Source organism: Cheilinus undulatus, linkage group 20 (genome assembly GCF_018320785.1).
Source record: "Cheilinus undulatus linkage group 20, ASM1832078v1, whole genome shotgun sequence".
NCBI classification, from domain to species: domain Eukaryota; kingdom Metazoa; phylum Chordata; class Actinopteri; order Labriformes; family Labridae; genus Cheilinus; species Cheilinus undulatus.
This window is the reverse complement of record NC_054884.1, coordinates 9837317-9909405: the sequence shown is the minus strand read 5'-3', so window position 1 is coordinate 9909405 and position 72089 is coordinate 9837317.

Genomic DNA, 72089 nt, shown 5'->3' with positions numbered 1-72089 from the left:
AGTTGCTTGGAGTGTTTCTTGTCTTCATAGTGTAATGGTAGCCATGAATACTGATTATCCAGTGATAAAGGCACAGGTGCCTTTATACTACAAACAGTTGAGACATATTCACTGCACTCAGGTGATCCCAGTTTCACTAACGCTAGCACCAATTGGCTGGACCTCTGCTGAATTAGGTCACTTTACAGGGGTAAATATGTATGCAGTTACTTATTTTACCTCACATATTTTTACTTAGTTGACATCATTTTGTAGAAATGTGTTTTCACTTTTACATTAAAGAAGCTATTTGTTTTATTATGAATCTTTTTTTTTTTTTTTTTCAGAAAAGCCTAATGATATTGACCCTGATTGATTTATTAAACCAATAAAAGGTTAAAACACCCAAGTGGGTGAATATTTTAGGCACTGTGTATTTACTAAAAACTCAAAATATTAAAACTCTGTCTTTTAGACAGACAATATCAGTCTGTCTTCAATTTATCAAATCAGTGCTGCCGATGACCTGAAGCCTCAGGTTAGACAAATAAGCACTTAATCTTATTATTAGACAAAATGAAAGCAGTAACATGATGTATGAGTCAATAACCAGATGTGTTTTGAGCAGCAGCTGCACAACAGCAGGGACCTTGGTTTCTCCAGAACAGGCCTGCAGTCAAGGCATCGGAATGCGATTAAATCTCAGAGGAGCTCATCTAGCTGATTAGAAAGACAGAATCTACCTGTCAGTCTGCTGTTTACAATGTTTCTGCTTTGTATACAGCACACACAAACTATGATTTAGGTAGGAATGGTGGGGGCACCTAGTGGCTTATATCACTGCCAATCATTTTTGTCCAATAATCTTCAAGTATTTAACTTTAATATAATTTTACTGCTCCCCTTTGAGAGTCAGAGCCTTCCCTAACCAGAATCTATTTACAATTCCAGATTCCTTCCATGGAATACCCACAATAGCCAATCAATGCAAGCAGAGCAGGAAGGGTTACGTACAACTCAGAAACATGGCAACGTTAAAGACAAAAACCTGATTACAAAACCTGAATGAAGTCTATTAAACCGGAAAAAAAGCTTGTCCTCCATGAAAACATTCTAGCGCAGCAAATGTAGCTTAAATAGCTCCCTTAGCGGCGGAAACTACATAGATAACAGAGATGTGTAGTTACCAGAGTTTTGTAGCTAAACCTGAGCTCACAAAGCTACACAGATACACATCTATATTATACCTTTTTTTATTTATTTAACCTTTATTTAACCAGATAAAAACACATTGAGATCAAGATCTCTTTCACAAGGGTGACCTGGCCAAGAGGTCAGCAGCACATGTCATAAGAACAGTTACAAAGCAGTGACAGTATCTATGTAGCTAAGTTAGTTTTAGTTACATTTGTTAAAGCTCGCATCACTAACTAAACAGTGGAAAATGAAGAAAATGTAACTACATAGCTTACATGACTAAAGCTAAGCTTGCAAAGCAGCCACAAATCACATTATTGCTGAAGCTAACTTAGCTATTGAAAACAGATAAACACAGCTGATATAGCCATTGTAGCTATAGCAATTATTTAGCTAACATAGCTTAAGCTAAGCTCAAAAGCAGCTTTCTATGCATGCTATGTAGCTTAATTAGCTTTAGCTACAATTGTTAAAGTTCACATTGCTAAAACTAAGTAATAGATAACGCAGCAAATTTAACTACATAGTTTACATAGCTTACATGGCTAAAGCTAAGCTTAAAGCAGCCATGAATCACATTATCTCTGCAGGTTAATAAGCTTCAGTTACATTTGTAAAAGCTCACTTTGCTGAAGCTAACTCAGCTATTGAAAACAGATATACATAGATAATATAGCCAATGTAGCTATAGTAGTCATGTAGCTACCATAGCTTAAGCTAAGCTCACAAAGCAGCTACATATGCACGCTATCTATGTAGCTTAGTTTGCTTTAGCTACAATTTTTACAGCTCATATTGCTAAAGCTCCCTTAGCTACACTGGCTTGTAGTAATAGTAATAATGTAGCTAGGGTAGCTTAAGCTAGAGCAAGCAAAACTGTTTGTGTAGCTACTTTTAAAACATGTCTCTACATGACTGAATCCTGATTTAGACCACTGACTTTTGTCTCTATTTAATTTATGAAATGTTGCTTAGTCTGTAATATTTGCAGTGTGGTTATTTTATGCATGTAACTGCCAACCTTTGTTAATGAACAAAGCTGAATAAAAAAATCTAAAACTGGAAATATTTTGTTCAGCATCTCCTTTCTGAGATACGCTGTGTCTTAGATGTATGGTCTTTGAGTGTGGCGGTCAGAGATGAACAGTCTGCAGCCAGGCCCCGCTCATGCCTAGTGGAATATTGAAAAGAAGACTACCTTATTTCCTGAGCAAAACAGGACGCTTTCCAAGACAGACAGCTGACAATGCAATTTTCCATTTATATATCTTCATCAGAAAAGATAACAGATAACATGGATTTCAAAGAATGTACAGAACGTCTTTTAAATGTTCATAATTTAAAGCACATAATCATAAACATTCCTAAACATTTGGCTCCAGACTGGACGGCAGCTTTAGCCTTTAACCGTGTTTCCCTTCGTCACAATACATAGTTCCAATTTCTAACACTGAAAGCTCTTAATCAACAATGTTTGTCCCATTACAGCAATTTCCAAGACACTGATCATAAGTGACAATGCAGGTCAGCTGGATCCGAACCAGAACTAATCACAGAGGCATGTCAGTGTGACGTCAGAGGCCCTGAGTGACAGCGCTAAGTGTAGACTGTCGTGTTGATTACCATCTGATATCGCTGCAGAAGGGTAGTTTGGTTTTAGGTTTGATACGGGTGACAATTAAGGACCCCGCTATTGTTAGGAGTAGCGTGCGGTTTGAAAGAACCAGCATGACAGATTTGGTATGATCGGGGTAAGGAGGTTGGGACTGTGGGAGAAATGTTTATCTCATCCATCTCTGAGGTCACCATTCATGAGACATGGTGTGGTGTGTGTAGATGGACTTTATACCAAAAAAATTAAAAATCACTTTTGGAGACAAAGCATTATCCAAACTTTACTGTGATACGAGCGTTTTTCACAAAGCCCCAGGGAGTTAGTCAAAGTGTTGCTTAACTCTCTGGAGTCACCATTGTTATTGGTGTCACTGTTCCATCCTCACAGAAGTTCCAAAACACTCATATTTAATCTGTTGTTTCAAGATCTATGCTACCCTATAATTAATAGGCAAGCATCACAGGCTCTGGTGAATGGTTGGTTTCCAAAGTTTAACACATGCAATGCTAGCAACTTTCAGGCAAACAGGCTGCTGCTGGAATCTTCCATTTAGTTCTCATTTAAACAAGTTCATCCCAGTGAGATCAGAGATTGCTTTTTCAAGGGAGACTGGATTAAAAATGGCAGCAATTCATAGTTTCAAAAATCAAAACACTAAAACTTGGACAGTTACAATGAACATAAGTATAATAATAAAAACCATCTGAAACAGATGCAAAAAGCAAGTCTAGATACAGGATTTTCGGGGTTTTAAAAATACGGAAGGTCGTCAAGTTTTGCAGTTTAAATTCAGTCTGCAAGTTAATCCAAGTAAAAGGTCTCAATTTTTTCATTATCATAATTGTTTATTATTATTAATATTATTATTGTTGTTGTTGTTATTATAGTTATTATTATTATTATCAACACCACATTTATTATCACTTTGGTTAATATCACTGTTATTGTAACCATTATTTTCATTGTTGCAAATGCACAAAGGGTTCCAACTGTGTGCTCACAAGGTGTACCTAATAAAGTGGTCGGTGAGTGCATTAGTTCATTCCGAAATGCAATTTGTGAATACTGCCCTCTAGAGGTGACACTGAGGAGAACGGGGTTAGTTCGCTTTTCTTGTTGATGTATGGATGGACGTTTGAATCATCAGAAAAATATTACTGAAAGTGATTCAGGAGGATTGAGCCTGAGTATTTTATTTTGTATATGCATGTACAGATTTGTTGAATATTTAGGTTGTATATAGTTACTAAATTAAGTTGTGAAATTAGAGGTGCTGTCAGCTGTCTGGGGCTTGAATGGGTTGCTAGTCTAACCAACTGCTTTTGAGTTCTATGTCGTTTCTGCAGGCTACATCGAGGGCAGAAACTACACATGATCACAAATGTTTCAAATGCTGAGCAGAGTATAATATATCTTACATGGGTCGCTACATAATGTAGCCTCTTTAGAAGGACAGATTTGTGAAACGTACCATGAGATATGGAAGTAAAGCCAGTGAAACAGATAGTTTGTTTTGCTTGCAATCATAGTGCAGTTTATGAATGCAAAGTAGACACTTAAATGAAGGTGGCCAGCAGTGTTAGTATAGGAAGTTTTCTGAGTAAAGCAACAAAAACAAACAATTAATATTCTAACCAATTCCTCTCTGAGAATCTGCCCCTTCCTGAACTCATGGGTGGTCTTTTCAAATGCTAAATACTGGTCTAAGACTGGAGGGTTAGAGACCAAGAGCCTGTAACAGAGATGTAGAGAGGAGAGAAAAAACAACAGATGGAAAGACAAAGAGAGTAGGAATATGCTCACCAACACTCTGGAAAAAGGTGGTCCAGCAGAGCGTGCAGGTATGAGGATATAAATGAGTGAAAATGCCTGTGGCAGAGATAACTGATCTAATTGATGCGGCTTTGATTTTTATTATGTGTCAGTATATGCCTATGCCTGTGTGTGTTGTGTGCATTAGAAAACCAAAAAAAGTGACCACAGAAAGCTGTGCGTTAGTGAAGGTACTGTAGTTGGTTGTTGTGTTTTTAATTCTTACTCACAGGCAACATTCCCTCTTGAAACAATAACTTTAATTGCTTGTCTGATGCCATCCAGCAACATGGGAAAAATGAAAAACACAGCATGAGCCTGAGCCTTAAAATTCACTCGTTATTAAAAACAATGGAGAGCTGCATTGTTTTTAACATGTTTAGCTAAAGGGCTACTCTTGTAATTTAACAGCTTGTTTATGGTGCCCCAGGGCTGTTTGTACTGCATGTTTTTACATACTGTAAGCAAAATCTGTGCCAGTGCATAACTACACTGATAGTTGTGAGCATGGAGAAATATACCACACACTCCCACTTGCAAACACATCAATCTCCAATGTGTGTCTATAACTGAGTGACCCTGTCACTCAGACCGAAGGCTGTCCACAGATTTGCCTGGGTCCCTGACGATCCCAGAGAATTGGCCCTCCCTGGTTGTGATTTATTGATTTTATCAGTGTATGTGTGCTGGATCAGTAGCATTGGTGCTGGTTTTGTTGCACTTTGTGCTCTTTCTCAGCCTGTTTTTGGCACTTTAGACGAATGTTTGCCATTACCTGCCTATTATTACCTCTGTGAACCCATTTTTGCCACTGTCTAATACCATTTCACCAACTGCTATACACAGTTTTGCACATTTTTTAATCCTATTTCACCACTTTCTCTGCCCATTTGTATCATTTTAAATCCATTTTGTCTCCTGTAACCCCTTTTCACCATTTTGTCTGCCTGTTTTTGCCAATTTTAATACATTTTTGGTTACTCTCAGGCTACTGTTACCTCTTTTAACCCATTTCTGCCACTATTTATCCAGTTTCACAACTTCTTATGTATTTTTTTTAAGTTTTAACCACAATTAGCTATTTTTTGCCCTTTGGTTGGCACTTTAAATTATTTTTGTCACTTTCTACCTATTTTTTGTCTCTTTTGACCAACTTTAACAATTCTTTATACTTTGGACCTTTTTTTTTGCCAAATTTTGCCACTCTGAACCAATTTTTGCCATTTTCACATGATTTTATTCCTCTGTTAATCCATCAGTGCTGCTTATTAATGAAATTACACCACCTTTACGGCCCTTTTTTTGATTAGTTTTTAATCCTATTACATCATTTTCTCTGCCTATATTTGCCTAATATAACCAATTTTTGCCGCTAATTAATAAAATTACACTTCATTTTCTGACCGTTTTTGCCTCCTTAAAGACATTTTGCCCCTTCCAGCAATTCTTTTCCTCTGTTGACAAATTTTTCTTTCCTTTGACCCAATTTTGCTACTTTTAATCAAATTTACCATCTTTTCTGCCTGTTTTTAACTCATTTCGCCACTTTCCTCTGTTGATCCATTTTACTACTTTTAACAAATTTTGCCATTTTCCAGCAATTTCTTTGCCTTTGTTAACCTATCCCTGCCACTGTTAACCCAGTTTTGCCACTCTAAATCCATCTTTTTCTTTTTCTAGCTTTTTTTTGGCCTCTGTTAATACATTTTTTTGCCTCTTTTGACTCATTTTAGCCATGTGTTAATCCTGTTTCACCACACTTTCTACCAATGTTGTGTTGTTAAACCCATTGTTACCACTTCAAATTTCACCAGCGTTTCTGTCCATTTTTACCACTTCAAATTCATTTTTGTCTTTTTTGTACTTTTTTTTCTGTTAACCCATTTTTGCCTCATTTGAACCATTTCTGCCAATTTTTGATAAAATATCACTACCTTTGTTCCCATTTTTGCCCCTTTAAACTCATTTCCACTTTCCATTTATTTCCTTTCTCTGTTAACCCATTTTATCACTTTAAACAAATTCACACCACTTTCCAGAAAATTGTTGCCTCTGCTAATCCATTCCACCTCATTCTGTCACTTTTCTTCCTTTTTTGCCTCTGTTGACTCATTTTTCACCCCATTTCTGCCACTTGTTTTTCACATTCCAACACCTTTTCTGCTTATTTTTTGCCACTTTATAATCACATTTCTCCACATTGTCTGCCTGTTTTTGCCATTTTGTCTTTTTTTTTTTTTTTTTTTGCTATTTTTTTACTCTGTCAACCATTTAACCCATTTTTGCCACTTCGTAATCAAATTTCACCACCTTTCCTGCCCACTTATATCACATTATCCATTCCCCCCTTCACCTATTTTTTCTCTCTGTTAACCCATTTTTGCCTAATTTGCACCATTTTTTTCCCTTTTTTGATACCACTTCTAATCAGTCTTTATTCAATTGAAAGAAAAGGGTTTTACAATTTGAGGAAGGTTGTTCATGGCTATAGCCTTCTTGCTATATGTACTATGGCAGTGGTTTCCAACTAAAATACTGTACGTATGAGAAAATGAAGATCCATTTAAAATTTTTAATTGATAAATCTCTAGGGAAATACGTTAGGTCTAGATGTTTTTCATTACCAAAAGGTCTTTGTTCCACATTTGCAAATCCAGTTTGGATCAACTCAGAGCAGATAAGACCTTGTGCCCCCCCCCATCCTACCCAAGGTTGGAAACCATTGTACTAAGGAAAAATTTAAAACAAATTTCAAGAGATCACTGGGAATAGTTATTTTTTCATTGAAAGGTAAAATCTTAAACCTTAAATGTTGAATGAAATATTAAAATGCAGCAGTGTTGGAAGTCATTTTAGTATTTTAGTATTAGTCTCTATATAAACCCTCTCTGTCTTTTAAGCTCATTGTGGTTTTCTAAATTATTTAGATCTTTTATCATCCATCTGTCTCTCTGAATTTTGTTCCTCCTTATCTTTTTTCTGCTGTTCAGTTTTTTACTCCCACTAATATTGCCTTTTCCAGTTAGAACTTCTCAAAACACCCACTCCCCTCACACACCCACTGACCCAGTGTGTGACCCATCCTCCTTGTCAAAGAACACACACACACACACACACACAGCGCCACCACATGAAATGGATACTGCACTATAATAGATAAGCGGAGCTTTGGATGGTGACACCTCATATCCATCACCGGGGCTTATCTGCCGGCTGAGCTGGGAGGTTCAACACAACACAGCCAGATGTAGAGGCGAGAAAGAGATCAGTCTGCCTCTGCTGCTCTGCAAACCACCCAGTGCAATGCACCATATGAGGTGGGGGACGTGAAGAAGGCGTGGGAGAGAGAGGGAGAGTTCTCCAGCTGTTCTGTAGCAATAAATAAACGCATTTAGGAGGGGGTGAAAATGCTGCAAAAGAAGTATGCTGGCTGACTTAATTAAGAGAAATGTGTCTCTTTAAGCATCTGGATGCTTTGAAGAAAGTTTGGAGGGTTACATTTCCACTTTGACTTGATAACTGGCTCTCAGGTTGTTTAACAGATACACAGCAGAAAGAGAGTATGTCATATTCATTGCTCAGATTCTGTCATGCATTTAGGGTGTATGAAGAATGTCTGCTGTGCGGGCAGATAACCCCTAACAGTATCTGGCAGCTTTCAGTGTTAAATCGTGTCACACGAGCATCAACCCTCACAGCTTTATCACCACAGCATTAGCAATGGAACTTATCAGTAATGACAGGCATGATTTAGAGCACAGATCACCCTGCAGCACACGCTTTCACAGCCATTAGACACATGCAGAGAAACTTCTAAATCTGGGGATCCGGCCAGATCATCTGCAGAAAACATTTCTGGATGCAGATAATATAAATGAGACTTTTCAGAGCAGATAAAGATAATTATTTGTGAATGATTTTGTAGATAGTTGTCCTCACTTGGCTTTATTTGTGGAGAAAGTATGTGAACATTAATCGGTTTAAATCTAAAATTTATTGTGCGGTCTCCACCTTTTTTCCATAAATAATTTGATTATCTCACCCTGTTAAGTTGAGTCTGCTCATCAAATGGCTGTGATTTGGCTTTCTAAGAGATGATACTGGGTAACAGACTGTATGAGTATTATTTCACTTTGCATTCAAGGCCATTTAACTTCCAAAGTGGCTATTCTGGCTCTGATAAAAATGACAAAAAATATAAAAGGGGTTACTCCTACACCATGTGCGTAGTCTTAGAATAAATATCTATTTACATATTCAACATAAAAATATGAATCTGCTCCCAAGGATTCAGATTTTAGCATGCTAAATGCTCTGGTTATTTAAAGTTAAAAGTCTGAGCTGTGCTGACCAAACATGTATCAGCAGGAATTCAGTGTACTGATGATGTACAGTGCCTAAAAAAAAGTATCCAACCTTTTATAGATCTAATGAACCAATCATGGTCAATAAAATTTGGCTTTCTGAAAAAACCCTCTGTAATGTCAAAGTGAAAACAGTATTCTACAAAGTGATGTCAATGAAATAAAAAAAATGCAAGTGACTGACTTATTCAACAGAGGTCCAGCAAACTGGTGCTAGAAGTCTCTCAGTTAATGGGAATGTGCCCCAAGTGATTGCAGTATAAAGACACCTGTGTCTGGAAGGTCCATTCACTTGTTACTCAGTATTATTGGCTACCATTACACCATGAAGACAAAAGGACACTCAAAGCAATTCAGAGAAAAGGTTATTGTAACGTGTAAGTCAGGGGATTGATACAAAAAAAAGAAAAAATTCCAAGTCACTGAACATCCCCTGGAGTTCAGCTACTGTAAATCTATCATCGACGCATGGAAGGAATACGGCGCATTTGTAAATCTAGATCAGGCTGTTCTTACAAACTGAGTGAGCATGCAAGTGGGAGACTAGTGAGAGAGACCACTAAGACACCTATGACTAGTCTGGAGTTACAAGCTTCACCAGTCAAAGCTTTATTGGAGAGTGGCAAAGAGAAAGCCACTGTTGAAGAAAACTCGTGTTAAATCTCAACTAAAATTCATTAAAAGGCATGTGGGAGACTCCATGGTCAAGTGGGAGAAAGTTCTTCCATCTGATGAAACCAAAAAGGTGCTTATTGGCCATCGGACAAGATGTTCGGTAGATACCAAACACGTCAAATCACCACAAACACACCATCCCCACTGTGAAGCACAGTGGTGGCAGCATCATGATGTGGGGATGCTTCTAAGCAGCCTTCCCTGGAAGGCACATAAAGGTAGAGGATTAAATTAATGCGGAAAAAAAATTTGAAAGCTCCAGCACTGACAGTCATAGATGTTCCACTGTGTTTTATTATGTACGTTTAAAAAGTATCTTGGTTAGATTGAACAGTGGTTTTTGATTTAGCAAAGCAGTTGTTTCGGCATTATTAAGATTTTTTTACCAACAATGTCACCTCAGGATTTGCACCCCAGAAAATGCAAATCAAAACTTTGAATACCATTTAAAGTACAAATGGAGGACAGATGACTGTGATTCTAACTGCACATAGAACAGGACAAGTACATTGTGTATTTTGTAAGGCTAGCTCAAAGATTCTGGATATACAGTAAAACCTTTCGTAACTTTCCATCATCTTAATTGATAGGCTGTCTAGAGGAAAAGGAAAGTTCCTGCAGACCGGCTCACGTGTCTCATTCAAACTAATTGGACATTGCATTGGAGAGAATCTGGCTCGGAGAAAACAAGGAGGTTGAATTGCAGAGCAGCCAGGGAATGCATCAGAGCAGACACAACAACCCTAAGAGAAAGTCAAAGAAGAGGAGGAGTGGGATGGAATAGATGGATAAAAAATAATAAGAGCAAGATGTTAAGGATTTGCCAAAGAAGTAGTCTCTGTTTTAAAGGTTTATGCTGAGGCTACTTGAGCTCTGAAATCTAAGTCACGGAGTGGAAGAGGTGGTAAAAACCCACACACATGCACACACTCAAATGTTGAAACAATTCACAGGTTTCTGTCTAAGTGGATGCTTCAGACATGCCTGATTGAAAGACCATTCTGCTGCAGTCCATCATCATGTTGCATCATCTCAAAGCTTGGTAATGTGAGTCTTTTCTATGAAATAATAGTTATAGCAGCTCAGCTTGGGGAGTTATGTTTGAAAAACAAAAGAAAAAATGACCTGGGATGGATGTTTATCATTGTATTTCAGCCAATGTAATTTGGTAGTTACTATAGCAAAGTAAAACTAAACTGATGTGTATTTAACATCCAACTCTGGCAAAAGACAACATAGTGTAAAGTGGTGTTTCTCTACCTTTTATCTGTCAAGGCACACTTGAAAATCAAAAGAAAATCTAGAGTCTTCCCACTTTAAAAAGTGAGCCATCTTCATCCCCATGACTGCAGATGGATTCATGTTGTAATAGAATTAACAAGAGAAATCTCCAAGGCTCTCTTAAAACAATCAGGTTATTTTACTGTCAAGGAATGAGAGGGGTCTGGCTGCAGACTGTAAGTCTCTGATGGCCACTCTTAAGATCGTACTGAGACACAGTACAGTTAAGAAACGGGAGTGCTGTAATTGGCCACTATAATGTCTTTCCAGTTTTATTTATTTATTTTTTTTTTATCATTCAGCTTTATTCATATGCGAAGTCTTTCAGTTTCATTCATCAAATAACCACATTTAAAACATTACAGCTTTAGCAACTTTAAAAAACAAAAGAAAGAAACATATCTATGCTAGCTAAATAATAAATGTTATATATGAGTGAATGTAACTTAGTTAGCTTTAGTAATGTGTAACTTAAGCTAATGTAGCTATGTAGCTAACATATTTATGTAGCTTGCATAGCTACTTTTTGCACTTAGATTAAGCTACATAAGCTACCTAGATCCCTTATCTATGATTAAGTTAGCTTTAGCAACATGGGATTTAGCAAATGAAGCTAAGTATCTATGTGTGTTATCTATGTAGATACACTAGGTATCTTTATAGATAATATGGGTATGTAGCTTACGTAGCTGCTTTGTGATCTTACCTCTAGCTATGTTAGCTGAATTAGTTAAGTTAGCTACTTGGCTACATTAGCTATGCAAGCTTCATTAACTATATAGCTCCATTATCTACAGCTAAGTTAGCTTTAGTAAGGTAAGCTTTAGCAAACGTAGCTAAGTTAGTGTATCCACATAAATAACACTGATAAGTAGATTATATAGCCACTTTGTGACCTTAGCTTTAGCTATATTAGCTATATGTTATGTTAGCTACTTGGTTTTTGCTCTGATATGTGTGTGAATCCTTCTGTAGAGTTGTGTCCCTTTTCAAGTCATGTCCAGTCAATTTATTCTGCCACAGGTGACTCCAATGAGGCTGTAGAAACATTTAAACCAAGTTGAAAAGAAATGGAAGCTACATAGCTAGCTATGTTATCTACAAAAGCTATGCTTGCAACTCAGCTATATTAGCTATGCAAGCTATGTTAGCTACGTAGCTCCATTATCTATAACCAGCTAAGCTTTGGTAATGTGAGCTTTAGTAAATGTAGTAAAGCTTGTTTATCTACATAAATAACATAGATACCTAGCTTACATAGCTGCTTTGTGAGCTTAGCTTTAGCTATGTTAGCTATATCAGCTATGGTAGCTACTTAGCTATGTTAGCTATAAACTATATTATCTATGTTAGCTTCATAGCTTGGCTTGGTTTTTATGCTTTGATATGTATTATCAGCTGTAGGTTATCAAGGTGTAGAAAAATCTCAGCCAAGATTAAAATGGTACCCGTGTTGAATTTCAACTGTTTTTACAAAGAGTCTGAATACTTTTGTAAATGTCACATCATTATTTGTTTTCAATTATTTTGCAAAATTATTAAAATTCTGTTTTCACTTGCATCAGGAAGTAAATAAGAAAATTACAAAAAGTGAAGGGGGTCTGAATACTTTATGAGCACACTGTATATCTGTGTCTCTGCTGCATTAGATGAACATTCACTTTCTACAGTAGCAAGGGTTGAATAGTATGATAATGAGAATTCTGCTTATTTAAAAGAGCAGTATATTAACGAAGTAAAGTTGTAGTATAGTTGAAGTTTATAAGTATAAATACAGTCCATTTTAGACTTTGACTGATTTCTGTCTATTGTCCCTGGTAGATACTGCTTAGTGTTGGTTTTTTTATCACTTAGATTCCAGGGGAGCTTACTTTTCCTTTAATTCTTATTGTGAACAAATAATCCAAATAAAATATTTCCAACTGATACCCTGTCATCTGTGCTTCATCAGCTCTTTCCATCATAGATTACAGCTGGACTTCCTGTACTTTCAGTCAGGTATTATGTTTTACATTTGGATTTGTTGCCAGTTGTAAATTTCCCCCCCAAAGACTATTAAGTACCACAGGAGGTCATCTAAGCCTTTAACGAGGGTAATCTTTATCACCTTTGTTTTTTTGTTCGTATTTTTTTACCCAGAATGATGATGCAAATGTTAAAGCAAGGCAAATCAAAATTCTCTATTAGGTTAAATCTATGTCCTCCAATCACTGCATACCCTCCAAGAAGAGCAGAAAAAACTAGCAGAAGGTTGTGGTTACTCTGGGGCGCTCTGGGGTGTAAATGTGTGAAATGAAAATGTGAAAGTGAAGGGGGACGTTTGGTAAGAAAGAACAGAACTGCTGAGTGAATCTCTGCTGGATAAATAACATTTATTAAAGTCAAATAAAGCTCAGTAGGGATACTAGTGTGACCAAACAGATCACTTGGCTGGAGCTTGGTATTGCATAAGAAAATTCAGTACAAGTCCTGGAGTTAACTGTTTCCTTCCCTTTCTCTCCTCAGAACTCAAACTCCCAACGTCATATGATGTGAATTATTTTCAATTGTGACTTTTTGGGATGACAGTTTTTTGACACTCGCACAAAGAAGTTCCCTCTTTGATTAATTTGTGGGGATCTTTTCAGCACATTCTTCCTGCAGAATCTTCAGATTATTGACTTTTTCTCAATCTTGTGTCCACCCTTTTCACCATTTCGAGGAAACGCTTAAGTTATAAAAACCACCATAAGTCATTAGTCATGTACCAGAGAAGCTGGGAGATCATGAAAATAAAGTAGAGCCGGGGAGATGATTCTGCCCCTGAGGAGCACCAAGCCTTGTGTGGGAGTTGGGTGGAGGAGGCCGAGCTGAGGCTCATCACTCATAAAGGAGAAATCTTATCTTGTTGTCATTAATGACATCCTGCTTCTTTCGACCTCCACTACTCCGCTCTGTCTTTTCCTCTGCAGTCCAGAGAAAATATTTTAACTTGCCCTAATTAATTCATTTATCTTTGGAGGTGAGGCAAAATAACAAAGCAGTCATTCAATGAGGGTTGTAGCCTTGAATAACTTTAAACAATAATGTGAGCTGTTGAAGAAAAATCAGCTAAATATTTGATTATACTCAGTTGATGCTTTCTGTGGTCCCTTTAACCTTGTTTTTTAAGTTATCATTATTTTTTGATTTATTTCAATTTTCCTGATTTTCATAGACCCTGCTCCTAAAGCGCAAACCTACATGCCATCCTAAGTAATGCTGTACTGTAAAACCTATATTATATAGTGCCTTTAAAAAAGTATTGATCCCCTTGGATTTTTTTTACCCTTTCATTGATTTTATAAATCAATCGTGATCAGTATAAATTAGCTTTTTTGATGAACAAAAATCATAAAATAACCCTCTTTAATGTCAAATTTAAAACAGATTTCTACAAAGTAAACTTAATAAAACAAAAATATGTCATGTTAAATTAGTGACTTCATAAATATTCTGCGTAGCTTTCATTGTATGCTTCAGGTCATGGTCTTGCTGGAAATGTATTTTGCCAAATTAATTTAACCTCTACCTTTACACATCCTCCAGGGCCGGCTGCAGAGAAGCATCCCCACCGCATGATGCTGCCACCACTGTGCTTCACAGAAGGGATGGTTTGTTTGTGCTAATGTGCAGTGTTCGGTGTCTGCCAAATATAGCGTCATGTCTGATGGTCAGAAAGCACAGCGGTGGTCTCATGAGATCAAAGAACTGTGTTCTTTTCTCATCATTGTGTAATGGTAGCCAGGATTACTGATTAACCAGTGGTCAGACCTTCCACATACAGGTGTCTTCATACTCCAATCACTTGGGACACATTCACTGCACTGAGCTGATTCCCATTTCGGTAACTGTGAGACTACAAGCACCAACTGGCAGTCACTTTAAAGGGGGTGAAAATTCATGCAATCACTTGCTTTACCTTACACATTAAAGAGTTTTTTTGTCAGAAAGGCCAAATTATATTGACCAGGATTGATTTATAAAATCAATAAAAGGCTAGAAAGGGTAAAACATCAAAGAAAAAGATGTCTCCTGTGCAAAGACCTGTACTATGTTCAGCAAAATCCACTTGTATTTTCTGTGTTGCTCTGTAACACTAGAAGTATAATTGGTTTTCACCATACAGTGCTTCCATCCCTTCAAACTATAATCTAGAAGCTGATTTATTAACATAGTGTTTAGGTTTAGACTCAGAGCTCAAATAACTCTGCTCTTCTCCTCTGGTCATTTTTTGTCTTTAATTCAGGAATGTTTTCAATCACACAAGCACTCAAAAGGATGATTTTCTTTACTATAAAACCTGTATACAATGGCAGCCTGGAAGTGCAATAAAAAGTTACAGAGTCTGAAACCCTCTTACAAAGCTTGAAAACAAATGTACATTAACCAAGTCATTTTAAAATGTCAGAAAGCTAATACATATTAGCAAAACACTTTTAGAAATGACAAAACAAATTTACATATTTACAAAGTCTGACACAATTTATAAAGTCTGGAACACTATTACAAACTTTTAAAAGGGCCCAAAGACATTTACAAAGCTGAATCAAAATTACAAAGTATGGAACTCTATTGCAAACTTGAAACAGAAAAACATAGTCTGAAATATCTTTACAAAACCTAAGAGACATGTACAAAACCAAAACAACAAAGTCTGAAAAGCTTTTATTCAACTTGAAACAAATGTACAAAGTCTGATACCAAATTACAAAGTCTGAAACACTTTTTAAACCTGGAAATAATTTACAAAGCTGAAACAAAGTCACAAAGTCGGAAACTGTTTACTTAAACTTGAAATACATTTTCAAAGTCTGAAACACATCTAAAAGCTGGAAATACATTTACAAAACCAAAACAAAGTTAGAAAGTCTGAAACACTTTTTTTAAACTTGAAACAAAATTACAAAGTCTGATACAAAATTACAAAGTCTGAAACACTTTAAAAAGCTGGAGAGATATTAACATAGCTGAAACAAAGGTACAAACTCTGAAACACTTTTATTTAACTTGAAACAAATGTGCAAAGTCTGACACAAAATTACAAAGTCTGAAACCCTTTTAAAAAGCTGGAAAAACAATACAAAGCAAAAACAAATTTCCAAAGTCTGAAACATGTTTATTACTTGAAACAGATTTCCCAAGTCTGATATGACATTACAGCCTGGAAAACTATTAAAAACAAACAAAATTAAAAAGTCTGAAATGCTTTTAAAAATCCCGAAACAAGTTTACAAAATGTCAACATATAAAATTACAAAACTTGAAACAGATTTACTTAGTCTGATACAAAGTTATGCTGTCCAAAACACTTTCACAAAACTTGAAACTTGGGTCACTACCAGCATTTGATACCTTCCCTTAAAGTAAAATATAGTTTGTAAGTTTCTTTCAGACTTTGTAAAAGTGTTATACAACTGGTAAATTTGTCTTAACACATGTAAAAATGTTTTGTTTCTTACATTTGTTTCACAAAGTGTAATTTTTTTGATTTGTTTTATAAAATGTAAGAAATGGCTGAAAGTGTTTCAGACTTTGTTAGTTTTTTATTGGACTTTCCGTTAATTTGTTTTGTAAATTATAAATCTGTTTCGACATTTGTGAGTTGTCCTAATGTAAGTTATTCCACTCATCCAAGATGTTTATTCAACCCAAAACTAGAGAAGCTTTCTCAATTGACCAAAACAGTGGTTATAATGTAAATAATATAAATCACTTTAGTCAGTCCCTCTACTGTGAGACTCATTCCCATATCACACAGTTATACATACTGAGAGGGACATACATCACTGTCAGACCTCCCTCCTCTCTTCATCGCTTCATCTGTCCGTCACTCGTTGTCCTCATCCATCTTTCCCTGCCAATCTTCTGTCCTCTACCTTTATACTTAGTCCTGCAGGCTCTGCCATATCATCCATCAGTCACATTTTAATTGTTTGGACTCTTTAGAGTGAAGGGGACAGTGAAGACTAAATGTCTTGTGTAATTTTTTTTTTTTTTGGTACAATTTAGATAACGTAGAGACACAACAAAGTCTTTTTTGAATCATATACTGGTAGGTAAAATGGTGCAAACTACCAGACTACATTTATTCTCCTACTCAAGTTGCAAGGTCAGCACAGTGGACTGTGCCAGGCGACCCTGACCGTTTTACAGTAATATATACATTTTGGGATTTATAGGTCTTGACTCAGTCTTGACTCCCAAAAGTCTTGGTCTTGTCTTTGGTAGTGTTGCATTGTTTAGAATGCAGCTAATGTATCTAAGATGCTGGCTCATAGTCAGGTCAGTGACAAGTGGGATTGGGTGGCAGCCTATGCCAAAAAGCAAATACTAAAATTAGGCAACAATATCCCAAGTTTGGAACAAAATGTTTAAGTAAGACTAAAAAATTATAAGGTTCCACCTGCCACTGTGGGTGGCACTGGTATACCCATTGCTATGCAATAGAGCTCAATCTGCACTGATTTCTCTCTGACACTACTTTCCCAGATGCTTTTCTGTCTACTTTTTAAAGTCATGTTTACCCAACAGCTGCTGAGCTGTCATTCTCTCACCAGGAAGGCTATTTTGCAAAGTGCAGGACCCACACATACAGTGTGATGACAACAATAACTGTGAGTGTATGGAGCCATAATAGGAGGCCTTGGTCTGAGTGAAGCAGGGACAGTAGATAGGCAGTTTTGATAAGTGACTGTTGTTTAATGTGAGTTGGTTAAAAAGCCATTCGTTGTTAGTATTGTTCTGTCTATTCAGGGCTGGAATCAGGATCAAGATGAGACGTCGTTCTGTCTGACAGGTTCCCCAGCTAAGGCCTCTGCTGCCAGCTCAGTACACTCACCATCTGTCTCCCCTGCCAGGATGATTAACAGGATAGTTTTACTATTCAGTTTGAATTGTAAAAGTGCAACGGCCAATTGTTCACAATGAAGATGGAATAAGATCCAAATCAGCACCAGATAAAGGCATCACAATTGAATAACATTACTCTCTTCCCCTGTTTGTATGTTTAAAAATATATTCTATCATCTGAATATTGACAAAAGGAAAAAAAAAAATTACTGGGATGATTCCAACAGATCTTAGCCATTTTATTTCTAGGTTTAATGTGTGATCCTGTGTTCTCATCCAGACGATGTCTGATGATACTCTGGTACGCAGAGTGCTGTGAAGGGGGATGGATCCACCTCTGACTTTCTCCCAGTTAATTCAAGGTTGAGACAGGGATGCACCTTAGCTCCTGCGCTCTTCAGTACCTGTATGGACCAGATAACAGGTCGGATATTAGGGGAAGTGAACTGTGGAGCGTCACTTGGCGATTTCCAGACAGCTGATTTGGACTTTGCTGATGATAACGTGATCTTTGCAGAGAGATGCCTTTGTGGGGGGCGCCTAACCTCCTGAGTGAGGAGGCTGAAGGATTGGGAATGCACCTCTCTGGAGCCAAAACAAAGATCCAAGCATTCGGGGATGCCTTGGATGCTGCCATTGAATCCGTGTCTGTGAATGGTTTGAGTGTGGAAGTTAAAGAGCAGCACTTGGTATCCATCGATCTACTGCAGACTTGGACTCGTGTATGGGGCAACACGGTGTGGCGTTTCCAAGGTGAAAGTCTTTCGGTCCTTAGTCCGAACAGTCTTTCTATACCTTTTGCGAGGCATTGATGTTAACTGATGGCAAGGTGAGCTGACTGGACTCCTTTGTGACAACTTCCCTTTGGCACACCTTTGGATATCACCAGCAATACCATGTGTCTAATGCTGATTTGCTTAGGAAGGCGAAGATGGGGTCAGCTCATTCACACAGGAATGGCAGCTGTGCTTTTATGGGCACCTGGCGCAATTTTTCTGGCCTGATCCAGCTCACTGCATACTGGGTGCCCAGGCTTCGTGGGCTGGTCCAGACGCTGGGGGTTACCACATGCATTATGGAAGGGACTGGAGGATACATGGAGAGATGGGGCAGGGGCCTGAAGAAGAACTTGGGAGATCGCCACCAGAAAGCCAGAACAGTACAGGACCAAGGTTGACATGACAAAGTGTGCAACCGACATATGCCACCATTGCAGACCTGCCTGACCTTAATGTGTGCTTTGGTTAGAAGATGGGACATCCCTGTGCTCCCTCTAGCAAGCACCTTTCTGCATGTCTTAGCTACATATTACACCATCAGAGCAATATGTCAGCCTCATGAGGGTATTTCTATTCAGTGCTACAGCAGAAGACAGAGAAATGCTGTCTATCTTAATATACTAGCCTGTGGTCTTTGTAGATCCTTTATAACTTACGCAAGTTGGTAGAGAAAAGAGTCTTGTTCAAGCCCAAGACACAGTGGCAGAAACTGCAGAAAAGTTAATCATTGCTTGCTTTGGAGTTGAGTAGTTGAAAGACGGTCAGAGTGCCAATGTTAAGCCTTGCTCAGTACTTCTGGTTGGGTGGTTTAAAGGATGTGGGAGCTAATTGTGAAGCTCAAATATTTCACGAAACATAACACCAGTTTTGGGTCAAAATCGACCTTTGAGCCAACTTACTATTTATACAATGGAAAAATCTTATTCTGTACTCCATTGCATTTCAGAACATCAGGAAATGTGCAGTTAACAGGTACTTCTTGGCAGATGACAGAATGATGGACATGTCAGATGTTGGACTTGGTTTGGGTTGTACCAAAAGCACACTTAGTCTTTTAATTGTTGTTGTCACTAACAGCAAATTCGGTGCACCCTGATTTATATGTGATTTACTGGATGGTTGGGCTTCACATTGTTTTATGCGCACTGATTTCTCTCCCTTGTTCTTGAGAAGCTTTTAACTTGAAAGCAATCCCTAAACAAATTCTGGCATGAATTTCAGTGTCTAATGCATAGCTACACAACAACACACTTCTGCATGTTTCTGTCAGACCTGCTCCTCACTCTTGAAGTCTTGAAATTAAATCAAGAAGTTGCCCAGCAGTGATGGACTGACCCACCGACACGGCCCCCCTATAATGCCAGCTGCCAATCACAATGACTAATGAGCAGATGATTGCATCATCGGCCCTCTAATGGTCCACCAGGGACCTCAGAGGACATTTGGTGGGGTTGAGAGGCAGAAACAGTGTTTGAAAGAGATGAAGACATAGACAGTGAAGGAGACGTTGATAAAAAAAAAAAAAAAAAAAAAAAAAAAAAAACAGGATATGAAGAGACAGACAAAGGCATGGGGGAGAAAGTATTTATGTTTGGAATAAAAGCGGAGTATAATGAGCAGGATAATGAGCCCGGGACATCCCAGCGCAACATGCAGACAAGAGATGAGCGATCTGGTTTCCACTCAAAGCCGCTGGGGGTTTCCTGACAGAGGAAAAGAGAGGAAAGGGAGGAGGGAGGACTGTGAGGAGGCCAGAAGAGGGAGGGGGTGGTCTGTGAATCTCAGAATTCCTTAGCCCTCCCTCTTCACTTCTCTACTTCCTTCTGGCATTCCCTCTTTGCTTGTCCTAAATGCTTTTTGGCTAAGTAAGTGTTGTTTTAACAGCTGACCTGTTCCTTGTTAAGGCTATGGCTACTTGCTTCTCGTTCTCATTTTTTGTCTGCTGTCAAAACAACAAAGAACAAAACAAAACAATGTATTTAAAAAAACATACAGGAGATGTATCCAGACCTTTGAAAAAGTGTCATTTTCTTTTGAAAAATTAGCAAATAATGCCATATAACTTTTTAGAACTGATGTCAATCATCACCAAACTTCACAGCCATGAACACACATTCGTCCTGAATGCACTGATTAATCAATATCACCACTTTGTCACAGCGCCCCCTTCTGCAAATTGAGCATTTCATTCACTTATTTTTCATTTTTTTCCTTTAAACATTTAGACCCCTGCACATCATTTAATCTAGGCGTATGCTTTTTGGCCAGCATATGGGACATCATCAGATATACAAAAAAGCCTCTTTGACCCATGCCTGAATCCCGACAGGAAGTCCACCAGCTTCATTTAAAAAAAAGGCATTTTTTTATGGTGCCAAAGGACTTAAACCTGTTGTAATCATCAGATGTTTTTCTACAGCTTCTTGCAAGACAACAGTATCACACTGAACAGGCCCTCATGCAAGCATATCATCATAGCGCCCTCTATTGCAAACAGGAAGTGACACAAACAGGTCATTTATTTATTTTTCTTACTGTGCTGAACCTATCAAGCTTAGATTTTTAAAGAAAGGCCTCAATATCTGTCCACAGCACTAACATGTTTAATTAAAAAAGGCTAGAACTGCCAATGGGAAGCATCTCAAAATCTCACCAGTTTCACAGGAAGTTGCCAGAACTTTAATATTAAACATCTGATTTGCTTAAAATTTCACATATGTGATCAAGATATACCCCTCCATATATGAAAAAGTTAACTGTATTGATGAGTTGAACCTATCAAGCTCAGACTTTGATAGAAAGGCCTCAACAGTTGTCCATAAAACTGACATGTTTTATCAAAGGATGCTTCACTGCCGATGGGGAGCATTACAATATCTCGCCAGTATCACAGGAAGTTGCTGTAACTTGAATTTGAACACTTTATATTCTTCAAATTTTACATGTATGGTCAAGATATACCTCCTATACATTAAAAGGTTAATTTTACATTAAAGGTTAATTTTATTGTTTTGCTGTAGCAGCCCCTACTGGAAACAGGAAGTAACACGATTTTGCTGTTTCTTTATACCTATTACTGAGTTGAACCTATCAAGCTCAGACTTTGATAGAAAGGCCTCAATGACTGTCTACAGTTTTACACGTATGTTAAATCAAAGGATGCCTCACTGCTGACTGGGAGCATTACAGTATCTCGCCAATTACACAGGAAGCTGCTGTAACTCCAATATGAAACATCTGATTTGCTTCAAATTTCACATATAAGATCAAGATATAACTCTCTAGGGGCACGCAGATGGTCGAGTGGTTTAAGGTGCTACCCATGTATTTTATTTAATGAGAGGCCTGGGAGGAGCTACATGATCTGTGTTGTGCTGCAACACACTTTCAACCAAGTGTTCCCACACACTTGGGGCTGCAATACACCCCGATATGTGCCGGGGTGTGAGGGTCCTTCAGTGCTGCTTGCAGCCCTAGTTATTTAATCAATATTTCAAACGCAATACAAAAGTATTTTTTTTAATGGACTCAGATCGTTTGTCAAGCCACTTTCAACACAAAACATCAGCAGTCCATTTGAGTGAACACATGAACTACAGAGCATGACCTCTGCTCTTCAGACATCCTGTTATTAGCCAACAAGATGATAACATCCTCATGACATCACTGCTCATCCATCATATAACTGGCTGAAACGCTGCTACAGTGATTGCAAAGCCACTCATAATGATTGGTGATTGTGGAGGGATGCTGATTATGGCGAGTGCTTTAGCAGTGGTACACTGGTGTACTAATGTGAGTTTGTGTGTATGTATGTAACGGTAAAAAGTTCTCTGCTCAGTCAGCTGCAGAGAAGCGTTCAAATCAAAACTTGATTATTGTTCAACCATGATTCCTGAGAAGTGTCATCCTTGAAATTAAAGTCATGAAAAAATGAATATAAAATATATTTACATGCCTTACCGCCCTCTTAGAGTATATATTGTCAAGCCTGAGGTGTCAAATTCAGTGTTTCAAGAGCATGGATCATGTGGTTAGGCCTTGGGTAATGATAACTTGCGATGCAGACACACAGTAGATGCCACAGTTTCCCTCCCCACTTTAGTGTTTGTTGTTTGTGTGTGTGTGGGGGGGTAAATTACTCCCTTTGCTCTTGGTTTCACAAAAATTATTAGTTTTGCTATCTTTACTTTCCAGTTATCACAATGAAATAAATGTGATTTTCAAAGCACCGGGTTGTTCCAGCCTGGTTACACTGTCATGGAACCAAGCGAACCACAAAGCCAGAAAAGAGTCTAAAAAGTGACCCTGCCCCTCTCAAAATTCTTTCAACCTTTCTTCTAAATCCTCTCTCGAGTAAAAAAAAATAATGGAAATAATGACAAATACCCCACAATCCTCTTTGACATACCCCATTCTAGGCATCTTTTTGCAATCGCAACACATGCTCACACATACTTTGTGGCTACATAACTGTATTTAACACCTCTACCCCCCAAACCCACAGTAATCCCCCCCACCATAACTCTCCTGTGGGTCTTTATGTGCTGTGGGCCAGAAACACCCTACTAACAAAAAGACACAGAGAGAAGAGGATAATTGATTTGGAAGTGGGAGCTGATCCTGAGCATTGAACTTCAAAACCTTTAATATCTTTTCTTTTCCTTTAAAACAGAAATAAACCAGCAAAATAAGATGGAACTTGAATGATCAGATCATTTGAAAACAGTGAACTCTTCATCGGTTGCCGCTGTACCTTTTACTGCGAACTGTTCGTGACAGTGCAACTAAAACTAAATAAAAAGAAAAGCGAGTGGTTGTAGTGTTTGTGTTTAATCACATCTCAGGTTTAATATGCATGTTTTCATGTTAAGAAAAGGCTGGGCCCCTGAAAAACCTATAGAATGGGCCCTCCCCGGCTGTGATTCATTGAGGATATCAATGCATGTGTGCTGGATGAGTAGCATTGGTGCTAGCGTCCTAGCTGGCCAACAGTTGCTTCATTTTGGAGCTGTAAAATACAGGAAAATATTAATGGGTACTGATTCAATTATTTATTCATGATACTTTTTAACCCTTTTAACCACTTCAACCCATTTTTGCCACTTCTTATTGCCCGTTTTAACCTATTTTTGGCAATAATTTTTAAGAATCTTGAATTGTTTAGCAATGTTTTGCCAATTATTAGCATTTCTAACCCATTTTTGCCACTTTTTTGCCACTTTTGTCCTATCTGTGCGCTTTTCACCATTTTTTTTACCACTTCCAACCTGTTATTTGCAACTTTTTGCTAATTTTTACCTTTTTTTGCTATTATTTACCCATCTGTCCTGCTTTTTCCCCATTTGTAACTTTTGCACATTTTAAACATATCTTTGCCACTTTTTACCAATTTTTGCCACTTTTTGCCCATTTTTGCCTCTTCCTGTGTCCATTTTTAACTAATTTGTGCTTTTTTAACCTATTTTTTCCACTTTCTTTCCATTTGTGCCACTTTTCAATCTTTTATTTTATCCACTTTTAACCAATTTTGCAACTTTTTGCCCATTTTTGCATCTTTTTTGTTTATTTTTCAATGTTTTTGTGTCTTTTTGCCCATTATTGCCAATTTTCTTGCGATTTCTAAACCATTTGTGCTTCTTTCCCCTTATTGCAAGTTTGTCCTACTTTAAATCATGTCCCCCCTTTTTTCACCCTATATGTTCCACTTTCCCCCTTTCTTACCACCCATTTTTTTGCAACTTCTTTCTCATGTTGTACTTTTTTGTTTGTTTGTTTTATTTGTTTGTTTGTTTGTTTGTTTGTTTGTTTTCAACCCATTGTGCCATTTTGTAACCATAGCACAAATCTTTTTTTCCACTTTTCATTAATTTTGGCCACTTTTTGCCCATCTTTCCCACTTGTTTTCACTTTTTACCCATTTGTGGCACTGTCCCCCATTTTTGTCCCATTTGTGCCGCTTTTATTTTATCAAGTTTAAACAGTTCTGCAACTTTTAACCTATTTGTCTTATTTTTTACCCTTAATGCAAGTTTTTCTACAATTAATCAGTTTTTCACCCATTTTTGCTGCTTTTCCAGAATTTTTGTAATGTTGTGCATGTTTTTCCACTTGCTTTACCACTTCTGACCCATATGTGACATCTTTACACTCTTTTTTACCCCAGTTTTAAGCCATGCTGCAACTTTCACTTTTGTCTCATTTTTTTGTGTCTTCTTTTTGTTCACTTTTTACCCATTTTTGGGGCTTTTTGCCCATTTTTGCCAGTTTTAACCTTTTGTGCTGTTTTTTGCCCATTTATCCTGATGTTTGTGCACATTTTGGCAAAGCTAAGAAGTCTGACATTACTCTCCTAATCAGTGACTTCACTGTGCCTGACTACAATGTAATCATTACCAATTAAAAGGTTCATTTGTTTTAAGAAATGTTTTTGTTCCTTTCATTTTTTTCAGTCTTTATTGCACCACTACAATTAAATGAAATTCATGATTTTGCTGCTTTGATAAGAGTAGTTATTACACAGGCTAAAAGTAGAATACAGTTATTGTTGCTTAACTTTATGATGGATCCTTGTTAGACTAATAAAGGAATATCTTATCTTATCTTGACCATGATTTTTCTGACCCCATAGGCTCCCTATTCTGCTGGGCCCCAGAAGTTCTCCCCTTCATCCCCACTCATGGGTAGCAGATCTGGTCTTGGCCTTGAGCTTTACAGGTGTAACCAAATGGGGGTTTGTAGACAACTCAGTTTTTAAAAAAAATCTACATTTTGCACCTTTAAGACATCCTCAAGGCTCCAGGAAGTTTTAAGACACTGCTGAGTCATGATAACTGTAAATGACAATGTCACTCCTTTGTGTTTAACAGACAACATGAATATATTAAAACATGCTCTTATTGATTATCTTAGCAGAAGAAGACATGCATCTCTTATGACATGAAGGACAGCGGATGATTCCAGTCATTTGTCAGAAAATGGTCAGCAGCATAGTTGGAATGAAATTTATTGAATTGGACATTTGGCATGTGTTATAATCCATGCCATGCATAAGAAATCCCCTCATTCTTGTTTCACCTCTCCAGTTGGAACCCTTAGCTTTTGAGCCTTGTGCAAATCTCTGGCAAAGAGTCGAGGGTCAAACTGAGAAAGGAAACAAGACTGGTGTTATCCCCTAAGGCACAAACAAGCAGTTATTTCATGGTAACCGCAGACAATTAAGATGTCTCCCGGATAAAATGAAAGGAAATATGGACTGACGTTCCCAGAGTCCCACAGAAAAGAACAGAGTTCAGTAGAAAAGCACAAGCAGTGAACTCATGTTTGCTTGATGCATGATGTTGGTTCAAGGGATGGATATTTTTCGCTTCATTGACCAGCTTTCTCTCTGCTAAAATGTTGTTTCCAGTGGGCGATCAGATTTCTAAACTGCAATCTGTGGTGAATAAATGTTGCCAATAACAGTGTTCACAGGGGTCTAGTCTTGATTCTAGATTTGATGAGCTCCAAATCCTAATTTTTATTATAGGAAATGTCTCTCTTTGCCAATAGCTTTATTTGTAATTGGTCCTTTTTCTAAACTAAATAATGCACCATTTAAAGATGTAGTGAGAGCAAAGATAACTTCAGAATGAGCTAAAAAATAATATATATATAAAAAAGAACAGTAAAACAGCCCACTTTGGTGGAAGAGAAGGTTCTTAGGATCATTAAGCAGATACAGTGAGGGTAGCATTATCTGGAGAGTGTGCAAAATAATGAATGTCTGATACAGTAAAGATGAGACCCCATGGGAGACAGGGAAGAAGAGGAGCCTGGGGATAAGAAGACAGGGAAATAGATTATGAAGAAAAAAGAAATATAGGAAAATACCAGAGGGTGAAAGGTGGAAAATCAGCAGAGAAAAGCATGGGATACAGTGTCCTCTGGAAGGTCGTAGTAAGAAATGTTGAATTGCTTTGCAGAAAGCTGTCCCGGAAATATCATCCTCTTCTGAATCCAAGAGAGTAAAATATGCACTACGATCTGCAGCTGCAGCTTCTTACACATGCTCGGTAACCAAAGCTTTACTATGAGGAGCAGCAAGATGATGAGGTGACTATGAGGTAGAGGTGAAGAAGGAAAGAGGAAAAGGCAAGGCTGGATAAGACGACCGGATCAAAGTCACATTCAAACCGGATGGCTCTCCTTAGACTCTGCCCTCACTTTTGGTCACCCTATGAGCTTTGTCACCTTATGAATTCTCATGGAGCGTTTTATGACTTTATGATTTCCACCTTCTGCCATCGCCACACATTTATTCAATACCCTACAGTTTCAAATGGAGTACTGTTAAGATGTGAGTTCTCACTAGTGTACACATGTAACACCAGTATCACTCCCAGCCTTATTAATAACTGCTTAGTGGTAAATCCAACCCCTCCTATTTCCTGGAGGGTTTGAACACCCACTCACAAGACTGAGTCTCGATTCTCTTTGGACCCTGACACATTAATATACTCTAACCTCACCTCTGGGCCTACTGAGCTTATCAATGTTGGTTCCAGATGTAAAATCATTTTTTATTCTCACCATTTTGGATGTCATAACCATCCGGGGTAGACTTTCTGTCGTCTATCTAAGTGGGAAACTATGGTAGACAGCAGTGGTTCTCAACTGGTGGGTAGGGACACAAAAGTGGGTCAGGAAGCTCTTTCAAATGGGACGCAAAATGTGTGCCGGGTAAAAAACATTGTCAAAAAGTCTTTGTAAAGTGGACACATGGTAAATTTATGTTCTGTAGGCTCTCCCATGATAAGTAAAATTAAAAGGGACATATATTTTGCAAAAATCACTTTTCAGGCTTTTCTAACAAAAATATGTAGCCCTTAATTTCAGTCAGCTTGAGTCAACTATTTCCTCAGGAAATGTTAAATCTGTGTTCACTTGGTAAGTGCTTCAGAATTCCAGCAGCTGAATAGAATCAGTTTTATCAACTAGTTGAGTCATTAAAAGTGTGTCCGATGATTTAAAATTTGACCACTCAACATTAATCAAGTGGATTTTTAGGACGCTCCCACTGCTGCATCATGGGTGTATGATCAGGGTTACTGGTAGACTCTCCACAGCCCCTTCCTCCATCAGTGTGTGAATGTGGAGTAAATGGGTCTGAATGGAAAAGTGTGTCCTGCAGTGTAACAGTGCTGTACAAGCTCAAGTCCATTTACCATTTAAGAAAGGATTAGTAACCTGTTAGCCCTGGGGTGTCAAACTCAATCACAGCAGGGGCCGGATTCTGAATCAAGGTCTAACCTGAGAGCCTAACAGGGTCAACATTTACCCATAAACTGTCAACCTCTTTTTCATATTATGGGGAAAAAACTTATCCTGGATGTAAAATTATTTTGAGATTTTAAAAAAAGTCAAAATAAAAGATACAAGGCTAAGAATCTGAGAGTTTCATTTATTAGTTGAATTTATTAGTTCAAAAGGTCAGTACATATAAAACAAATGTATAGGTATTGTTTCAAAAGGCAAATACGTCAAATAGAAAGTTGAAACTATGTTTTCAAGGTTGAAATGTGAGGTAAAATTTGAAATGATGAGTTTAAAAGGTCAAAATATGAGAAAATTTTATATTGTGATTCTTAAAGGTCAAAATCTTGGGGAAAAAAAAGTCAAGATTATGAATCAAAAAGGTCAAGATATGTGATAAAATTTGAAATAGTTAATTCAAAAGGTCAGAATGTGAGATTACATTTTAAAGTGTAAGTATGAAAGGTCAAAATATTTGAAAAATGTCAAAATTATGACTCAAAATGGTCAAAATATGGGATAAAATTTGAAATAGTTCATCCAAAAGTTTAAAATGTGCAATTACATTTTAAACTGTGAGCCTGCAAGGTCAAAATTATGGTTCAAAAAGGTCAAAATGTGAATAAAAAGCTGATTTTTTTTTTTATTTAAATGGTCAAAATGTGAAATAAAACTTAAAATTGTGAGTCTTAAAGGTCAAAATATGGAATTATGAGTCAAAGTTGGGAGTTCAAAAGGTTAGATCAAATTTAAAATAATAGTTTGAAAAGTCCAAATATGAGTTATACGATGAAAATATGAGAAAAAAAGTCAAAATTATTAAATGACAAGGTCAAAGTATGAGTTAAAAAGTCAAACTCTTAGTTCAAAAGGGCAGAACATGAAATTAAATATATAAATATTTTTTTTAAAACAGTAGATATATCAAATAGAAAGTTACAATCATGTTTTCATGTCAAATATGAGTTAAAATTTGTAATTTTTGAGTCTCAAAGGTCAAAATATGAAATAAAAAGTCTCATGAAAGGTCTAATTCATGAATGGGCAACAGTGAAAACATGAAAACACAAATCAATTTCTTTTCCCTTCTCCTGACATATTATCTTGTAATTTCAACTCTTTACTTTCCATATTTTAATAACTTAACAAGGATATTCAAAAAAATCGAGGTGAAGTTTATATTTTTATACTGGGGAGGACCTCAAACTGGTGGGCCAGTTATATAAAAATATGATATGATGTTGTGGGCCGGGTATAACTGTACCACGGGCCAAATTTTGACCCCTGGCCTTGAGTTTGACACGACTGTCTAAGCCAAATTAACTAGAAGCCTGTTTTCAAATATTTTGCAGTCATATGATCTGAAGCCTCAGGCTAGAGGCAAATATTGTTTTTATTTCATTTGTGTAAAAATGTGACTCATAGAATTGTTTGATTTTTAGTTAAAATGAGATTTCCTTTGAACCAGTTATAAAACTATATTGTTAAATGTATATAGATGTAATACTCATATAAATGCACTATTAATGTTGTAATTTCTTAAACAACATAAAATACTGACATAGTCTGGAAGCCCTCTAACTGTCATGGGTTTTAGATGCCTAAAAGTCCAGCCCTAACATTAACGTCTATGACGAAAACTAAATCAACCTTGTATCAGAGTTTTTATCATCAAATATCTATTTTTAGCTTGTCTAAATTGAGTTTAATCACCTAAATACTACTTGCTATTTTATAATTTAAATTAAATCAGAATAACCCTTTAACTCATACATAAGGAGGGTCCCTTCCACTGACGCCGCCATCTTTGATTTTTAGTATTTTGCCTGTTTCTATGGTAACATAGAAGGAACAAAATAACAGATACACAGTATTTTTTAAATTCTGCTGGTTGCCAGTTTCTACCAGAGAAAAAAGCACTGCAGTCTAGAACTGACTGTTAGATGTTGTTGAGATTCAGTTTTAAACACTGCATCTTTAAAAAAACAGGCAAAATTGGAGCTTTTTGAAAGCTGGTTTCAGTGTGCAAATGTTTTAACCATGGCACCTTTGCTGTTGCCTTGGCAACTAGCAATCCACAGTTTATGTGAAAACAGAGACTTTATACACATGTATGTAATGTTTCATGCAAGATGGACTCCAACAACAATGGCAGACTGTGGGGTTTGGTTTGCGCTTCTCACTTCCTGTCGTCTTTTTCTTGAAATTGTCTAATTTTGTGATGTCGGGTCAACCCCACCTCAGGGTTTGTCCACAAACATTTCTGTGTTAGTGATTTTTGTATGTAAACACCTCTCGAGTCTTTATGTGTGACGTTTTAAAGTTTCATAGTAGGGATATAGCTGTTGCTACATCCCATTTTGATCCACGAAACACATTTCCAGCTCCTCCCATATCAGTGCCTCTCTGAGCCTCTCCAGCTCAAACTTTTTTCTCACCCCTTTCCTCTCCTTCTCCATCTTTTCTTCTTTCCCTTCCTCCTCCATGTTTGTTTTCCTCTGCATCTCTTGAACCGGGCGGTTCATTTCCTCCGTCTTCTTGGCTTTCCTCATGCTGAGCTTGAAGACGTCAATCTAAAACACATTATCTTAGTGTAAATAAAAGAGCAGATAGAACGCTGATTTAAATCTAATGTATAATTTTTATGATAAACCATCTATGATGGTTTAAATAAATCATCAAGATGTGATTAAATTAGGGCTGTCAAAAGTTTAAAGGTTTTATTAAAAATTAATCTCAGGGTTTCTGAAGTTAACTGCAATTAATCACACCCTTTTTGATGGGTTTTAAAGTTCCACTAGATTGCATTTAAAGGTGATTTTGTTTGATTTGATATTTTTCTAAGTAAGGGTGAGTGATTCTCTGTTTGGACAAAGCCCTACTTTTATAATTAGATAGATCATTTTTACATGAACTCACTCATAGAAAAGGAACTTGTTCTGAACTTCAAAGGACGAGAGGTTAAAAGGATAAACTCTGATTTGCCCTCTGTTGTTTTTTTTAAGTGAAAGGAGACATTAAAGAGCAGTGTGGACTTATTTTACATTGCTGTGGCTGTAGAGAGATGCTGACGTTTAACCAAAGTGTTGAAATGGACAATAAATCATGCAATTAATCTCAACTAAAAAAAGACAGTGGACTAATTGTTTATCCTAGTTAATCACAATTAATGCAATTAATCTTGACAACCCGAGTTCAAATGTTACTTTGAAAAAAAACTCAGTTTGTACCAAGAAACTCCTGTGATATAAAATAGATAAAACAGAATGAATTATGACCTGTAACGTCTGAAGTTGAGCTCTGATAAGATATTAAACATATTAAACATTTTGATCTCTTTTTCCAACAAACAGTAGAAAAGTATTAATACATGATCATTAGGTAGGTTCAATAAGGGTATCAATATCAATAGTAAATAACAATCATGGGTCCACCATGATTTCAGGAGGTCATCTTTAAGTTTTCTAACCTCTGTCTGCTCAGACATGGCACCCTTCAGAGGTTTGTTTCGCTCTGTAAGAGCTTCACTCTCTTTGACCGTGCTTTGTGGCGCATCTTCATGGTCCTGTATGACTCCTTTGATACTGGCAGTCTGAGTTGGTGATGGTTTTCTTGTTTGGCCATAATACTGGTTCAGTTCTGGATTATCCATCCAGACCAGTGGTGGTTTTCTTATTTTGTCATTATTCTGGCTTGACGCCTGGTTAACCATCTGGACTGTTGTTGGCACGCTCTGTTTGCCAATATACTGGTTCTGTGCCTGGTTATTCATCCAGTCCAAGGATGGTTTGTGTCTTTGGCCATTATCCTGGCTCTGTGCCTGGTTGTCCATCTGGACCAGGGATTGCCCCCTTGTTTTGCCAATATTCTGGCTTGGCGCCTGGTTATCCATCTGAATTGGTGATGGCTTGCTTGTTTTGCCATTATACTGGCTCTGTGCCTGGCTATCCATCCGAACCAGGGATGGTTTGCATTCTTTGCTATTATACTGGCTCTGTTCTTGATTGTCCATCTGGACTGGTATCGGCACATTCTTTTTGCCATTATTCTGGCTCTGCACCTGGTTATCCATCTGGACCAGTGGTGGTTTGCTTATATAGCCATTCTGTGTCTTCTCAAAGCTCTTGTCTTTAAGAGATTTGATTTCCTCTTTTAGAGCTCCGTTCTCATCACAGGTGGAGTCCAGAGTTTGTTTCAGGTTCTGTACAATTTCAAACAAAACAGTGTTAAACATATGAAGCACAGAAAACACAACAAGAGCATTTATTCATGGTGAGGAAACCATGGAAGGAAGGTTGCTTGTGAATTGTGAAGGAATGTATTCATAAATGACCTTACAATATCTTAAATTTTTGAAGGAAGACATTAGGAAACTACATAAAAATGGTATGAGAATTACTGGGGAAGGACTCCCTTTAATTTAGTGGTCTTAAATGCAGAAATGACCAAAAATGACAAATAAAGTATGAAGTTTTTAAGAAATTATGAATGAAGGCATTCAGAAATTACCTTAAAAGTTACTTTAAAATTAGGACTCACTTTCATTTAGTGGGCCAAAATAAAGAAATGACCTGGAAATTATCAGGCAAAGTATGTAGAAAAAGTATTGTCTTATTTCTAATGAATTACTTGGTAAAAGTACCCTTCAGTGGATTGCCACAATATTACAAAGAATTACTTGGTAATTAAACAATTATCACAGTTGGTACAAAGTGTCCACATGGGCCCTGGTTCTGGCCCGCCTCTTTTTGATTTCCTTTTGAAGGAGTTCATCCTTGGACTTCAACTCCTCTTCGAATTTTCTGGCCTCCATCTCTTTGGCCTCTTTAAGAGCATTATTCTCTGAATTCAGAAAATCAGTTTTCTCTTCTAGAGCTCTGATTTTATTCACAGCTGCTTGCAGAGCATCACTCCAGCTCTGTACAAGCTGGCTGTCAGTGTGTGTGAGCTCAGGCTGAGTGGCAGCACCAGAATGGACATGCTGTTCTGTCTTCAGAAACAGTTTTGTTCCATTTCTGCTAAATTTTGTGCTGACCTTTACATTTCTTAGAGACAAACTGAGTGAAAATAATAATTTTGTCCAAAAGTTTTTTTTGGTGAAAAAGTGAAACAACAGCAAACAGACTGAACTTGATCACAGCTGACCAAAAGTTTGTGTCCAATGAGAAAGTCTTACCATGCTTACGTCAGGAAAGCGTGAGTCCATGACGGGACAGATAATAAAGAAATCTCCACAGTAAAAATCACAAAAACATCAGCAGGGAAAAAAATTCACAGAAATCTGCACAGAAAACAGTTTTTAAAAAAATCACACAAGGTGACAAACTTGAATCCAAAGCTTCACAGCGATGAGACTTTTGATGATCTTTAGTTGAAAAATCTCACAAAACCAAAGTGCTAACTAACCATAAAATCTTTCCTAAAGAGTCGAGAAATTGCTTCCAAAACACAAACTACTACTGCTCAGTTCGAAGGACGAGTGCAGATGCAAATTTTCTGTCGAACTGGGAGTCTACTTAAGCTCTGATCTTGTTCTGTGTGACGTCACGAGGGTAAACAGACCAACATTATCTGTTCTAAATTCTAACATTCAAAAACACTATGGCTGCACTTTTTCAAATTGTGTGTTACCTTTTAAGGGCACATTCACACCAGAGCTGTTTGGTCCGCTTTAAACAAACTCTGCTCCGTTTTCCCAGATTGTCTGGTTTGTTTGGAGTGGTGTGAAAGTTCACACCAACTCTGGTGCGGACCAAACAAGCGGACTCTGGTCTGCTTGAAAACAGGGGGTCTCGGTCCGCTCCTAAACGAACCCTGGTGCGGTTCATTTGAGGTGTGAAAGCAAAGCGGACCAATTTGTGAACCAAAGGCAGGAAGTGGCATGAAGTGTAATGATATACAGATTTATATGTGATAGCAACATGTCATAATCCATGCTTATTTATTCGTCTCATGTTAAGAACAACATGTTGGACAGCTCACCGTCTCGCTGGCTGCTCAAAATACCCCAATGCAAGAGCAGAATATCCAAGACTACGTAAATTCTGTTTTTTTTTCATTTTTTATGTGGATAAAAGACCGACGGAAGGAGATGGATTTCCCCGTTTCATCTTCTTCTATCCCAGCTTTTCTTCTTGGTCGCCGTTTGTGATGACTAATGGGCAGAGGTTGTAGGTGTTCAGAAAATTTGGTCTGTTTTATCAAGAGCAGTATGAATACAAACCAAACCAAAGGAAAGTGCAACAATGTTGCAATTTCTGTTCCAAAACCTAAGCCATGCAGTATTCACCAGACATACTAACTTTATTTCACCTAAAATCAGAACATGACTTGAAGTCATTTCAACAATAACTACAAACTTTTGTGCCACCTTCTAACACCTTTTGACTACTTTATCCAGCTGCTTTTGTGATACTTTTACCACTCTTGACATATTTTTAATATTTGTAGCCCATGTTGCCCAATTTTAACTCATTTTTACAACTTGATCAGCAACATTTTTGCCCTTTGTCCCTATTTCCCACTAATAAACCCATTTTTTTCTACTTTTAACCCTCTGTCCACTATTTTATTTGACCATTTTTGCCAAACCTTTACCATTCCTAACACTTTTTTGGTACTTTTGCCCCTTGTGCCAATCTGTATTTCTTTTTCATTACTAAATCTCACCATTTAAGCGTAATATTAGCTGTTTATAACCTATATCCTGATACTTCTTGCCCCTTTTACCACTCTTAACCCTTTTTTGACACTTTTTGCCTCGTTTACCCCACATTTTAACTCCTTTTTTACTACTTCATCCATCTGCTATGCAACATTTTCCCCCTCTTAACCTGTTTATTGACAAGATTTGCCCCTTTGTTTTTTGTTAAAAATTTAAAAAGTTAAAAATTCAGCATTTCATACTATGAGGCTCAGTGTTAGACTAGTATTAATCAAAGCACAAACATGCTTAATTACAGCCTTAGTGAACAATCTACAACACTTTTAATGCCCTAACTTTAACTAAAAGTTTCACTGTCTATATCTGCCAACTGTGTATTGTTGTTGGCCTTATCCCTCTGATCTAAAATGATGTGAACTGCCCAAACAAATCATACACAAACTGTTAAAACATTTTTAACCATCTCCTACCACTGGAAGAACAATAACACATGAAGCCACCAGGCATAGTTGGAAGACGACTCACAACATCTGGTGGACATTTCGTCAAGAGTCATGGCCCGTCTCCCTGTCCTACTATTTGTTGTTTTTCCTCCTCTGCAACCAATCTCCTAGCTCTTGTCATGCTGGCTTGTGTTGGTCCATAACCTCAATGTTTGCACAAGGAACTGAAGGGGAGGAAATAAATGTAAACTAAATTGTTGACAAGTTAGTGCTGAGGTCAAGTAAGCTGTGTGAAATCCACTTGTGTGTCCAAAATGTGATACTTTTGTACCATGATTGTCCTTGTTAGAGGCTGTTCTGATACAAGAAGGGTGCACTCATTCCAGTAAGTCCATACCCAAAAGGCCAGTTTGCAATAGGACCTGAAAGAGGGTGAACTTTAACTGTGCAGGTTAAAGTACATGTCGATGTGGCCATCAGTTGTCAATGTTAAGTGAATTGGAGTGAATGGGACTGAATGAATGTGAATAGGTGTAAGAGTGATTTGAGTGGTCAGATTACTAGACTAAACACTATACAAGCTCAAATCCATTCACCATTTGTTTGACCTGTGTGAATGCTCCGCATCGTGCTCCCCTTAACAATCATTTCAAACAACTGAGTTGGTTTGCTAGAGATTTTATCTGACCAAAATAATCCACAAAATGAGTAAATCCTATTGTGTGTTTCTCAGTTGTGCTGACTCTCTCAGACTACAGATCTTGAAATGTGTGTATCAAATTTGGATGTGAAAACATGTCCCTGTCCGGGGCCTAGTTGGACTAGGAGCAATGTGAGTGCACTCAAGCGAGGGGACTGGGGAGGGAAGACAAGAGTGCTTCAGCACAGTATGGGCCAACTGGGCCTTGTGTGAGTGTGAGTCTTTGTAGCCTAAAAAACAAGCATGTTATCACATTAAAAAAGCCAGGAAGTGACACACATAACAGGCTAATTAGACAGTCAGGGCCAAGTACAAAACTCCCCTTGTGAGTGGTGGAACCATTGTGTCAAGGGTACAGCAGGAGGTAAATCAATCACTGTCAGATAAATCAGTACATAGATGGGAAGATAGTGATGACAGGTTGACATGTGAGCATGGTGAAAACAAATTTCAGAAAGACAGAAGGAAAGAGAGAGAAAAGGGCAGAAATGCTGTTGATGGAACGAGTTCCATGAGTTTGAATTCAGGACTGTTTGCAGGAAATTAAAGAGATTAGCAAACTGTTATTTTAAACAACAGTTTTTTAATCTGACATGTAATACAATCTTTTCTTCCTTAAGGTAGAAACAAATGTGTCGTGGTAAGCTCTGGAAATTCTCCAGTATAGTTGTCTTGATAACTTGCAGAGCTGCGTAAATGTACCTGATCCTGTTAAACTGGTGTATGGTGTAGTGATAAAGTGCTTTTTGAGGCAGCTGAGAATGACTGAATCACAGATTATGTACCTGACAGTGCCTGTGAGAACAAATATCCCCTTGGGGACGATAAAGGTCTATCTCTCTCTCTCTATCTATCTATCTATCTATCTATCTATCTATCTATCTATCTATCTATCTATCTAGCTAAGTCTGAACTTCAGGATTTTCCCTCTAATTTAAAGGTACGTGATTAAAATATTGATAGAGTAACCACATTCTCTATCTTTTGGCAACTCTGAGGGTTGCAACTCTGTGGTCATGGCAGTTGCTAATGAAGCTGAAAGAAATTTGGCGTCCCTTGCCCTCAGGGCCACAAGGTTGGGGGGATGCATCCCTACGCCTTTAAGCTACATCGTATGTAGCTTAAGGGCGTATGAAAGCTCAGCGCAGGGGTAATACTACTGATGCTGCAACCATTAGACAAGCTGCACTTCACATGAAGGCAGCAGGGCAGAGCCCTTGCGACTTTCGCCTACAGATGAGGAGGGAATCCTTGCGCAAAAAGCGTTGATCACGTTGGTTGAACATTGTTGGTGTTGTTGAGGTGTCGTCAACCGGTTCTCAAGTGATGCGGCTCAAATTGAGGCGGTCTTTCTGGGTAGGCACCTGGAACATGACTTCTCTTCTCTTGGGAATGCATGTCTCCAGGGCCAAAACAAAGATCCAGGCCTTTGATGCTCTCTACAAATTTGTGATTTTGGTGAACAAATTTTGGTGATGCTAGTAGACAAGGATACACTCATGAAAGAGGGGGGCATCAAAGAGTTGACCCCTGGACTGGCAATGAGCTCTTCCTCATGCATGTTCTGACAAACGCATTCTCTTTCTTTGGTAGAAACGTAGGCTCACATGTTAATAGTAATGGGCTTAGCTGTAGACTCACCTGTTTTTGGAAGGGAATAAGAAAAAATGATTGGTTTGACTCATGCTTTGTCCAAGACACACCTTTGTACAGGTGACTTTTTGAAACCCCATTCTGCACCTTCTTAGCACACTCATCATGCATCCTTTAAGTAACAAATGTGTGGGAAAAAATTAAGATTTTTTTTGTAGGACAGCTTTGGTTCAGAAAGATCAACACCTAGTTGAGTAAGATGGCACCGTCTATGCCAGCCTCGGTTCTAAATGAATGAATGGCGAAATGCAGGTATGCAAATAATGTATTTTAAGGGGTCAGGAGAATAAATGTTCCATCAGGTACACATATGTTGAATTTTAATTTTTTTCATTAAAGCACAAGCGATTTATCCCTTTTCTTGCACATTATTTGAATTTAATCAACTTAAGCATGTACCACAAAGTTGACAAAGACAAAGCACATTAATTAGCAGACTTAGGAAAAGGCTTCTTCCCGTAATACACTTCAGCACACTAATCAAGCTTTCCAGTGCCTCACAGCAGCACCCAATACCCTTGCAAAAATAACGATGACCAATCCACAGCTACTGCCCTCATAAAAAAATGCCGTGACGTGTGACTGCTGATGGAAACTCTCTGTTCTCCATCAGTCCTGGAACAGCATGTGGCGTCCTGTCCACTCTGAGAGCTAAAACCTGCAAAGCATTTCCAATGACTGACTCTACAGTTGGTTATGAGTCTTTACAGGATGCATGAAAATGTTAGGTATTTATTGGATCCTTGCTGATGTGAGGGAGTGTAAGGTGTTCATTGGCTCCTTTTCTGAAGCCTCCCCAAAACAAACCTTTACAGAGTGTGCGACTCTGCCCCACCCCTTTAGCATTGACTCTATCCACCACCATTAATATCTCATTTCACAGATGGGTGGTTGGTGGGTGTGGTTAAAAAGACTGAGGGTGGTGAGTGTTGCTTGGCTCAATGTCATATTTTCCAGGATGAAGAAAACAAGTCTATTTGTGAAGTCGCCACAGGAGCAGAATGTACCTTAACTACAGGACCGTGTGACCTCACATGTTTGTGTGCAAGTGTGTATTTTTGTGTGTTTGCTGGAGCCAGCTTGGTGGCTGGCTGGTTTTGAGTGACATTTGCACAGTCATGAGCATCATTTTTTAGGAACCATGTTATTACTAAAGCTTTAAGATACAGAGGCATGACTGAGAACAGATCCAAATATATACACATATGTACTGATGGATTATTTCATCAGATAGTCAAATATCTTTAAATACAACAAGTCATGTCTTAAAACGTCCTCTATAGGTTGGTCACCTGACACTGATGATGCAAGGATGCTAGATGAGGGGCAGGAAGTGAAGAGCAGTGAAAGTAAGTACTTTAAAGCTCTAGATGGACATGTACGTCGCTATTATCATCAGAAAAATTCTACATACAGCACCTATAAATAATGTTCAAACCTTGGATGATTTATTGCTTTTATAAATCAATCATGCTCAATATATTTTGGCAAAGAAATATCACAAGGAAACCTATTTAATGCCAAAGTGAAAACATATTTCTACAAAGTAATTGTAAAATAAGTAACAGCATAAAATTCATCTCCTTCAAGTCAGTATTTAGTAGAGTCACCCTTTGGCTGCAATCTCAGCACTGAGTCTGTGTGGATAGGTCTCAGTCAGGCTTGCACAGCTAGACACTGCTATTTTACTCCATTCTTCTTTGCAAAACTGCTTTTAATCTTCGTCAGGTTGCACTGGGGTCAAATGTGAACAGCTCTTTTTAAGTCTAGCCACAAATTCTCTATTGGATTGAGGTCTGGGCTTTGATTCGGCCACTCAGGAACATTCCTCTTGTTTCTGTGTAGCTTTCGCTTTTATGCTTTGAGTCATTTTCTTGCTGAAAAGTAAATCCAAGTCATAGTACTCTTTCAGACTGAACAAGGTTGTCTTCCAGGATTCTCTTTTATTTTGCTGCACTCATTTTACCCTCTCCCTTTATAAGCCTTCTAGGATCGGCAGCTGAGAAGCATCCCCACAGCATGATGTTGCCACCGCCATGCTTCATGGTGGGGATGATGTGTTTGTAGTGATCTGCAGTGTTTCAGTTCCGCCATACATAGCGTCTTGTCTGATGGTCAAAAAGCACCATTTTGGTCTCATCAGCCCAAAGAACTTTCTCCCACTTGACTATAGAGACACATACACATACATTTAGCAAACTCTAGTCCAGATTTAATGAGTTTTTTCCAACAGTGGTTTTGCCACTCTCCCATAAAGCTTTGACTGGTGAAGAACTCAGGCAACAGTTGTATGGAGAGTTTCTCCCATCTCAGCTGCTGAAGCTTGTAACTCCTTCAGAGTAGTCATAGATGTCTTGGTGGTCTCTCTCACTAGTCTCCTTCGTGCACACTCAGTTTATAAGGACGGCAGATTTACACATACGCCATATTTCTTCCATTTCCTGATGATGGATTTAATTGGTTGCTTGGATTATCTCTAGACCCAGCATCCTCGAACGGGTTAAATGCTGCAGATGGATGGCTGGTTATTGGCTATCCTAACATGATAAACAAAAAAAAGTTATGTTTACCATTGTATAGGAAGTATTAATAGCACTGAAAGGGTCCACATCATGTTTCAGTGATGCTTTAATTTTCCTGTTCCACCATTGTCAAGTTACAACTGATTATCATTGTGCTAAATCCAAAAACAAAGGTTCATTTCCTTTCTTCTTTTAACAATATTTTTTAAGATGGCATGAATCAAGTGAAGACTGAACTCAACCTTGGACGGACACAAGGACTTCATCCTGTGCACACAGATTGTTTCCTCTACCCTCTACACACCAGTTCCTTGTTCTCTATTATGACAAGCGGAGATGCATTTAATGCATCAGTCTGCTCTATTTCTACGTTTAAATGTATGCATCAGTAGAAATGACAAGCAAAATGACTCAAGATGAGCAGCTGTACCTCAGTTAAGTCAATGACGGCTCCTATCGTGGGTCCAGTGTGATGGGCCATGATAAACGTGGGAGGGAACAAATTGTAGAAATTGCTACACATTACATAGCAAAACAATCAGATTACACAAAGACAAGTTCTGTAGATGGTAGACATCCCTGCTGAGTACTGTAGATGTTCTGACTTCCAAATAGTTCATTTTACTTTATTTGTTAGCAGGTCTCCAAAACAGTTATTTTCAACATAATGAAAAAAGGAATTCAATTACACAATCCTTCTAAAAAACTTAAAATGAAACATGGTTACACTCATCTAAGTTAACTCTGTTTTATGGTTTTTTGCTCGAATCCCAGATGACCCCTCAATCTGTCATATCCCATGTCAAGGCCATGCTTTTGTTTGTAAAATGAGATGACAACCAGTCGTGCAAGAAAATGATTCACAGTTTAAGTTTAGTGTGAGTCAATGGTTTTGTATTGTTTGAAAAGGCACTGGCCCTAATTTGGATGTCAAAATGAAGGTTAAAGAAATTGAATAGATGGGTCTGTGGCCAGGGTTAAAGAAGTGATTCATAAAACACATCCAAAGAAAAAGAAAAAGGCAGAAGTCGAAAGAAAAAAATACAAGCTAATAAAAATAAGCAAGCATATTGTTGAATCCCTATCAAGTACTTTAACGTGAAATTCAAACCGGTAAACCTTTCATGGGACATCCGAATCTACATCACAATCTTCAGTTATCAAAGTCTGTGAGGGGGTCTGGCTGCAGACTGTTCATCTCTGATGGCCACTCTCACAGACCATTCAACCAAGACACCGTGTATCTCAGAAAAAAATGCAGTACAACATATTTCCAGTTTTAAATTTTTATTCATAAACGTTTGGCAGTTACGTTATCATAAATAAAACAGAGAAAGGTCAGAGGTGTATTACATTTTTTTTAAATAACATATAGATCCATTTTAGAAGTAATTACTTAAACATGGCTGGCTTTAGCTAATGCTAACATAGCTACGTGAGCTACATATTTAACATTAATGCAGCAGCCAATGTAGCTATGTAAGCTTTAGCAATGTGAGCTTTAGCAAACAAAGCTATGTAAATAATACCATAACATGAATAGCTACTTTGTGATCTTTAACTACATTACCTACATATCTAGCTACATCATCTATAGCTAAGTTAGATTTAGCAATGTGAGCATTAGCAAAGGTAGTTAAAGCTAATTATGCTATGCAGATAGCATAGCTACAGAGCTTACATAGTTGCTTTGTGAGCTTAACTTTAGCTCTGTCATAATCTACAGATACATTTTATTTAGTAATGTGTGCTTTAGCAAACATTACTAAAGCTAACTCAGCTACACAGATTATGTACCTACATACCTTATAGCGCTGCTTTGTAAGCTAAGCTTTAGCTATGTTTTCTATATAGCTCAATTATCTTCATAGCTTTGTTATCTCTGGCTAATTTAGCATTAGAAACATGGGCTTTAACAAATGAAGCTAAGGCTAACTTAGCTACACAGATAATGTAGCTATGTTTGCTTATTTTTGAGCTTAGCTTGAACAATGTTAGCTACATAGCTCCACTATCTACTGCTGAGTTAGATTTAGCAATGTGAACTTTAGCAAATGTAGCTAAACTAAATTAGCTACACTGACATCATAGATACATAATGCTTTGTGTGTTTAGCTTTAGCTACATTGACTAAGTAGCTGCGTTATCTATGTAGCTTATGCAGCTAACGGAGCCACGTAAGCTTTACTTACTGTGTTGGAACGTTTTCATGCAGCTTTATTTCAGTCAGCAGACTGTTTATTCAGCTTTATGAAATGTTTCTGTACTCAGATTTTGCAGGCCAGGTTTTAAACTTTTGGTATCCTAACCTTTACCTTAACCATTACCCAAACCTAAACAGAAGCTTTGTCTGAATTAATTTCTGTTCTGGGATAAACGGCGTCTCAGATGGGTGGCCTGTGAGAGTGGCCATCAGAGATGAACAGTCTGCAGCCAGACTGTGTTGAAATCTTTCCAAAATAATTGTCTCTTATTGGAAACAGGATGGCATTTCAGCAACATGAAGACTCTATGTAGTGTAGGTCCGGACTTCCTAAGAATAAATATAATTAACTGTTCCATTTTTTTACAGTCTTTAAAGTTTAAACTTTCCTATCATCCTCATCTCAATAGGTAGATGAATAACCAATGATATCTATCTTCTCATAAGGCTTGGGAGATGTGGAAAATGATATTTTTGTCTTATAGCTGCTGTCTGACTTGAATTTGCTTCAGCAGTGTTTTATTTAATTGAAAGATTTGCATGGAAAAGTGAATACATACATGATACATCTAAAAAAGACTTACTTGGAAATTATTGTGACAAAAGTTGTAAGACTTTATTCTTATCAAAGCCCCTACATTTAAAAACACTGTCAGCACAAACATCCTGACTTTTTCCCCATCGAGATATTTATTAAAGACGAGAGGAACATACTATATTTATGTCTGAGGTAAATTTCAGATTCTTACTCTGTTCTTGGAAATGCTACCTACATAGGCTAAAATTAATCCAATGCACAGAGGTTAGGATCTTCTGGGCATGCACTTAGTGAGAAATAAAGTGATGACCTCACATGTAGAGGTTTCGGTGCCTTGCTCAAAGGTACCTCAGCAATGCTTGGAGAACAGGCTGGCAACCAGAACAATTTCCACACTTTGGTCCAAACCTGGGCTTGAAACAGCATCCCTCCCTTTCACAACCCAAGTCCTTATGGAAAGAACTACTGCAGCCCCTGGAGTATAATCTTCCAAAAACTGTAGAAAATTTTCAAACTAAAAGTCCAGCTTTTTCCAGTTAAAGTTATTTTAGGTAGTAGGCACAATGAACAAAAAATCTAAGGGCTTTATATGTGATAATAAAACACCCTATAGCTCCTGAACCTTCGATTTCACCTCCATTTTTAAATAAAGCTAGGGTCTGTCCAGTATTCACTGTAATCTTCTTAAAATAACAAGGCATTATTCATCCCCATTTAGTGTGATGGTTGTCAACTACTATAATGTGTGACCAGAGAGGAGCCAAGGTTTTGTCTGATGCCCTGAAGGTGAAACAAATGCATCACAATAAATGCCTCAAGTACTGATAGCCTATGTCAATCTCTGTATACTAAAATAATTTCATGTACCCCCATTACTACAAGGTTTTTCACAATAATGGCTTGTTGGAACATTTTATAGTACTTCTGATCTTGGATGGGGATGTACCACAAAGACTTTTTATCATCCAGTGCTCCCTGATCCTTTCTCCTTTGATTACAAAATAATCCAAAAGCAAACACAGACAACTGATGTTTTGTAAAGATGCAAATTGTGATAATAGGACAATCTGCTGGTTAAAGGAGACATGTTATGCAAAATACACTTTTTCATAACCTGACATGCCAGATGGATTTGTTTGACACATCCATCTGGGAAACCTTCGATACTAAGTGTCTGGGAAAGGGCAGAGGATTTGAAAACTCGGAGTGTGATTGGATAAATATTCTGTCACATCTTTATGGGCCAATCAATGCAACAAAACACGTGATCGAGGTGCACATGCACAGCTACCCAGGAGTAACACGTACCATGGCGACTATAGACATGTCAGTACATGACTTTTGTCGTTTTTGAAAAGAAAACAACTCACTGCTGTTCTTTGTTCTTCTTTTAATGAAGAAATGTCATCAAGGTCTGATAAAACTGGTGCTTTAGTAGCATCCACGCTGATCTCTTCCACCACAGTTGCACCGGCCTCTTGTCACTGCTTGCATATGTCAGGACTCCGCCGTGCCTCAAACTGCCCCTCGTCACTGATTGGTCCTGTCACTTTCTAACCGGGACCAAACAGTTCAGACGGAAGCTTTGCAAGATAGATTCACCAGTGAAAAACGAGGAAACAGGTGTATCCATCTGCTTTGCAAGGTTAACTTTTTCAGGCTGTTCTAACAAAAATATGTGCCCCTGGCCTCACACTTTCTTAAAGTACCAGAAAAATCCATTCCCTCCCCCCTCTCTTTCTCCACCTTTCAGAAAATGATGAGAGAGCCATATCATTAAAGTGGTAGTGAAAACTTTAACATTTTTTCAGCTGTACACTGAGGTATCTGACTGAACTCTGATAAAACACATCAGTGTTGGTGTTATTTCAGACATTTGACCCAAACTGTTAAAAATCTGCATTTTATGGCTTTTAATTAGCTCAAACGGACATCTGCTTTGAAAAATCTTTTCCAAAAAGGCATCACAAACTTTATATAAAAGGTAGAACGTTTCCACCTCTAACCATTTTTTACCGTTCAGAGACCACTCCCATCCTCTCCTGCACCTGCACTGCCTCCACTTAGAGAGCTCTTGCTTTAGTAATGCTGGTGCTGGTGCCAATGGCCCAAACAGGTAGTTTTCAGGACCACCACGGTCCACCACCACTCTACAGCCTGCTTCAGGGGACTCTAGAGGGGAAAAATCCTCCACCTAAAAAGATCACTTAGTGCTGCGGGACTCTTGGCAAGGGGACGTCACTGTCACTCTAGCCTCATCTGGAAAACCCCGTCCTTTTCCCTCCCTCCTCTCAGTACCAAACTGCCCACTTTCTGTGCATTCTTCAAAACTCTGAAGTGGGCGGAGTTAGCTCTGAGCCGGGGGTTTACTTACACATTAAGCCACATTCATTTCCTGAGAGGGGCGGAGCCAGACAGCTTATTAACATTTAAAGCCACAGACACAGAATCAGCTTGAGTGTTTTTTCAGCAAAAAATTTCACAGGCATGTTTTTGAGGACCTCCGAGATATAAACTTGTCTTAAAGTGGTAAAATATGTGACCTTTAAGACAAACGTTAAATAGCTGTAATAAATGTTTCTTGTTTAGATGCACCTTACAAATCCTAATCATATGGACCACAGAGACACTCTGATGACCAATCAAAATTAACTCCTCTAACTTTGTCCTATTTTGCACTACTTCACCTTTTTTACCCTTCCATTTTCCTTTGTTTTTATTTTTAGTTTTATTTTTCTGTCATATTTTTTTTCTGCACAGCAAACACTATAATTGTCCAGTTTTGGTCTTGTATGGTTTAAAGAAATATTTTTTTTCTTTTTAAATTTATTTTAAATTAGTAATTGATCTTTTTTGCCAGACCTCTGCTCTTTTTGTTTTGTAATGCTGCTGCTCTGTCTTAAATCGCCCCCTGAGGACAAATATTTTTTTTAAAATTGAACTGAATTTTGTCAATAGCAGTCCATTTATCCTGCTCTGATCTGTCAATTAGGAAAGACTGTCAAAGATACACCAACTTATCTCTTTTTTTTTTTTTTTTGACTTAGATTTTCCCACTTTAGATCTGACTGAAGCTGGAAATGATCTCAGCAGGAATATTTCCCACACCTTGTCAGTCCAAAGGCCTGGCAGAGATGGGTCACATCCGTCCGTGACTCAATGCTATTGTTCACAGAGTGGGAATAAGTGTGAGACAGAGTGGAAAACAAATGGAAACTTTCTTTTTTAGACTAAGTAATTTTTTATCCACAACCTATTCATCTTCCTCTGTCAGACTACTGTTGAGAGGCATCTCATATATCTTGATGATGAATATGAATTTGTTGTGGAGCTACACAGTGGTTCCAAGCCAAGAGCTGCAGGAGTGACAGCAAGACTGACCTGCACCGACAGCTAGACAGATAGTCATCCTGCCCACCAATCTCACCTTGCCCTCAGGGAGGCTAAAGTTACTGGGAAAAACCCACTCCGCTTGCTGCCCTGTCGGTTTCTTATACAGCTGGCACGGGCGTGAGGATGAATGACAGAGAGAGGGAAAATGGGATCCAGTAGAGCTGGTAGGACAAAGAGAGTGGGAAGGATGTGGGTGAAGAAGTGGATATGGTTTAGTCAAAGGCTGTCCATGTGATTGGGCCTGATCTTTTCCAGCCTTATGGTTCCTCCTCACCTCTTCTCATTGCATCCCTTCCCCTTCGATGTCGATGACACGGACATGGCAACTCTTTTAAAGCTGCTCAGACACTCCCCTGGCAAACAGCAGCTCTGAATGCCACTCTGTCCCACAAATACTACATTCTCACTTGTCCCTGGGTCTAAAAGCAGTCACACGTTATTATAAGACAACAAGATGCAAGCGTGGTGAAGTAATTTGCACTAATGGCTCTTGACTTTCATACAAATGACTTGCCACTTCTGGGCTGACAACCCCTCTCCGAAGGATAGGGTGGAGCTTGAACTAACACAACAATGGTTTTTATTGTCATTCTGGCTCATTCTCACCCACACCTCTGGCAGGGCGCACAGCTTTCAGTGGAACAGCCCGTCAGCAAGCATCAAGCTGATTTGGCTGATTTGAAACGTAAGCGATGTTACTCAGACACAGCTTTGCTTTCTCATGTTTCGTCCCTCTTCTCTGTGTTGCCAGTTGGTGAGTAAATTCTGTTCTTTTCTCTTTTGCCTTTTATATATATGAACAATGAATTTTAGTGGCTGCCCGGCCAGTTCAGCCCTCTTGACTGGCACCAGATGTCTATCACTGTGTTGGCGAGGTGGCTGTTAAATGCACAGCATGGTCTGAGCTGGAAAGCATCTGGTTGTTAGTGGTTAACCCAAGGCTCCCCACAGGGCTCGCCGCTCACTCTTCATCCTCCAGCCTCCAAGCCAATTACGTTAAATTTCCGGTGTCAATGACGTGGTGAATCACAAATATAGGAGCTACATATGTTCGATTGTGAGAAATTCCCATATTTTCCATGTTTTGACATTAGCAGAAGAGAGGGGATTTTCCTTTCACACTAAAGTTCCCTCAAATGGAGATATGTGACATTGGTCTGGTTTTTACAGACTACAACAAGTCACATTTCAGACAATCTAGTGGCAGTGCTTGACTGGCATTACTCTTGAAATTAAAGTCTTGAATCACCTTCAGTTCAGCCGAGGAAAATGCTTTTGGGTAGATGTTTAAGTAATCCACCTTATTGTAAGATTTTCATTTGTCCTTTCATTCATCAGTAATCACTCATTCATGTGTTTCCCTATTCCCCCTCTGTTTACTGCTCTGGAAATCAGCTGGTTTGGGCGTCTACTCACTTAAGCTCTGAGCCAATCCCTCTCTCGATCCAATCATCCCGCAGCTGTCAAATTTGAAGAATTTGTTCCCTCTCCTCCACAGTCAGTTTTTTCAGTGAGACTGTTGCAACCCTCCTCCACCCCAGCTACCTCCATGCCATGTCATTGATATCCAGGTTCAGCTCCTTCATGCCATCCTATCCCTTCATCACCACCTCCAAGCCATCCCATTGGTTTCCAGGTCAAGCTCCTCTGTGTATGCTGCATTCCTTCATCGCTACTTCCAAGTCATCTCATCAGTGTCCAAGTCTGCTCCTCATCTGTTCTCTGTTCCTAAGAAGTCCCTTACTCATCTAAGCCTCTTCCTTCCATCTGCACCACCAGTTTTTAGACTCCATGGGTGGTATTCAGTCCTGCTCAGCCTCAGTTCCCCTTGAAGTTCATCAAGAGCTGCCAATCTGCTGGTCTGTGCATTTTCTGGCTGATAAATTTCCTTGTAGAAACCAGATTCAAAAATCAGGAGAAACACATTCAGTTTATTTTATTGTTTTTTTTATTTTTTATTTTTTTTTCATTTTTGACAGAAAATGGAAAAACAGAAAAATGAGCCGTTCCTTTTTTTTCTCTCGTTTTGGTCATGAAAAAAAAAAAAACTTTTTCTTTTTTTTTTCATGACCAATTTTTGTTTTCTTTCTATTCTGTTATTTTGTTTTCCTTATTTAATGAAATACTAGAGGAAAAGGAGATCACGTGACCCACTGGGAAAGGTGAGCATTTCAAAATAAAAGATATGTTGGTAATAAAGATTATAAATTACAGCCAATTATTTCACCAGTTTACATTATTTATCATACATTGTATTTAGAGCAGTTTGGCCTATGGTCACACAGTAAAAACAATGGATGGCTCTTCATTTGACATGGAGGCTTTTATTTTGAAATACTCACCTTTCCCAGTGGGTCACATGATTTCCTTTTCCTCAAGTATTTCATTAAATGAAGGAAAAAAATAACAGAAATGTAAAAAATAAATTGTACCTATTTAAAAAAAAAAAGTCATTTGTTTTTCTATTTTGTGACCAAATTGAAAAAACAAGAAAATTGCAAATGTTTCCATTTTCTGTCAGAAGCGAAAAAACTTAATAACGAGATTTTCTGCGAGAAAATACACTGACCCTATGTGCAAAAGACACTTGACAATTTCAAACATTTCCAAACTTGTAAAATAAATCATTGTTTAACTGGTATTAGGTCTCGTCTGATTGAAATAGTTGTAGAAAAACCTAAAACGGCTCTTAGAGCTGCCTGACTAAGCTGACCTTACACCAGAGGATTTTGCTAACCCTTTGAGAAGACTTTAAAAGGACAAACATCTGACACCCTCATACATCCGAAGACAATTTGTCAACAAGTCGCTGAGTTTTAAGTCTAAGAATACTTAAAACTTTACAAAGATTGGGAGTCACTCACTAAGATTCACTTTGAGATTATTATTCATCTCACCTGATGGAAAATCACAACAATAACTTTTAGGTAGAGAACAATGAGTGAGAAGCAGCTTTGAGCTGCGTGCTTAACTAACACATAATTAATGCAAATATTTTTATGGAGTTTTATCATAAATTTAGAAACTATAAATAAAGGCAGAAGTCAACATTTAGCAGGAGAGATTTTACAACGAGTGAATTTATGGGACAAACATGATGAATTCTTTTCAGAGGCAGAGCAAGCAGATGCTGACTTCACACTTAATTGATCATGCATGGCACTGATCTACTAATATTAATATCTTAGGGGTTAATTTACTAATGTGTGATGCCCAGGTAAAGTTTATGTTTGGTCATTGTCGTATATATGTGAGAAAATTAGTGGAACTCTCAGGTCTTTAGAATCAGGTTTGGGTATATCCTTTGCACCAATAAAAGCCTAGAATAAAAGGATTAAAATGTCTTTAAAAGATCACAAAAAATGGGCTTGATATGGGAGTTAAAAGTCTTTTAAAAGGGGGCGTAGAGGACAAAAGGTGAGAGGAATAAGGGGTTGTGAGGCTAAAACAGTCACTCAATAAAATGAGGCACTCTGCTGTCTGAAATCAGGGGGCAAGCTGGCCGTTGTAGGTTCTGGTGCCTTGTCGCTGCAGTCCACTTCTCTTCCCACACGCTCCTCACAGTCCGTCACCTGCCAAAGAGGAAAGAAAAACAAAAGGCCACCAGTATGGCGCTCACACACTCCAAATTACATATGCGAGTCATGCTGAATGTACAAGAGTGTTACTATTAACCAAAGGGATACTTAAACCGCCATGCAGAGCTCCTCACTGCGTGTCTGCGTTGTAACAGTCTGGGTTCCTCCACTACTGCTGGCTGGCGTTCATGCCGTCTGCTCTACTGTAGCTCCCATCTATTGCCCTCCTGTTGGTTGTGCGTCCCCAAACCCTCACGGTCCACTCCTCTCCGTGCCTCCAATCTTCCTCCTCTCTGCTGTGTCCTTTACTTCCCTCCCTACAGGAGGACGTGGCAGGCTGATTGTTGCACCGCATTGGTACATTGACCTGTCATTTTACAAAGCTACAGGTGCAGGTTAACTGAAACCAGCCTCAACAACAACAATTACAAACAATGAAGATAAAACCAAAATCACAATAAAATAAAGATCTATATTAAAAAATAAAAGTACTATCAACAACCAATAAAACCATATTTCTGCCTTGTGACATATACATTACCTTTGTTATATTTATCATATAAACATCAGCCTGCTGCGCTGAAAGAAGAAGAAAAAAGCGCTTACAGCAAACCCTATGTACAGTGCATAGTCTGCTTATAGGGAGGTCTGCTGATTAGCATTTCCCCTCTTTGCTGCAGTGTCGTTCTCATCCTGACTTTAACTTAAACTGAATCCAGTGTTAGCCAGGGCAAACCAGACCTTCCCTACATCTGACTGGCCTCAGAAAAAAATCCCTTAAAATGGTTAACTAGTTGTCAGCCATTAACAAACCAATCCAGGCACATTCCAGCACTAAGCGAGGTAACACTGTGGATTATTTAGACTTTGGTGAATAGTTTGACTGTGAAATCTCTGTTTTTCAGTTGTCAGTCTTATCATTTGATACAGCATTGCTATGTGAGGCGACGCAGTTTCACAAAATGTGCTCTCTCAATTTGTTTTCAGTGCCTACACCTCAGTTTAACCACAAGCTCTGGCTTCAACAGCACACTTCACTTTTATGACTCCACTCTTCTGAGTTTCTCCCCTTTTTCACTGATGATTATTTCTCCATGCTGCTCCTGTAAGTGTCTGGTCTGAGGTATCAGTCCTGCTCACAGACATTTTTGCCAAAGGTTGAGGTTGAGGCTAAATATTGCATGGTGTTTTGGTTACTATGGAGGAGCCTGGATCCATTTAACACTTAAGCAGCCATCATTAAGGACACTGCAATTACAGAAGGTTCACTATGCCATACTTCCTGATTATTGATTATTTGGTTAACCATTTTGTCAACCCAGAGCTTTCACTAAGTGCCGTTTTGTGTTTGAATTATGAGCTATAGATCATTCAGTGAGAGTATACGTAACTTTTTACCAATGGTGTGTGTCTCATACTCTCACTCTTTCTCACTCTTTCTCTCTTTTTCCCTTGCTGTCTCAGATGAGCTGCCATTATACATCGGAGCAGAGGTAGATTGTCGAAAGGGCACGTCTCCCAAAACCGCAGAGGAGAAAACCACAGATGCAGCTGTTCAGACAGAACAGATCTGAGGATAAGTTTCTCTCACTCTTTTCCCCATCCCTCACTTTTAAAGATCGGCCTCATTAAATGGAAGTAAGGCTGCTCGAGTCCAAAACCAGAGAGAGTCATGCCCCTCGAGAGTGCTCTGATGCTAACCATAGCCCTGGCACGCTGCAATGTGGAAAACAAGTGAATCAAAAGGAACCAATAAGCTGCAGCATTTCTGCCGAGACATAATATGACATGGTATTGCGTGGGTTCAGTAACAAGGAATCAGCTGAAGCAAAAGCAGTGCTGCTTCACCAAACAGTGGTAGAAGAGTACGTGCTGGTGGCTTTTTAACAACTGCATTACCTTACATAAAGACTTGTGGCAAAACACATCAAGGAGACAATAAAGTCCAAATCCAATCTTTTGTAGCCACTAAGGGCTAAAATCGTGACTCTAAGATTGACTGTATAATCAGCTGGTCGACCACTTTTACCAAAGTGAATTTCCTGAAAATCATTTGGGGGATAACCACCATGTTTTTTCCATGTAAATTGTTGGTTCCTAGATTATGAATCCTACTGACTTTGCGGGTCACTGAATTCTGTCTCTGGGTTCACATCTCTGGAATGAAGCTCTGAAATTTGTCAGCCAATACAATCATGGATTTCACTGAATTGGCCTCCAGGAAGGGGGTATTCATCCAATGGGACAAACAGAAGGTCACCATCCTTAAGACAATTGGATAAAAGCTGCCTTACTAGTGGCTGATTCCCTTAAAATCCCCTTCTCATTGACCAATTTGATGAAAGGTGCTTCTTATTGGCAGAGTAGATGAAACCAGCCATCCTACTGGCAGATTAGAAAGAAGTCATCTTTCTTTTGGTTGCTGCTTTCCTATAAGACTGGGCGTTGAACTAGCCAAAAGTAAGGCAGCATTGACTGAATCAACAAATAGGAAGGCAGTCTTCATCGAATCCCACATAAGGATCACAACAATCTTCAAAATCAACCACTAGGAAGACGGCTTTCATCAAATCAGCAACTAGAATCATGGCACTCATTGTATCTCCCAATAGAAGGATACTTTCATCAGCCAACAGGACTCCAGCATTTATCAGATCAGCCAAAAGGAAGGTGGTCTTCATCGAACTGGCCACTAGGAAGTCCCTTTTCATGGAAAATAGCAGATAGGATTGATATGTTCAACCAATCAACCAAGAAGAGTGGCTTTCTTTGATTCAGCCAATAGGAAAGTGGTATCAATTAAACCATCCACAAGGAATGCTGGTCTCATCAAATCAGCCAATGGTAAGGTGGCTTTCATCGAATCAGCCTATAGGATCGGGGCATTAATCAAATAGTTCCCATGGTGTGGTGGCTTTCATCAAATTGGCAAATAGAATCATGGCATTCATTGAATCACCCAATAGGAAGAGGGCTTTTATCCATTTGACAAAGAGGAATACCAACATCCTACTAGACGAAAGTTGCCTTGCTACTGGCTGAATGGATTTAATTTCCCCTCCTATTGGAAGAGGGCTTTCATCCATTTGACCAAGACGAACACCAACTTTAACATATTAGATAAACGCTGCCTTCTTATTGGCTGATTTAACCAAAATCCCCTACCTAGCAGCATATTAGATGAATGCCCCCCTCCTACTGGCAGCGTTTTTTCTATTGGGTGATTAGAAGACAGCTTCCTTTTGGACCAGGCATTGAAGGAGCCAAAAGTAAGGCAGGATTGACTGAATCAGCAAATAGGAGGATGGTTTTAGATGAATCAGCCAGGATTGTGGAATGTACATCAAACTGGCCATTAACAAGGCGGCTTTCATCTGTTTTGATGAACGAAGCAATCCTTTTGGCTGGTTGCTGGAAGCTGCCTTCCTTTGGCTGATTTGATGACTGCCAATTTCCTGCAGGCCTTTTGGAAGAAAGCATCTTTCCTCTTGGCCAAGTGGGTATATGATGTGATCTTATTGGCCGATTGATGGAAGCCACGTTCATGTCTGCATCACGATGCATTGGGAAAATTATTTTCAACACCACTTCTGATTGAGGAGAAAACATAGTAAAAAGTGGCGCCAACCTTTGTCAGCCTGGTTTGTGGCTCTATTTATCACATCACAGTGAGCTGTGAAGCGGCTGCTTGCAATGCACGATGAAAAGGAGAAAATTGTTAATAGCAGAAGGTGGTATGCAGTGTGTGATAATGGCTTGTGATTATGGTAAATTGGTTGTCCAACATATATAAGTGAAGCCAGTTTTGCCATTGATAAAATAGGCATGAAAAATGCGTCATATACATCAGATGTTGCCTATAATCAGACGTGTATTTTTAAGAGAATGTATGCTTAGATTTTGATTCACCCTAATCTGATGTTATACTGTTCAGCATCAGTTTAAGGATCAATTTTCCCTCTATATTTAAATCAAAGATCCCTTTATGTTTTTATGAGTGGACCTGTCAGCAAAGAAATCAGCCAGTGCAGTTCACTTCCATCCATAACAAATGACTGGACTCAGAGAGCATTTTGATTGATACTGGCGAGTTTGTAGACTTTTGTCAGCCCAAATGTAGTTTTCTTGAGTTTCCAAAAGATCTTAAGCAATGAATCTGATTTCCACATTGCTGTCCTTAATCCTTCATGTTACCCTTCACTTAAGAAAGCTGACAGATTAAAGAAATAATGTTCTGTAGCTGGCATGTCCCTCGTCTGTGTCAGACGTTGAGTCCTAACTGTGCGGTTGTGATACGTCAGTGTAGCTGAGCAGCATTCCCCCTCAGCCACAGGCTCAGATCAGATTCTCTCAGATAACATCAGAGTGGATGGTTAACACAGCTTGTTTGGCTTCTCCTACAAACAGAGGATCAGGTTTACATGAGGACATTCCATCACTTGTCTTCAACAGGTTTGTTTGGTCAGTGTGGCGCCCAGCATAGGAGTACCTGGGAACTGATTGCAGATCACACTAAAACATGTGCAGGAAGCTGTATAATGTTGCATGTGCAGCCTGACACACTTTGTGGCTAGAGAGAAAGAAAGACGTATAATCCCACGATGTTGTCGTTAATGAAAACATTTCTTGGTTGTCATGGTAACTGTCAAATTCTCTTTCACCGCAGATTTCAGCATCTTTCCAGCAAAGATCACAGCTATTTATCTTATCCCACATTCAATGGGAAAATGAGATGGTACCAAATGCGATCCACATGAGTACATAAAAGGTTTAGAAACCTCAGCTAAGCTGCTATGAAATACATAATCTGATATCAGATGAAAAATCCAGTTTAATGACCCTTTGAATACTTTCCATGGATATTTGCTGTAGTTCTAATTTACAGATATAGAAATGGTATAAATTAAGCAAAGTGATTGACACATAAATACAAAGGACTTGCAATTCAATCAAGTAAAGGTAGTGGATGCAGCATTTGCAGAACTTTCTTGGTTTCAGAGAGAGCTAGATCATGGAAACCACAGAATCGTTCAACCCTCACTCAAGACCCCAGGACACCTGAACTCCTTCATCTGAGGTAGAGACTCACTTCCCACCAGGAGGGAGCAATCCAACGTTTTCCGGCTGAGAACCATCAGACTTGGAGGTGCTGACTCACACTCAGCTGCAAACCATCCCAATGCATGCTGGAGGTGCCAAGCTGAAGAAGCAAACAGAACCACATCGTCTGCAAAAAGGAGGTATGAACTTCTGAGGTCCCCAAACCAGAAACCCTCCTCCACCAGACTGCGCCTCGAAATCCTGTCCATGAAAATCACAAATAGAATCAGAGATAAGGGGACCAGGGATGTGTCTGACTTTGTGCTGAGAATGCGGGCAGTACTCTCACTTTGAGACCTGATGGCTTGCCACAGTGGCCCTGCTATCCCATACTCTCTCAGTACCCTCCATTTGACCCCCAAGGTACACCATTGTAAGCCTTCTCCAAGTCTGCAAAACACTTGTAGACTGGATGTGCACACTCACATGCTCCCTCAAGAAGTCCTGCAAGGGTAAAGAGCTGGTCCACTGTTCCACAGCCAGGACGGGATCCGCATTGTTCCTCCTGAATCCAATGCTCAACAAGCTCCTTTTCAGTGTCCAAGAGTAAGCTTTCTCTCAGAGGCTTGAGCACACCCTCCTTTTTGATAATGGGACCCACCACCCCCGTCTGCCACTCTACAGGCATAGACTAGAAGAATATAGATGCGTCTTCCCCTGGATCATCAGACTGCTGAAGCAGCCGCCCTCTGAGCCACCCAGTAATTGTTGGTTGCTTCCAGAGAACCCTGGGCCAACAGAGCCTGAGAGGTCTCTGTCTTCAGCTCTGGTGTCCAACAGTGGGTTCTTACATTGCTGCCATGACAAGCACTGATGGTCTCCTCATTACAACTCCTAACAGCTACTTCTACAGTGGAGGATATAGTACCAGGTACACCTATGAGCAACCCTATGCTCATCATGTTTGTTCATTATATGGCCACTCCATGAGTATAACAGAAGTCCAACAACAAAGCACTGCCAAGGTTCAGATTGTGCAGGCTGTTCCTCCCCATCACCCTCTTCAGGTTTTTCTGTGTTTCCCACTTGAGCGTTGAAGTCCCAGGCGAGACACCCTCGAGGACCCCACCCAGAGTCTTCCTTGAAGGCCACATTCTCCAAACTGCTGTTTGGTGAATAGGCATAAACAACAGTCAGGACCTTCTCCCTGGCACTGTTAGAAACCCCCTCGTTCACCGTGGAGAACGTCAACATAGCAGCTCTTAGTTAGGGGCTTGTGAGTTTCCTCACACCTGCCTGATGCCTTTCACCCTGGGCAAGAAAGTCCAGCCCCTCTTCAGGAGTTAGGTTCTGGAACCAGTGCCTGTCCCTGCAGGTGGTGAGCCTACAGGGGGGCAGCTCTATGTCATTCTTTTGGGTTGAACCCAGAAAAGCCCCATGGAGAGAAGCCCGGCCACCAGACGTTCCAGAGAGAGTGCTGGCTCAAAAGTTGGGCTTTTCATCGCTGTAGACGGGTGTTTGTCCAACAAAATTTCTTCATCTTCAGAAAAATCAAGCATCAATAACTTATTGTTGAAAAAAATGTTCATTTCATAGAGAAAATTTACAAAAGTTTAGTCGAGAGATCTATACTTGGTCTTTGTTTCAGTCTTTCATACTAGTTTCTTAAGCATCGCACAATAGGAGCTACGCTAGTGAAAAGCTGACCAATCATTCTAACGTGTTTAGGCCTGATACTGTTTTTCATCTTGAAATTAAAAATGTTTTTCCCACTATAGATATAAAAGAGGTAGCTTGCATCATTTCACAGAAGTACTGACACCACAGGGACCAAGGAGCTATGAAAACAACTGACCATTCACACCTCTGTACACCATACATATCACACACTTACGTCATCCTATCATTTATGGAAGTGCAGTAGCAGCAGCGTTTGGAAAGGGGACACACTCTGCTGTTCAAGCTTCATGCCATGCAGGTGAAAATTTGCCAGTAAAAGATATGAGCGCTCATTAACTTTTTAACAGGGCTTTAACCCCCTACCCAGGGCCCCGCCCCCACAACAGCCAGGGTGGGATTTTACTGGCTTGTTAATGTGATTGACATCTCAGCAAGATTGGTTTGTTCATCTGCTGCAATGCAACAGCTTCCACACTTCATGTAGAGAATGACGACAGTCTGTCAGTGGTGCCAGTGGGTTACTGGCTGCAGATATTACAGCATACAGGTTTGTGCCAGCTGGTTGGTAAAAGTGCTATGGATATTAGGCACGCATTGCTCATACTCTCCCTTCTATCAGCCTTCATGCTTTTAAGTGATGACAAACTATAAGCCAGATCTTCATCACATAAACAAACTGTCAATGCATTTAATTTCAGAGTGACAAATTTCCTTTCAGCACTTTTTATTTCATGCATGTAACAGCATGTTGATAATCAAGGCAGACCATAAGGGGGGTTTAAGGGGAGAGGTTTCTGGGGCTGACTCAAATGAGGGGAGGCATGGCTGTCAGCAAAATCATTATCCACTATAAAGTTAATCTGTGATAATGTTATTTTATATTTAACCTGAATAATAGCCACTCTTATTAAAGCAACAAAAATACATTTAATTATTTATGTTGTGGTATAATGTAGCCGTTTTCAAAATGAAAAACGCTTTTTACCTTTTTGATAATGTTAGCAGTGTCAATGTGCACACTGTAATAAAGCAATCCAGGTTATGTCAGACATTGAAGATTAGCCATGTGTGCAAACATTAGGGTGCCAGAGAATAGAGTGAAGGAAAGGAAATAACTTTAAAGGAAAATGAATTAATAGTTGTGTAAAGAGGCAAAAAAAAAATGTTGAAAAAAGTGGCAGTTAAAAAAGTGGTAAAAATGGGTCTAAGGAGACTAAATGGAATAACTGGCAAAATGGGCTAAATGCGGCAAAAATGGGTGGAGGCAATGATGAAAAGCAGTTAAAAAGTGGCAAAAATGTTACCAGAGGCAAAATTGTGCCAAGAGCAGCAAAAGTGTGTTAAAAGTGGTGGAAAAAAATGCCACCTGAGGGGCATCTGAAGTAGTGAAAATAGGTTAAAGTGACAACAAAAAGCCAAAACATGGGAAGAAACGGGTGAAGAAAATGGTAAAAAGCAGTTAAAAATTGTCAAGAAGTGGCAACAGTGGGTTACAGGGGCAAAACTGTGTAAACAGTAGTGTTACAGGTCCCCAGAGCTAAGACCATGTAAACAGGTAATAATGTTTAATTCTGTCTCTGATCCTGGACGACACTGTAAAACAGTATAACAAAGAAGAGAGGCAGAGACGTGGCTTTAGTTGTTTCATTGCTGTGGATACAATGCTTTATTTAACACATTTTCTCGCATAAACTTATTTATTTGCATTGCTATGCTGTATGACGAATGTCCATTTGACATAAATGTAGAAATAATTTTCTCACATTTCTGTAAATATACAACTTCACCTTAACTATTATTTCACATCAACTTCACAAAAAAATGTCTTTTAATGTCACCTTTTACTATGCACTTAAGCACTTTATCAATTAACATTTCCCTTGTTTTTAGAAAACCTTTCTTATTTAAACTCTGCTGGTTAAGTTCAATAAGCACTGGAGAAAACATTTAACACAACTTACTCAGAAAAATGGAATGGATATGCGTGTGCGAGTATGGTCTGGAGGCGCATACAGGTTTGTATTCATAGTCCAAAGAAACTATTAACTGTGTTGTTTTAAATAATAATTTGACAGAAGAAAAAGAAAGAATTTTTTTTTTTAAAATTATACCCCACATGTGACCACACATCAGTGGGCAACACAGTAGCAAAAATGTGTTAAAAGTGGTGGAAAAATGAACATCTGAAGAAGTTCAAATATGTTTAAAGCAGCAAAAACAGTTTAAAACCGGCAAACAATAGCCAAGAAGTGGCAAAAATGGGTTACAGAGTCAAAAATGTGCAAATTGTTGCAAAAAATGGTAAAAGTATGTGGTGTAACATTGGCAAAATGGGCAACTAAAGTAAATCTTTTAAAAAGTACTAAACTAGGATAAATGTGGAAAAGATGTTGCAAAAACGGATTGAAAAGGGGATTTAAAGTGGCATGAGGCTGTGATTTAGACATCAGAACTAGTCAAACTTTTCATCATCAGAATGAAGCAAGAGTTAGCCATGATGCTATTGCGGATGCTACTGATCCTCTACACATGCACTGATATAATAAATAAAGCAAAAATGGGGAGGGCCCATTTGCTGTTTTTTTTTTTTTTTGTTTGTTTGTTTGTTTGTTTTTTGTTTTTTGTTTGTTTTGTTTTTATTTTCAGAGGCCCAGCCCACTCTGGGGCAGTTCTGTTTATGAGTTATACATAATTGGTGCAGACATTCTGGACGTGACCTTACGTTGTTTTTATTTCCTTCCAGGTGCTGATTTCAGTAGATGTCTTTTTAAATCTCTCTCAACAGGAAACGTGTTTGGTAATTGAAGAAGTTGTTCATTTCCTCAAACTCCTATGTACTGTATGTGCCATTAGTGATTGTAAAGTAATGAAAAAGGTCAAAGAGATACAACAGCTCAAAAATTGTGGATACTCACATCTAATTAATCAATATATGTTTCTAAGAACCAGTGGTTCAGATAGACAGACAATAAGACAGAACCATGTGTTTTTCATTAGATGGTCTAAACTGACAGGAAACTAAATAAAAGGCTTTACATGAATCACTCCCCAGGTCTTGTCATGCATTCATAGCATGACTTAGCAGTTTGCTGTTCAGGTTAATCTTTCTTTCAAAATACTGTAGACGGTGGCGGACACATTATGATTAACTATGACTGGATTCCATTTGGAAGTTTCAGTTTCAGGAACCTACTGTTGCATACTGACTCGCTGTCACAATACCTTGGTTTCCTTTAAGGAAACTGAGCCATGATGATAAGAACAATTTTGCTCTTCCACTGTGATGGGTAAAAGTGTCTGCTGTGAAAAATACCTGAGTGTTTTTTATGGTTCAGGTTACAAAATGGTATGTAGAGGCCTTCATCCTCTCCTTCAATCCATGATTTACAGATTTTAAAATAAAGTTCTAAGTATGAAAAAATAAAGGTATGGGCTTGGAGTGTTCTTGTGTCTTCATGGTAGCCAGGACTACTAATGACTAGACCTTCCAGACCCAGGTATCTTTATACTATAATCACTTAAGATACATTGACCACACTCAGGTGATCTCCATTTCACTAATTGTGAGACTAATCAGCTGGCTGGACTTCTGTTGAATTAGGTCTGTAACTTTAAAGGGGGTGAATATTTATCCAGCCACTTATTTTTATCACTTTTTTTATTATTATTATTGACATTCTTTGAAATCTGTTTTCACTTTAAAATTCAAGAGTCTTTTTTTGAAAATTTTCCCTACACAAAAAGACAAATTTTATTGACCATGATTGATTTGTGAAATAATTGAAATGGTAAAACATCAAGGGGGTGCATACTTCTTTTAGACTGTGCATATGAAAAGATACTGCATTGCCAAAACAAGACTAAAATCCAGTCAAGCCATTCCTAAATCAGCTGCTACTGCTGTTTTGTTAACATCTAAAAAATTATGTTACCATTCCCAACTACGTCCGTCAAGCTTCAAATTCTGGAACAACTCTCCTAAAGTGGGTTCTTTCTTGTAAAGGAGTTTATGCACTTGTTTTTTATAATCCCCAAACATCCAGTCATTTTTCTCTCACATTTTCTCTACTTTCACTTACAATTACTTTAGAAAAAAGTGAATGAAACTCGTTCTGCAAAGCTGCTTACTAATTTTTACTTTATTGTTTCCTCTTCCTTTTGTCCTGCCTTCCCTTATGATGTTTGTCCCTCTGTTAATTTGATAAACCATAGCTCTAATTGCATCTTTAAAACTTAGGCTTCTCTGACTCATATGCACATACGGTATTCGGGACAGTGTCTATCCAAAGATAAAGAAAAAAGTTTGACTCATGCAGAGCATGGGGACAGATTTATACCTGGGAGATTTGGATGATTACACACCATGAATAATCTCTGTGATTGAGACTGGAAAAAGCTTGCACTTAAGCCAATAAATCAACTGATGGATACATTACAGCACTTAGAGTCTGGAAATCACAATCAGTGTGATGGGAAAGAAATCTTTCATCATAAGAAAGAGACACTGAGAAGTGTAGCTGCAGTCATAGCACCGTCCAGCACATTAAGACATGTTAAGAGATCCAGTAAAAAACTACTTCAAAGAGCAATATGGTGATATTTCTTCACCTTTTTTATCTTTTCTCATATTTATCAAACTCTTGAGGTTTACTGGCTGAAGATGTTGTAATGTCTTATCATTACATTGTTTTGTAGACAAAAATTAGACTTCAGGAATCTAATTTGTTACTTGACAGAATTCTGATCTGTTAGCCATGAAAAAGACTACTGCATCTTTCTGGAAAGTGTGGCAAATGGCTCTTTAGTGATATTGGTATTCTTTTCTATTCTTTTTGGTTCAGTGGAAGAGTGGGTTGCCTCCCTATTGGGAGATTGACAGTTTGGCCTCTGACTTCTGCAGTTAGGAGATTGAAGGGTGCTGAAATGGTGTGACAACATTTTCAACTAGAAAAGCATTCCGAGAGCGCAGACCTCCACCATTAACCCTAGTATCTCCCAATAGTAAAGGATTCTTTAAAAAAATCTTGAGTATGACCCAAACTTTGTGATGGGAGTAAGTTCAGTCATGTATTTTGCATACTCTGACATCACCAGGCAGCCTCCACCACCATTGGCTGTGCTTTTTTCTACCATGGCTTCTACTCTAGGCTTCAACCATGTCTCTACCTCCACAGTGTTTGTCATTCCGGTTCTCCATCACTATTCGTGGTGTTTTGAATCCCCCCAAGATCCCCCCACCACATCCCCATGTGCCCCCAACCACGGAATTTGCCAGTTACTCCCTCCCAGTGGGGTGACTGCACGGTGAGGCAAAGCATTGGCTTCACTACGTGTGGACTGTCACAGCAGATGCATTGCCTGCCGGTGCCAACAGACGCACTGACAGTCTCACCCATGGTCTAACTGAACGACCGAAAGTCATGGCAGAGGGTGAATATTCCTCTATTCCTCCCAACATTGTGAGTGTTCTAGCTACATTTCGCTGTCTTTCTCTCTGCTGTGCTCTGACTCGTTTCCTTGACCGGGCGTGCGTCTCTCAAACTCTGTAAACTCCAAAATTTTGAATAGAAACACACCCAAAAATGCCACTGGGATTGAATCTACTCATGTCTGCCATCTCCTGGTGTAAAGTGGTAACAACAGTAGAAAAGCACTCAGAGAGCGCAGACCTCCCAGACCTCCACCATTAGCCCTTTCTCCCAATAGTAAAGAATCCTTTAAAAAATTCCTGGATCCAGATGGTGATCCAGATCAGTCCTTGTGCCATTTCTGACATTTCCTGATTTCATCACAATCCGCCTATAGGTTTTTGAGTCATGTTGCTAACAAACAAACTAACTAACAAACCCTACTGATCACACCTCCTTGGCGGAGGTAATAAATGCAAAGTAGAAAGAGGACAGAAATATTAACAGATGGTAAGAAACAGCCCATGCTCTTTTAGGGATGTCTTGAAACTTCCATAGAACTTTTATGTTTACCTGGAGAGTGCTCCAAGAATGACATAAAGAACACTCTGCTCCACTGCTGAATGTTTTGTGCCTATACTATAATCATCTACAGCAAGTTGTTTTGAATGAGGCATCCATGAAGTATCAAATATTAAAATGTAGTTTTCCACTCTATGATGCCCCTCTAGATGACCCACTGATTGCAAATAGGCAGTTATTTTATCTGCATCACTTGTGCTGAGTTTACCATGATACATTTTCCTCAGTTTATGTGCATACTGCTGCATTGTACCAACATAAATATTGTTCTGTATTATTTCACAGTCTTTGCATCTTTGGCTCAACTTACACCAGCAGAGGATGGTTCAGTTAAATGTCTTGTAAAGATGCTACCACTGTTCAAATCTTCGCTTGACCTATTATCTAAACAGTAAATGTATGATCACATGTTCCCATCATAAACTTTAAAGAATAATGGAAGAAGCTTTAGTGATGTAATTAACTAAAGCGGGCATTTAAGCCGGATACTGGGCTGCAGGCATATTGAAAATGCTGTCTCAAATTAATGTTAAGATCAACCCACAAACGAAACAAAGAGGTAGGTAAAGCCTCTGGACAAACACCTACATCATGTTGGCTTGCAGTGACATAAATATGGTCATTTAAACCAAACAGACAAGTAATTTACAAAAACAGATAAGTAAAAATGGAATACTCGCATATTATATTTTGTGTAACCTTGAAGATATGTTGCGAGAATGCATTAATATAAATTAAAAGTTGCCTAATCTTACACCTTCTCTCCTGGTGCTGGGGTTGTTTATCTCCTCACACGGAGAGCACATGGCTAATTATGTATGCATGATGACTTTAAAGCAAGCCTATCTCTCTGCACATGCTCAGTATTCCTGGAGACTATGTAAGGTAAGCGAGAAAGTTTGAGCAGAGCTTTCTCATAAAACAGAATTTTAGTCTCAGTGAGGTTTTCCTGGTTAACCAAAGGCTTAATATCATCAGTGGTATGGAGGGATTTTGAGCGTCATCGTCATCGCCGGCTAATTAGCAGAAGTAGTCTTGGAAAAGCCGTTAATGAGAGGAGGACTGGACCGGACTATCTGCTGTGGAGGTTTTGTCTTTTCGGGACTAGTCCAAATAAACCAGGACAGTTGGATTTACTGGTTTAGCAGATGCTACAATGATATCATGAGGACTGATATTAGCAACTGACGGTAAGACTGATTTTTCATTTGAAACGTAGACATCTGACGCAGTGTCCAGTTAACAGAGCACTGGGGAGTTATGTTTGGATGCTGGTGGAGGATGGTATTTGGCTGTTGTAAGCTGCAAAGTTATGGTAGCAGCCACTGTGCTAACAGGCTAACGGTGCTGATGTGAAGCTAACTGTTGTTGATGATGAGTTTAACGTGGTCGTATATTGTGTAACTGACTGCGTGTGTGAGAAAAGGCGTGCAGCTTTTATTTTGCTACTCTAAACCACTTACACAAAGAAAAATAAGAGAAAGTCTTTGTGCAGTCGGTTCCAGGGTCTGATCATGTGTCTGTAATAACAGGGTAATAATTACTCAGGATTACTGTCAGCTTGGTTTCTGTCTCGGTTTTGGGTCAGGTCTGGAAATAAAAATGTGTCCTCTCTCCCGTTTAGCACAGACTTCTATGTATCAATGTACCACAGAATATCAGATTTATGCTTTTTGCTGCTGTTAATGCAGCAAAATAATGTTAAAGCAAATGTCCGGTAGTTGTTCTAAATGGCCGGAATTCTTGAGGACTGCTGGTCATTTTGACTGAGGACAAAAAAGTCTAGAGGAAACGCTGGTCATGCCATGCCTTGTCTTGTCACATCCATTGTTGATGCATTTTATAATGGAACATTCTGGAAATGGCTGGATAAAAAAGGATCAGTGGCAAGCAGAATGTTGATTTTAAGCAGCAGAAATGAAGAAATGATCCTGGAGATCATTAACTGGTCCCACATGACCTCACTAGCCCACCTGTGTGACTGTTTGTGGTGTGCATGCCTGTCTATCTCAGTAAGTGTGTTAATTGAGTAGAAGCACTGGTGCTTGATGTCACACTTCACTGGAAGCACTCTGATGCAATTATTCTTCCTCTCTCAGGGTGTGCATGTGTGTTTGTGTCTTAATCTTAGAAAAGTTGTTTGGCTGCTTTCATCCTCCCATTAGCACATATACCACCACATACACAATCTTACAAAATTACATACACCCACAGGAGCTACGAGGAGCCAAGACACTGATTCATAAAAAAAACAGAAAACACCCAACAGTTCTCAGCACCTCATCTCATATAATGAGAGATGCTGCACTCAAAGACAATAAGTCCAATGCCAGCCGCGGCACAATGGACTTTACACACCAGCTACAGGAAAACCACATCTCAGTCACACAAACTATCAATGGTTCGTAGGAGTCTTGCCCCAACCAATCTTGTGCTTACAAAGTATACAGGGCAATGAGTTTTTATAGTCAAACAAACTCTGTGCCACATACTATGATGCTTTTGGCACACAGCTCATATCCCCTGGTCTCTTTACAGGGCACCCTACGGCCACTGTCATGCACTGAGGGCAGTTTATGATGCATGGGAAAATGCAGTCTTGGCACCGCACCGAACAGACTCCACACAGTAAGCTGAGGAATGGTGGCACACACTTAAGAGAGTCTATGAGAAAAATGTTGTCATACAAGTTTGATTTTTTATTTACTGTCACAGAGTGATGTCAAATGTTAATAAGGGAATCAATGAGCAGTCTTTGATATTCTTGTACTATTCTCTAGAAAGTGAATTTGAGTGTTTGTTAGAGTTTTGTAATATTTTGCACAAATCTAATCCAGTGTTCTGCTTTAGTGGTCATAGTGTACTTTTGTTGGTTGTGTCAACTTTAAATTGAGAGGGTTCCTTTCACGTGAAACTACGAGCGCAGGTAAAGTGCTTTGCTTAAGTTTCCTTGTGTCTGATGTCATGACTTACGTACATTTTTTCAACCTTTCCTCCATGAGAGCCAAACTGCCACCAGGACTTCCTGGTGCAGTGTCTACCTTTTAGTTATCGTCATTCAGATTTTACTAAATCATCTGGATGGGATTACTCAAAGTGTATTTACACTACTTAAAAAGTTTAACGTAATTGGCTTCAACAACATTTTTGGAGTATTTGAAACTTGTTGAGTTTTACCGTGTAGGATAAAGTAAATGAGAGGAATTACTGTGAAGTTGACGTTATCTTGCATTAAATTTAATTAGTGAATTATATAGCTTGTATATACTTTGTTTGTTATGTATACCCATTCTTTATATGGTCAACTTATAAGAAACAGAACAGAAAAAGTAGAAGAACTTCATTATACATTTGGTAAAAATCATTGAAGCCCTTTATCACTATCACAGACATACCAGCTTTATCAACTGTAAGGACTTAAACACAAATTAAATGAAGGTTTCTGAGTCCCTTTGGAATCAAGCTTGCCAAATGGTGTGTAATATGACTTTTTTTTCGTTCATGGTGATATCATTAACAGCTGAAAACCAAAGCCACTGTTGACATATTTATCAGTTTCCTTCATCTGTCTGCAAAAGCCTGCATGGTGACTCATCTGTCCCCTGCAGCCTGCAAGCTCATCCTCATCAGCGGGAACAATCTCGGTGTAAAGCTTGACTGACTAGGTTAAATGATGTCATTAGACATGCATTTTCAGATGCCTTTGATTATTTACTAGGCTTTGTTACCAGGCTGGCCTTTGAAAGTTTATTTGCCGATGATCCCTCATGAACAAATGTTTTCTTTAAGGAATCTTGCTTATGATACCATTGTTAAAGAGTTCATGAGCCGATAAATAAAGAGCCAATAAAAAGTATTCACCCCTGCATGCTGTACCATGTATGGATTTTATAAATCAATCATGATCAATATAATTTGGCGTTTTGACAAAAAAATAACCTCTTTAATGTCAAAACTTGTGCTTAGAGTCTCTCAAATAGAGAAATGGGGATCATTTGAGAGCAGTGAATGTGTCTCGAGTGATTGTAGTATAAAGACACCTGCGTCTGGGCGGTCCGGTGACTGGTTTATCAGTATTCCTGGCTACCATTACACCGTAAAAACAAAAGAACACTCCAAGCTACTCAGATTAAGTGTTATTGAAAAGTTTACGTCAGGGGATGGACACAAAAAATTCCAAGGCACTGAACAATCCATCATCAAGAAATGGAAGGAATATGGCACATATGTAAATCTGTCTAAATCATGCCGTCCTCACAAACCAGAGCATGTGAGTGGAGTGGAGCGATGAGATTTCCCGCTCCTCGCTCACAGAGCTGTTTCTTGCGCCCGCTCGTCCGCTCAGAGGGGATTCACGCCACTCCGCTCATTATCGCTCCACCTTCCACTCAAATTTCTACCCGCTCCACTCCAATCACTCACCGCTCACTCAACAAAAACACAGAAGCGCATTACCATTACCATCTTCTCGGTTTCAGACACTGGGAAATACTGATGTTTTTAAAAAATGACAATGGTGTTAATATTAGCATATCAACACTGTGCAGGCATCTCAAGTCTCTCGGATTATTCCGGCGGGAAGCCCAGTCTGATGTGCTGGATGTCGCTGTCCCTGCAGGAGCAGTGAAACCAACACGGGATGCTTCATGGATACAAATTCTTGCAGATGCATTCTGGGTGAGACTTGCTTCAGACGCATGGTGTGAGCGGTACTGAAGCGAAAATGGAGCGGGATGGAGCGCAAGATAAGGTGCCGGTCCAGCTTTTTTGAAAAAAAAAAAAAAACACTCTGCGCTCTGGCCAAAATCCTTCCGCTCACGCTCCCAGCTCACTCACGCTCCCAGCTCGCTCCCGCTCCGCTCACAAACTGAGTGACTGTGCAAGATGTAGACAAGTGAGAGAGGACACCAAGACACCTATGACTACTCTGAAGGGGTTACAGCAGCTGATATGGAAGGGATTTTGCATACAAACACTGTTGCCCAGGTTCTTCACCAGTCAAAGCTGAGAAGGGACAGTGGCAAAGAGAAGGACACAAGGTAAGAGTTCGCCAAAAGGTAGGTGAGAGACTCCATGGTCAAGAAAGTTCTGTGGTCTGGTAAGAGCGAAATGGTGCTTTTTTTGCAATCAGATTAGACACTATGTTTGGCGGACACCAAACACACCATCCCCAGTGTGAAGCCCAGTGGTGGCAGCATCATGCTGTGGGGATGCCTATCAGCACCTGCCTCTTAAAGGTAGAGGGTTAAATGAATGCAGCCAAATAGAGGAAAATTCTCGAGGACAACCTTTTCCAGTCTTCAAGAGAAATACAGCTTGGAAGAAGATTTATTTTCCAGCAAGACATCAACCTGAAGCATACAATGAAGGCTACATAGAAATGGTTTAAAACCATTACACCTGGTTAATGTGCAATAGCTGGAGCTGGGGCAGTTTTGCAAAGAAGAATGAAGAAACATTGCAAAAAAAAAAAAACACTTTATATTGAACATGATTTATTTATAAAATCAATAAATGGTGAAACATCCAGGGGATGAATACCTTATAGGTACTGTACATTGTGGTAGATGTGTGTTCTTGTGTGGAATGGGTGAGGCATGAAAATAAAAGGCAGCACTGGGAGTTTCTCGTGTCTTGTTAAACAGTTAGAATAATTAGTTTAAAATGTGTTGATTGGGAACAAAGCTTAGATCATAGTCAAGGTTAATGGACCACCCACAAATGTTCACATTAAAGGAGGAAGTACAAGTTCAGGAGAGGTTAAATGTTTAATAAAAGAGTAAAAGACTAAAATAAAACTTAATGGCCTAGACAACAGCTACTTTACCTTGAAAACATGTTCTAACTGTAGCTACAATTTTTTATGATGCATATAGCCTAGTTATTACCCAGATTCAACCTCAGTGCCAAGCATTGTGATAAACAACACTTGGACATTTCTCCTAGCTTTTTTCATATTCCTGAATTTTCATTCCTATGTTTTTAAGTTTAAATCAGGAGCAAATATTGTGTGTTGATCCACTCCTGTGGAGCTGCATTATATAAACACTTTACTCTGTGTGTGTGCAGCTGTAAACAGCTGCTGTAAAATGTCTTGTGTACCCACATGAAATTGAAAATACTTTCTTCAACCTTTAACATCAATTTTAGCACTACTGGGATTTTTTCTGCTTTCTATTGCCTGTTTACTTGCTCTGTTAGGGAGAGGTTTCCAGGGTCCAGCCAAACTGGGGGCCCATGGAGGTCAGCAAAAATCATTGTCCATTGTAAAGTTAAGCTATGAAAATGATGTTTTGTTTTTAACCTAAAAAGTGGCAAAAGTTGCAAAAATTGCTTTAAGCATAGAAAAATAGCAAAATGGGTTAAGAGGGTTAAGAGTGGCAAAAAAGTGACAAACATTGGTTTAATGTGTCAAAAAAAATGGTTGAATAGGATAAAACATGGGCAAAAATGGTTAAAAGAGGCCAAATAGTATAAAGCGAGTCAAAAATTTAAAAATGCAAAAAAAGAAATAGCAAATTGGGTTATGACTGGCGAAAAGAACAGGTAGAAATTGGAAAAACATCGCAAAAAAGTAGCAAAAAGCATCAATAATTGGTAAAAAAAAAAAAAAAAAAGTAGCAATAAGAAACAACAAAAATGGCTTAAATGTGCCAAAGAGGCCTTGTCAATTCTGTGGGCTGGCCTGAGTGGAGGCCTGAATTACACTTAAAAACTTAAGGCTACATTTACACAAAATAATCCTCTGAAAATTAAATTATTTTTGCTAGTGTTTTCAGAGGATTTCTGCATTCATTCAATCAAGTCTTGATACCTACCACCATGCAGTTGCAAAACTGACTACATAAATGGAGTAGGCTATGCATGTCAGAAAAGAAGTTGGTGGTGGTCCTTTATAATGCACATACCAATCCTTCTATGAGTGGTCAGGTGAGAACATACAAAAATGGCTGACACATGAACATTTGTGTGGATGAACTATAAGAACGGGTTGCTACTTCAAGTGACCAAGACAGACTGGTTGTAGATAATTGATCTGAGATGCTGTATATCTCAGAACTGGAATACAGGCTAAAAATTTCAGAATAAAAACGGATTCAACTTCTGTTTAGGGCTAACGTAATACTTAGGATACAAAATGTAGAATGTGAGAAACCTGATCTGCAACAACTGATAATAAAACTTTAAATAAAGCTGAGTTAACAGTCTACAGAAAACTACAGAAAAAAAAAAACATGTGTCCTCCATGAAAACATTCTAATGCAGCCAGTGTATCTTACATAGCTCTTTTAGCTGCACTAGCTATGTAGATAACAGAGCTACATAGCTAAGAAAGCTAAAACTAAGCTCACAAAGCAGCTATATATCAATGTTATCTGCGTAGCTAAGTTAACTTTAGCTACATTTACTGAAGCTCATGTTGCTAAGGCTAACCTAAAAATAACTAACATAGCTATGTTGCTAATTTAGCTACATAGCTAAAGTAGCTACAGCTAAGCTCACAAAGCTGCTACAAATCAATGTTATCTGCGTAGCTAAGTTAACTTTAGCTAAGTTTACTGAAGCTCACGTTGCTAAGGCTAACCTAGCAATAACTAACGTAGCTACATAGCTACTTGTCTAATGTAGCTACCTAGCCAACTTAGCTTAAGCTCACAATGCAGTTATGTTAGCTACGTGTCTACGTAACTAGGTTAGCTTTACCTCTTTTTGCTTAAGCTCACGTTGCTAGAGATAACTTAGCTACATTGGCCTATTTAGTAACATTGATTATGTAGCTAGCATAGCTATGTTAGCTTTAGCGAAAACTTATGAAGCTAAAGTGAGCACCATTCATGTAACTTATTCTAAAATGGATCCAAACATACTTTAATCCGGGATTAGACCTCTGACATTTTTCACTATTTTATCCAGGAAACATTTCTTAGCCTGTTATGTTTGTGATATTATTATTTCATGAATGTAAGAGACTTGGTTTATGAAAAAAGGTGAATTAAAAAAAAAAAAAAGAAATAAAACTGGAAATACGTTGTACCAGCAAACTATGGCACTTCTTTTCTGAGTTAAATGGTGTCTCAGATTAATGGTCTGAGAGAGTGGCCGTCAGAGAACAGCCTGCAGCCAGACCCCTCTCCAAGTGGCCATAAATGACAAAGTGAATTTATTTAAGAAAATGCCAGTAACCAATAGTACAAAGAGGACTCAGGATGCACCATTATTGTTGACAACCTCCTTGCACATGGCGATTGACTGGAAGCAGACATGTGTGAAACAGTCTCCACTTTCAGAGGGAGCTGCACACTGCCACTTGAAGAACAATGCAGTTTGCAGTCGGGGAGCCATTTTTAAAACCCCCAAAATGCTGCCAAACTGGTGCTGGCTTAGTTCAGGAAAAGGAAAAGATCGCTTTGCTATTCACAACACCTATCCATGCTGGCACCCTACAGAGTTTGTACTCAATGAAACAGAAGGAACATCAGAGTCAACACTAAAAACCCCCTACTGTCTGTAAACATAAGTTAACAGCGTGCAGCAGCTCTCCTGTGAGTCACTCAAGCAGAGCCAGACAGAAACCCGTCCACGGAGAGCGAGGATGCAGCGGTATTTCCTGTACAGCTTTCTCCTGCAAACATTAACTAATGATGCCATTCACTGTGCCTCAAACATTGGAGCAGGTGAAAGATTGAAAATGCTTGTCATGGTGTTGTCATTGGTATGCTTCCACTCATGAATATTGTGTAACACTTAGACAAGTCATGAATGACACATTGACTCGTCATGGTAGGGAAAGCACAGGTGTAGCATTCCACTCAGGTGTCACAGTTTTTCAGGGTCATATTCTGCATGCTTGCTCACTGAGAGACTGTGATTGAATCTTTTATCCTACAAACAGATGAGAGCTTGAATACTTATTACTGCTTTAAAGCAAACTTGCCATAGTACTTAACAAACCCTGCAGTAAAACATCAATAACAAGCATAGGTCTGACATTTCAACCCTGCCAGACAGCACCCATCACTCTTATCCACAGCTGGATGACCTCTGAAAGGCCATAAGGTCAGAGTTCAATCTTTCAGGGTCAAGTCTTACATTAATGTTCCTCCTGACGTGTTTTTACATGGACAAAAACATTCCCTTGCAGCGCTCTGGAGGGTCCAGGTGAACTGTGATCCGAAACATTAGCCACTGAACTTTATACATTCCCCTGAGATATTTACCCCACACGTCCTTGTTTATGTTCCTCTTTCTGGATCAGCTTCAACTTCCTGTTTCTTACCATTTGAAAGATGATACTCTTCTACAAGGTTACATGTTACGTGTTTTTCCATCTATGCCTTTTTGCAGCCTTCTCTCTTTATTTTTTCATAAACTTGTGATCATCAACTGGTGGCCTGGGGCCAGATCAGGCCCCCTAAAGCTCCCCATCCTGCCCCAGAAAGATGGTTACATGTGAGGATGAAAATAAATGTCTTGGTTTTTAGGGTATCTTTTGTCTTTTTAACTCCAACAGACATTAAATCAACCCCAAAGCAATCAAGATGGTAACGGTTCAATCCTAATAAAATCTGCATTTTTAAGTGTCAACTTCCCACTGGCTCATGGGGAGTGCAATTTTCCTGCCTGAGAATAAAAACAAAATATCTGCTTCCTGCATTAGTTTCTCACCTATCAGGACGAAAGACGTTAACATCAAAACTAGTTAAGGACAACTTGATCACCTCCGAAATATTCAGCTAAAATATTTCAATCGTCCCCTTGTGGCTGGTTGCAGGGATGTGGACTGATCAAAGTTAATGCCTAAAATGACCTGCATTTTGA